This window comes from Zootoca vivipara, chromosome 12 (assembly GCF_963506605.1).
Source record: "Zootoca vivipara chromosome 12, rZooViv1.1, whole genome shotgun sequence".
Classification (NCBI taxonomy): domain Eukaryota; kingdom Metazoa; phylum Chordata; class Lepidosauria; order Squamata; family Lacertidae; genus Zootoca; species Zootoca vivipara.
In genome coordinates, this window is record NC_083287.1 from 40,759,717 (window position 1) to 40,831,805 (window position 72,089).

The following is a 72,089-nucleotide window of genomic DNA, read 5'->3' on the forward strand; positions in this document are numbered from 1 at the left end:
GTGAGAGGATGGGGGTAAATGCACAGGAACCAGAGCAGCAGACCCCATCAGCAGAGTCAGAGGGGCCCCTGTATCCATAAACACAGCAGGCTCTGAGGCATGGGGAGCAGCAGAAGTGATGCTCCAGGAGGCTGAGGAAGGCAATGGAGCTCGCTAGCTCTGGGAGGTGGTGTGTGATTCCTCAGCTGGAGGAGGCTTGGAACAGGTGAGGGTCACCTGCCTCGTCAAGCCCAAATGCTGCAATCAGCATGCAAAGTACAAAAGGAAGCACAGCTGGGGTGCTGTGATTGAATAGCCCTGGTGATATACCGGTAATTCCCTCCAATTAGAAGCTAGACTTGTCTGTTACAAAACAATTCTCCCTCTCCACAGCATTTTCTTCTTTTGGCAATCTTGGAGGGGAAAATACTTCAGCTTTTGTGGACCCATTATCTGCATTTTTTTTTTTAAAAAAAGTCCAAATTGCTACGGAAATCCAAACTGTTAGCAAAACTACACTTTTTAATCACAGTGAAACAAAATTTACCGTATTTTTCCATGTCTAAGATGCCCCCATGTATAAGACAACCCCCTTTTTAAAAAAAACCCCAAAATTAAGAAAATGAAACCCTAAAATAGTAGTGGATGATTGGTGGTGGCAAGTTGTTGATCAGGCAATGGCAAACTCGGCCCTCCAGATGTTTTGGGACTACAACTCCCATGATCCTAGCTAACGGGACCAGTGGTCAGGGATGATGGGAATTGTCATCCCAAAACATCTGGAGAGCCAAGTTTGCCTATGCCTGTTGTTGATCTTTTTGGGAGCGATTGCCCTCAAAGTTTCCAGCATGAGGGGGGGGTACCACACGCTCCCCCTCGGTGGCAGCTGCTGCTGCGGGGAAGCAGGCTCCCAAGCAGGATGCCAAGGAAAAGCCAGGGGAAGGCAGCAGCCACTCTGCGTCGGGCCATGCCATTGAGCAAACTGAGCTGAGGAAGGTGGTGAGTGCGCTGGGAGCAGGGTGGGAGTTTGAGAGGGGAAGAGGGGGAAAAGGAAAGGCCAAGGAGAGGTAAGCTGAGGCAGCTCTCAGCGGTGGCAGCTGCTCTCCATCCGGTGGTCGAGCCAGTGGGGGCTTCAGGAGGAGAGCCAGTTGCCACGATGGCAGCAGGAGGGATTGCCTCTGCCTGCCCAAGCCAAACTCCCGGACATATGCTTTAATATTTTAAAAATTCCCCCAGGTGCCCATGTTCCGTATACAAGATGACCCCCATTTTAAAACTAATTTTTAATGCAAAAAACCTCATCTTATACACGGAAAAATATGGTCCTTATTCCTACTTGGAAATGAAATCAGAGTCCAACGGCCACAGCAAAAATTATCACCTGGCTGCTCCAACTCCAAATCTGATAAACATCCCATTCCTTACTGCAAAAAAATCACCTCCCACCTTACTTTGCAGAGAGCAAAGAACAATTGCAGACATGTCCTTGTGATGCGCAAATGGCCAGCTCTGAGTGTAAGACACCAAAAGATTCCTGAAGCATCTAATCTCTGACCATTCGCACATTATAAAATGCATGTCTTCAGGCCGGTTTCTCTTCACACTGAAGTAGAAAGAGGAATGCTGCCATTCCTCGCCTTCCTGGCTTTTCAGTCAATAGCTCAAAGATTTCCAGATTGTTAATAGAAGTGATTGTTCCACCCCCTAGTGGTGAATATTTTTAGATGAATTCATTTCTGTTCACCAAGCCAGTTGGTAAGACGTAAGCCATCAGTTCCACCACACTATCTGGAAATGAGGTTTAAACACATTTGGATACAGTTGGAAGAAGGGTACACAAAGCGCATACTAAAATGTACAGGTTGACTAGCAAACAAAGCATGAGTCTTTTCTGGGTGTAGAAGAAACAAAATAAAAAAATTCCTTCCAGCAGCATCTTAGATACCAACTAAGTTTGTTGTCATTGGTATGAGCTAACCCTAACCCTAACCCACACGGCTACCTACCTGTAACTTGGTGTAGAAGTCAGCTTTCCAAAGTCAAAAAAGGACACCAGAGCCAGCCAAGAGCACGCTGCTTGTGCAGCAGTCTACATTACTCCCCTTCAAGCTATTCTGACAAAGCTATCTAGGCTGATTCATGTAAGGTCTTAATCAGGCCTGAGGCTGACTTTACAATTATAAAAATAAAGGATATTTAAATGCAATTATTACACTGGCAAGATGAGATTAAGAATGTAGGACTTCGCTTCCCCCAGCTGGTTCACGCATGATCTGGGCACGCACAGGGAAGAGCCAAGGACTGAGTTTCAGGTTGACATCCCTGCATACACAATAGAATACGTTTATCAATATGAAGTGCCCATGCAACACATCATCATCCAGGCAGCTTGCAAGGGTGGGTGTATCCATGTTGAAATGGTATACATAGACATCTAAGGTTGAGTCCTTCTTCCTATTGTGAAGAAAAATCCATAGTGTATAAACTGGCCTTTAACGGAAAAATTGTGAGCTGACCGATGAAGCCCCTTCCAAAATGCTCATGTTCACTATAGCACCTCAGTACAATATATGGAGATACACAGGTAGAAAAAACAATGTCATCTGATGGCTACAACCTTAAAAGGTTATATAGGTCTCAATGAAGTTCACTAAAATTCAAAGATTTTCTTTATTTAAACACAAAAACATTTACAGCATGCAGGTAGTTAAAACTATATGGCATCTTCTCCAAACCAGTTATTCTTAAATGCATTCTCATGCATTGAGAATACATAACTGGTTATTCAGTGGCAGATCCTTGCCACAGGCAGACTCTTGTCATTTCAGGTCTAATTTAAAGTAGTTCATCAGTAATGTTATGCAAATAATTTAGTTTATCTCCATGAATAAATAGTCTTCTTTCATGTCATTCAATTCCTATCCTAAGCCATTTTTTTAAAAAATAGCCTAGAGGAATAAAAATTCAAGAACTGTAAATTGGAACAGTAACGCATTTAAAATTCTATTGCAGATTGAAGATTCTAAATTTACAAAACCAAAAAATTGTCCTGTCCATGCAACCTACCATAGGAGAGCCGAAGAACATAGGAGTCCTTTTGAAAGTTTAAGTTGCAGTTCTTGGTAAACTTCATAAAAGGTTAAAATAAAAAAGCTTAGGTATAAAAAGGATGTACATGTTGAGCTACATGCTAGTTACAGTTTATTTAACTGTTTAATTACACAGCCATGTCAGCACCAAAACCCGTGATACATTACTTACAGGAATGAAACTAACGTAAACAGCCATGAGAAAATATCCTGCTTCATTTGAGTAACTGCCAGGAAACCAGATTGAACTGTGTAAACCGAATCAAGACTGAAATTGTATGGCTATAGTTGAGAAACTGACATAGCCATTGCAACTGAAAACACAACTTCAAGCACTTAACAGAGATTCCTTCTCCACCATTTTCCCTTTATACAAGTCCCCTCTTATTTCATCTTTTCAGTTTGGAGTGTTTAATTCAAGCACAAAAGAAATAGGTTTATCTTATGACAATTCCAAACTAGCAAGGGTCTGGCTGATTAAAAAAGAAAAGAAAACCCCAGTCTCTAAAATAAATGTATTAAAAAAAGACAATAATCAGAAGTTAAGGTATTGGGGGGGGGGGGTCAGTCAATTTTTCCTATTACTAGGCTCCGTCTTAATACAAATATTTCAATTTGTACAAAAGATAGTCATAAAGTTCTACAGAAAACCTACCCCGCCCCCCGGCAAGTGCCTGTGAATGTACTTCAATATAATATAAAACTGGCATCAACATACTCTGGAAAAGCAGTTATTCAAAATCGCTCAACTGTTGGAAAGCATTTTCTTTCACTTCCTACCAGTCAAGTGGCTGTAATGAGAAAACCTTTCAAAACCTTTGGAAAATATCGAACAGTAACTTCCCTGTCAAAGGTGAATTTTGTGGCATGTCGTTTCAAGTGCTTTTTGCAGGGCAAAACTTTTAACTTGGTCTCAAAACTTTGCAAAAATAATAATGATGATAACAATGATGTCCAACAGGATTGCTAGAGAAAAACACATTTACAGAACTCTAGATTTACAAATAAGTTACAGTACAGTTTCAGTATAACACAATTTCCATATCCATCCTACATTTCTGGCCATTTTATGCACTTTCTTTGCCCCCTTTATTCACTTGGTTCCACTTATTCAATCAATTCATTCTCTTAAAGTCAAATTTGTGGTTTGAATGAAATATGATGCACTGATAATACAAGGAGTTCTACAGTGCCCCGATTTCTCACTGTAAAAGTTAACCAAATTTATCCAATTCTGGTGACCAATTAACAGGCTTATCAAGATGAAGCAGAATGTTTTCACCTCATCACACTATTCTGGGTATAATCAGGAACAGGACAGATGAAAAGTCCTTGCCAAAGTCTTTCCATGTAAACTTACATTAACTACTTGTTATACAGTATTAACTCATTAACCTGATAACAGATTTAATCAAACAGTTAAGCAGCCTCGTCAAAAAAGGAAAAATTTCAATCCACGTTTTTTTGAGAGACTTCAGTGCCTAAAGGCAGTCGTCATAAGCACACCTCAGTAATTGCAAACTGTACACATAATTTTAGTCTTATGCTCTATACAGCCACCCAGGCAAACTTAATGTACAGTGCTGCTCTAATTCAAGAGTGGGTCAAGTAGTGTTATTAAAAGTGGTAAAATTAAAACTTTACTTCAACATTGTTCCACAATCCCTAAGACCATTAAATATACATAAATTAAGCTAGGAAATTTTAACTAAGATGTTGCTTAACATACATTCAACTTGGCACAGTGCAGACTAAATTTAAGACGTGAAAGACAGATCAGGTAATGAAAAGAGCTACGTTTTAAGTTACACGTCAATTTCCCAAGAAGAAAGTTTTTCCTAGTTTTGTTTGGAGTCAATTAGCCAAATTTGTAGAATGAGGAGAGCTGTACAGACCAGTATAAGTTTATACAATTTTCAAAAAAATAATCCTACAATCCCCAAGGAGAGACAGATAGACGTCACTGTCACGGAATGACTCTCATTGCGCGATATCCAATCCTCTTCATGCTGTGTAACTTTCAGCATCTAGAAAAAGCCAAATAAACTTATGCATACATAGAAAAAGGAACAAAATGTTCATAATTTTATTTTACTCTAAAAATTGTGAGATTTACACAATTATTTTCATCTACATTTACACACTGAAAACTATTCACCATTTAAGTTTGTGCCACAATTTCACAGTAGAAGATGCTGTACCAGATCTAATTCAGAATTAAGGTTATCAATGTTTTTCTAAACACTAACTTGTTTAGCAATCATTTTAAATTAACTCCTTACTCTATTAATCACTACCTTTATGTCTTACTCCCCTGGTTTCTTTGCAATTAATCTTCCAATCTCAACTCTGTCTTCCTTAAAACCCATGAATTCTGGTCTTTCTTTAGCTTGTTCCACAGTTTATGAACTTTAATTTGGAGGCAGCTGAACTGGATTTACCCCAGTAATACTGAATTAAAATATTCCTCTCTTATCCTCAACGTTCCTTATAACTTACTGAAAGCCATCCTGGTCAGACAGGCAACTGCAAACTCTGTTTAGTTATCGTACGGCAAACTCGGGGGGGGGGGGATCAACGTGTGGAACATGGTAAGCTATTCTGGAACATATTTGGTTCTGAACTAATTAGTTTCACACAGGTAGGTAGCCGTGTTGGTCTGAGTCGAAGCAAAATAAAAAAATTCCTTCAGTAGCACCTTAAAGACCAACTAAGTTTATATTTTGGTATGAGCTTTCGTGTGCATGCACACTTCTTCAGATACACTACACTCTGTTTCTAGTGTATCTGAAGAAGTGTGCATGCACACGAAAGCTCATACCAAAATATAAACTTAGTTGGTCTTTAAGGTGCTACTGAAGGAATTTTTTTATTTAGTTTCACACAGCGTACTTGTTCAACTGAAGTTGCCCCTAATCACAAATACTCATATGGAACTGGCCTCTTATCCAATACTGTATTTAAACAATCAATTCCCTATTTTCCTTGAAACTGCCAAACATTTTAAACTGAAGACAGGATATTAAACGGAATAGACAAATTATCTGCCAACCTTGATAATGTAAATTCAAGCCTTTTCCTGCCGTGCTCCGCCTCCACGTAGGGCCACTGGCTGGCTGTTTTGAGTAAAAGCACCTCCCCCACGAATTGCACTTGGATGAGTTGGAGAAGCTGCTGGATGCTGACCAGGGCGAATAGGTTTAGCTGCATGAAACAATTGCAATTGTTAAAGGTAAAGCAAAGTCAAGTTTTTAAACAATTTAGCTGTGCTGGTTTATTGATACTTCATTATTATTTTATTTCCAAAGGAATATGCATGTTTGTTGTTTTTGCTGCAAACTTAGTCTTGTAGTAACTTAATGACCAAAAAAAGTTATTATGGTACAAACTTTTGTGCATCATGGTTATTTCATACATCTGGCGAAGTAGGCTCAAATCAGTGTAAGTTTTTGCCAATGAATGTGTTAACAAACACTTTTAAGGAGCCAAAGATTTTGCAACTCTTATTGTTACTAATATTTACTATGCTGCCTTCTAAGCAAGTTTTCTTTAAAAAGTTCTCGGGGCAGGAATTAACTAATGTGCCCTTTCAGCATAAGCCCTGTGCAAGGATACCTCTTTGCTCAATGGGAGTTTCCCATCCCTCTCCTCCCACTGTGTGCTCCTGAAATTGGCTCTGAGGGGTCATTAGAACCTTCAAAACAGTGCACTGCGGGAGGAGAGGGGGAAATTAACCTGGCTCGCAAGCTGCATGTCTGCATGGATAGAATGCTCATAATAATGTTGAATTCCACCCTAGATCAATAAATATTTCTTGCTTCTATAACAAACACCCAACCATGATGAAATTCTGAAACCATCACACCCATTCCATAACTGTGCAAGAACGCAAGTTACAAATTTAATGTTCTGTAGTAAGCATCCCGATTTGTTATTTTTCTATACCGCTCCATAGTGATTCAAGTATTTTGATTTTACCTGTAGAAAGATTTGTATTCTGAAAGGTGGAATATGCACATACATAGCTGTAACAAAACTTATTATATGCAATACTAACAGGATCAACAACCCTCACATATTAAGCTTGTGAAAGTTTCATTATAACATGTGCTTGCACTCCAGAAGTATCTAAATCCCAAATTGTACTACTTCAAGCAACTGATGTCCTCATTTCCAGAATATCCAAGTAACAACTTCAGATAAGCTGGTCAATGGACAAATCAATAGAATTTATGGATATGCATGTGATCAACCACCATTCTAAGATCCAGGTGTAGCACTAAGTGACCCAAGAACAATGGATCAATAATTGAATTCATGCCATACTAGCACTGTTAATGCTCCCATTTTATCTACTAACCAATCTGCGCAGAATGTGCCTTTCTGATCATGTTCTTTGACCTCACAGCTTCCTTAATGCGATCTACTTCCTGTTGATAACGCTTGCGATCACGAGATGCATTCTCTTTGGCTTCCTTTAGTGCTGACTCCAAAGCTTTAACTCGCTCAGCTGTAGCTCTAAGTCGTTTCTCCAGTTTTGGAAGCTCACAGCGAAGATCTGCATTATCACGTACCAGCTGTGGGTAGAAATATATGTTTCATATATAGCTATGTTAAATCTGAACTATGGGAATTAAAGCATTTGCAAATCCTTTACCTCCATAGTTACTTTGAACAGCACTTTCTTAACTAACAAAGAATTCAAGGTAAAGTTAAAGCATCCAGAATAAAAATAAAATCTTCCCTCAGAGCTAACCCCTACCTAAATTTTCCATAGTAATAGCCTCATTGAGAGACATGGGTGCAACTAATTGCTGCAATGTTTCTTTGGGATTCTCTAGCCTTCTCTTCTCTTCTCTTCTTCTGCATGACTAGATGTAGTAGAATGTTGGCAAGTCATATGAAAGAAAACATGGTGTCACAGTGGCCGGAGTGGGCTACTTCAGAGTAACGACTCTACACAGCTCTGCATTTTATCTTTTTATTGGTGCTGCGTATTTACAGTGCTAAAGGCAGTGCTATTTACAGAGACACATCTTATCCGCTTGAATCAGAACCTCCGAATGGCGTTTGGCGCGTTTTTCTCCAACATAACAACTTGGGGAGACCCATCCTCTTCCCCCTACGTTTTCTGCGCAATTCCGGAGTTGGGGGGACAGGTCTGCCCCCCTTGCTTCCCCCTTCCTGTCCCACCTGGGATGCTGGCTCCGCTACCCTGTCTGAGCCTCGGACCCCACTTCCTGCTTCCCCACTTGAGACGGAACTCTCCCTGCTTTCCCCTGCGCTCGGGGATGGGCTGGAACTCAGGAGGGGAGGGACTTCGCGATATCCCCTGTCCCTCACACATGGCAATCAAGGTTGTTAAATATGGCCAAAGAGGTCTTGATTTTTACTCGGTAGCACCTTTACTTGAATAGGGCAGCTTGTGGCAACTTGAAGAGATAAAACGTGTGAGCCAAAGTACTCCAGTATGTACAGCATGGATAAGCTTTTATAAAGCCATGGAAATATATCAGATATAAGAATATATTTCAGTTTACCTGTTTGTGGACTTTTGTGAGCTGTTCAAGATTATTCTCAAGAAAAGAAATCTTCTGTTTCTGCGCAGCACTGCCCCCTGTGTCATCTGAGTCAATCTCTGCACTCTGTGGCAAGAAGATAGGCAATCTGAGTTTCGATCCCCAAGGAATTAGCACAAAAAAAGCAATAGTTTCTAAAATGAAGAACTGGGCATTACCTTCTTAACTCTGGTAGCCAAATCTTGAACAAAGAGTTTCCTAAGATTGTGCAGGGTCTGAAGTTCTTTTGCCTAGGAACATAAAGATGGCAAACTGTAGCATTTTTAGCTGATAAATTCAAGAATCTGAAAGCTATTTTCTGAATATTTAGCTTACCACAGTCTCTTCTAAACCTTTCAAGTCTTGTCTTGCTTGTTCTCGCCTATCTTGCATAACCCTAAAGTGAACAAAAATGTATTACCTACTATTCTTCCAGTATCTAGTTCTAGCCCAAAGTCGAATAACTCAAAGAATCTAAGAAGGATGAAGCATCACACAGACAGCTGTTTCCACTTTTAAAAACAGAACTATAAAATAAAACTTTCATTGGACAAACAATCTCTGCCCACATACTGAAGCCCAGAAGTGCTGGGTTGAAGTAAGTCTCAGTAATTTGGAGGTCATAACCAAAAGAGGAACATGCACACTATTTAGTGCATGCACACTATATGAATGACAATGCCCATCAACATGGGGGGGGGGGAACGACTTCCTCAAATATTTAATGGGGGGCGCGAAGGCACCTAGGCCTCTAGGAGTTGGCTGCTAGGACAATTCAAGAAAGCAAAATATTTTTTGCTTGTTTTCCTCCTCTAAAAACTAGGTGCGCCCTATGGTAAGGTGAGTCTTATGGAGCAAAAAATACGGTAAATTACATAGGGAAAAAATATGGGAGCTTCCTGATCAAAACAGTATGCCAGAATGAATACACTGTTTCCACACATCAAAGTTTGATTTGACCAACCAGATTGTCCACATTATTGTTCTTACTTACGTTAGTTCATGCAGTTTCCTGCTTTTATCTTGATCGGTAGCTTTCAGTTTATCATGTTCAATTCTGAGTCGTTCCTGCTCAAGCATCATCTTCTGATTTTGACTAACACAGAATAAAAAATATATATAATTATGATGTGAGAGATTTCCACAAGACCATCACTTCTATCTTGTGACATATTGTTAGTTGCCAAAACATGCACATTAGACTGGGATGTGATCAGATTAAAAATTCTGTTGGAACCCACAGTGTACCATTAAAATTGACAAACAATTCTAGAGCTGATAGCCAAATTTAGAAACCCTCAAAATAAAGCCTTTCTAAAAACACTATGTCAATACTGGAATGAATTTTACATTTTTGGCACTAACATTAAGTTCCCATCTCATTAGGAAAGAAAGGTGCAAAATGAGCCATGAACCAAGGCTTACAGATACATAAAATAAGGATGTTTCTATTCTTGCTGAGGTACACTACATGCCTGAACACAGGCTGGATTTTAATGCCTCCTACAAATAGATGGCTGAAGAGTTTATGTAAAAAAATGAAAGTGAGTAACACATTTAAAAGACTTAGGCTGCAATCCTAACCCCATTTATCTGAGAGAAAGTCCCATCAAATTCAATTTACTTCTGAATAGACATAGTTAGGACTGCACCGTTAGAAGTTTTTTGAAAAAGCTGTTCTCTGCCCTCCCACAAAGACACATGCAGTTGTTGCAACTTACTCTTGCAGTTCAGTAATTAGTTTCTCCTTCGCCTCAACCTCATCTCTGAGACTGCTAATCTGCTTCTGATGAGTCTCACGGTGACTTTGAATCTGCTGCTCAACAGCTTGCTGAAGAACCAAATAACATCATCATAAGTGATTGCATTTTTGAAGAAACAAATTTTGAATTATTGATTAAAACATATCCGAAGTTTACTTACCTTGACTTCATTTGCCGTTTGAACCTTGTTTAGATGCTCCTTCTCCATTTCATGAACTTTTTCTTGTGAGGGAAAAAAAGAGCTTTTAGTTAGAGGACACAGACAAATTTACTAGATTCACAACCTCAGACTGTTGCAAGATCATAGCCTGCCACACCTAAAATATTATGCACCTTACAGAAGTAAGAACATAACAACTGTACAGGATCGGATCAGTGACCTATCTTGTCAGGTATCCCAATTCCCATTATGGCAAAGTTGATACCACTAGGAAGCTCTCAAGCATAACTTAGCAACATAACATTTTTACAGAACCCTTTTCATAAGTGATCAAAACACTTCACAGGTACATTTAATCCTTATATACACAGCATATTTCTTAGTATCTTCCAGCTTGCTGAAGACCAGGTCACAGTTCATGCTCCTTAAACATTAAGTATATAGTAAAGCAATTAATACCTTGTGCTCGAAGTTCGACTAGCTCATCATTAAGCGAATCCACAGACTCTTCAAGCTGTCTTTTTTTCTGTTCCACATTCTGAAGGTACTCTGTAAGTGACTTGATCTTGGCTTCATGCTTTCAAGGTGAAAACAAGAATTGAAATTATAGAAGTTATATGTGAAAATAAACTTAAACAGCTTGTGAACTTCACAGTTACACTGCAATACTAGGAGATTATATATATATATATATATATATATATATATATATATATATATATATATAATCTGTAGAAGCATATACTGAAGTACTATATATGGCACTGCATATCACAAGCTACAGTCATTTAATTCTCCAAAATATTTAAGTTTGATCAATTTCTCTATCTCCACTAACATTTATGGTACAACTACCTTGCTCCAATATTAAAAGCTTCAAGAGTCAATGTTCTTTACATGATGTGGGCTGAGATGGTAGCAAAATCCTATACATTGCCCAAAATATGAAAGCCAGTTACTGACATATTTGACTTCTAACTGCCTTTTGAAGTTGACCAGTGGTTTTGAAGTTGACTGCATGTGTTGGAAGTAGTTTGCATCCAAGATGGAAAACTAGTACCTATAAGCATCCAGTCACTAGATGCACATTTCAAAACTTATCCTGAAAAGCTGCTGAAATGTTGTAGCTCAAATTAGTCATGCATAATGTGGGAAATATACGGAAGCAAAGTGAACTGCTTATATTAAAGAGTTCACTCTAATGCTTATTGGTCAAGCAAAAACAATTCCTATTATTTCCAGTGTTCAGGCTGTAACAGCCATTGTTTTGGCAACTAAAATGGGATAACTCACACACAAGAGGAGATTTGGGGGCTTGCAGAAGTACAAGAAAATGTTTAGGAAAACCTCAATAATAGCTGAATGAGGAGTGACTGCTGGAGGGGAACAGGGAAAGGGGAATGGAACGGAGCAGCTGGACTTCTGAACAGCAGCACTTCACAACAGTACATTTTGTTGTTATGTTCCACTTGTGATGGTTATAATTTAAGAAGTGCATTTTTACTTACTTATAAAACACATAGCTAAGACTGGAATCAAGAAGCAAAAATTACATTAACTGGCAGAGCCAAACCATTTCATTTACCTGTGAGATACGAAGCTGACAGGCCGCTAGCTCTTTTTCATTTTCTTCCATTTTCTTATTGCTCTCTGTCTGTGTACTTTCTAACTGCTTACACCGTTTTACCATAGTTTTCACTTCAGATTTCATTTTACTGATGTAGAGCCTTGCAACTGTGAATTCCTCATCTATCATGCCAGTTCCTTCTGGCTGCTGCGAAGGAACAAGTTTTTAGTTCAAAACATTTTTAGTATTAGAAAATCATGTGACACATTCACAGTTCAATCAGCAAATATATCTATGTGCATGCCAGATTACTTACCTGTATAAAGATCTGCTTTAAACTAGGATTGTGACAAAATGACACCCCCCGTCACAACAATTGTGCACTATTTTTTGCATATCGTGAAGGTCTGTATAAATAGAAAAGGCAGGAGCAGTTCTTGCCAAATTTCTATAGGCAGTGTGCTCCACAGGGCAGGGCCTGTCACACATTAAATGCTTAGTTTCTATGGGGTGTGGAGAACCACCAGAAGTGCCCAATAAGGTTTTTAATGATCAGCAATGTACTTTGGGCCAAGTTATTTAAGGGTTCATGAACCCTGAACCAGACAAAGTAGCAAGTCAGCAACCAGTGCAGCTCCCTCAGCAGTCGAGTTATATGCTTCCAGGAATCTGTTCCTGTGAGGAATCTGGTTCAAAGAAACTGCTTCTGCCACAACTAAGCAAGCAACCCACCCACCCAATTCTTTCCCAAATACCTCGCTTCAAATATTTGCTTGCAAATTAATCAAGGTTAATACAATTTTAGGGAAGAAGAACCCATGACAGCTATTCTTTATACTGTAATTGTAAGCACCAGATACCGCAACAAACACTTAGGGGCACTGTCATGGTTGTTTTAAATGCTTGAATGGTACAGAAGAGACAAGGACAAGGAAGCACATTCTTAATTTACCTATATTACATTTTTTAATAAAAAAAATACCAGGAGAATATAATATAGTTCAACTTACCTTCACATCATTATTTCCCACAGCAATTCCTATTTCTGCAAGATCTTTTAGAAGAGATGCCATCATTTCTGTTGCTCGTTTTTTCTGGTGATTTGTCATTTCTTTAAGTTTCTGAAGTTCTGTATCTATACTAGCTAAAGTTACCTGGAATGAGAGAAGTGTGGATCAAATAAAGAACATACGCCAGTAATAATGCTTACCCAGAAAACAATTTAAATAACCAGAGACAAGCAAGGTATCTGTCAATCTCAAGAACATCAGTAGAAGTTGAAGTTGGGGAATGCACATCCTTAACCAAAAGGAGTGACCTTTTCTACAAATACATGCTTTCCAAAGTGTAGCGTTAAAAGTAGTAGTAGTGTCAATAACCTTCTAGGACAGAAATGGGAATCTGTGGTCATCTAAATGTTGCTGGACTACAATTTCCAACATCCCTGACCACTGGCCATGCTGGCTGGGGCTGATAGAAGCTGGAGTCCAACTTGCTCCCTGATGCTGCCCTAGGTAGATGCAGATACTCTAAATTCTTAGCTCTTCTTCCCAAGCAGATACTATGGTGTGTTGCATAGCTAGGGAACGGAAATCAGACAAGACAGAGCAAGTCCACTGCATTACACACAATTACATTGAGCCTCCCACATGTGGATCTCAAGATAGGATGACAAACCTTGAAATGTACATGTTTGTTTACAGTTGCTGACCTTCAATTTTTAAATCAAATTGTGTTAAAATCATGTCAGAAAGTAATGGTGTATGAATATAGAATCATAGAATTGTGCAGTTGGAAGGGACCCAAAGGGTCATATAGTCCAACCCCCTGTAATGCAGGAACCTCAACCTCATCCATGGCAGATGGGCATCCAAACCTCTGCTTAAAAAGGAAGGAGAGTCCACTACCTGTCATGGGAGCCACTGTGTAGCAGCTTTTACTGTCAGAAAGTTCTTCCTGATGTTTAGTCAGAATAACCTTTATTGTAATTTGAACATTGAGAATATGGCATGTAATTAACTTTTTTAAAGCCCAATGAGAAAAGAGTTTCAGTTCATTAATAGTTGTAAAACCATTTGGACTGGCAACAAAAAAAAGGTGGTTTATTACCGATTTCTGATTCAGCTCCTCACTAAGCATCTCGTATTCTTTTGCCTTGTCTTCCACTTCCTGAGACTTTTGATCATAGTTGACAGCAAGCTCCTCAAGGGCTTGGAGAACTTCTTTTACCTCCTCCTTAGAGGCATCGTTTTCAGCTTGAAGCCGATTTAGTTCAGCTTGCATATTGTCTTGGTCCCGCCTGGTAGATGCTAGAAGCTACACACAAAAGGTTATGTTAGTTGTGTGTTTTTTTAAGCAGTTGTTTCCTAGACTGTAAAAACCATCACAATTTGCTCATTTAGAAATCTTTATGTAATTAGCTGCTTCTGATATTTATAATTATTGTTGTTGAGCCCCACCTATGCCTACCTCTAACTTTTGAGGGTCTTCTAAAGTAAGGTTACCATATTTTTTTCAAAGAATCAGGGACACTTTTTTCTTTTTTAAGAGGAAGAAGTAGTATCTTCCCTTCTGTAGTCCCCTCTGTCATGTGGCCTTCCTCTGGGCTCCAGCCTGCTCTCTTGGAGCACTAGCCGCCGTGGAGTAGGCTCGGATCGGGCCTGGGCTCAGCTACGTGTCCTTGCCCTCCTGGTGCTCTCCTATATCTCCTCCTCAATGGAGGCGGCAGTGGTGGCGCAGCAAGGTCGGGGCTCCCCTCTTTTTTCTCCTTTCTCTTTTTCTCTCTTCCTTCTCCTTCTCCTCTCCTCCTCCCTGCATCGGCTCCAGAGGTTTTACTGGCCGCATAGCTCGGCTCGATTTGGGTCATTGGGGGGGGGGCAGTGGTTCCTCCAGTTGAAACACCGGGTGTCCCTGGTTCACCCTTGGCAGTGGCAGCAGCAGCAGTCTCAGCAGCCCGGAGACAGCCTGGTAGTGCAGTTGGCTCTGGCTGGCTTCAGGAGCTGCTCACTGGTGTGGCGCCCACCATTTTGCCTCACCGGAAGTCCCCATATGATGTGTCTTGTGCCATTGAACCAATCACACAACATTCATTCTCTACTAATAAATCAGGGGCAGATTTGTAAATCCGGGGACTGTCCCCAGGAAATGGGAACGTCTGGTAACCATATTCTAAAGTTACCTTGCACCAAAAGAGGTGCAGCAGGTGGCTGAGAATGGCATTTTCACCATTAGACCTCCCGGCCATCTTTCCTGTGTGGTCTTTCCAACATCAGGTGATGATCTTTAGATTTTCCCAGACTTCTCAATCTCTTAATGATTTATAGACCCCTTGGATATTTCTGGAGTTTTAACAGCTGTGAATATTTAGTGCTTTTTATTTTTGCATAAGTGTTCTTGACTGTTATTGCAGGCCACGTGGAAAGCTTTGGTGATCAGGCAGCACATAAATATGGTAAGCAAATACCATACTTCCTGTAGGCTGTAACTAAGCAGTGTACACCAACATTCCAATTGGATACTGACTACTACTTTAAATCCTGGAAGGCTCTGATATTTTGTGATTGACAGTGGTGTCCCTGAAGACACTATACAGAATAACAGAAGCCCTTTTGAAATCAGTAACCTGATCTCAGGATGGCACACCTTTCTGAAGTGTATCAGTTACTTTTTTTGTAGTTCAGTAACAGTACTATTCCTAAGAGCAATGCTAACGTATACACTATTAATTTAGTTTCACTTATATACATTGCACTTTTTTTGTTCCATATTCTTGCAATATGCAGAATTAACTAAAATACCAAAACTCACCTCTTCCTGATCCAACATCTGTGTTTTTAACTTTTCTACCAATTGGCTCTGCTGATTAATTTCTTCATCCTTAATTTTTAAAGAAAGAAAAATGTGCTCACTCTAGTATTCATTAGAAGTGTCACAGATTATTATGGGTTGATCCCGCCACAAAATTCGATAGAACAGTCAAGATCCAAAACACTTTGTGAATAATTCTGCACAAGAGGTATTTGGGCATCTCCTCATGCCAAATGGCAATCCCCTTTTCAAGCTGAACTGATTGATATGGCATGGAGGTTTGGTTTTGTAACAAACAAACAGAAAACCACAGGAGTCAAGAATGCCACTGTATGTGCCCAAGATTGGGTATGGCCAAAATAACCTGGGAGGGTAAAAACTTCCATAAGGAGGACAAATTTATTTTCAATTCATTAACTTTCAGCCACTGTATTTTTTATGCCAACTTATTATACCCTTAGCATACAATTTTCATGATCTCTCTAAACCAGGCTTCCTCAACTTCGGCCCTCCAGATGTTTTGAGACCACAATTCCCAGCATCCCTGACCACTGGTCCTGCTAGCTAGGGATCATGGGAGCTGTAGGCCAAAAACATCTGGAGGGCCGAGGTTGAGGAAGCCTGCTCTACATGATCATGCTTAGCAACCAAGTGCTAAAATACAGTTAGGTTACAATCCTAAATTTGCCTGGGAGCAAATCCCTCTGAACTCAATAGGGCTTATTGCCAAGTGGACATGTACAGGATTGCACTATCAATTTCAGATCTTAGGCTGGCAATTTACTCTGGACAAAGAGAAATGCCTATCTACTCAATTACATTAATGAAACAATTTGATTTCTGATAAAGTATGGCAGTTCTTAGTTTAAAGTACATTAACATTTAAAGACGTACCTTGTCATCTAGCTGTTTGTATAATTTAGCTACTTCTTCCTCGCACTTTCTCCTTTCAGCATCAGTAAAGTTGCCAATCACTCCAATAGTAGCAGTTGGAGTTTCATTAGTAACAGTAATATCCTTATCCACTGCAAATGCTTCCAAATTAGCCTTTTCTTTGTCAAACTGCTCATCAACAGGCACAGTCTCTCCTTTAAAAAAAATTACCAAATGCATCATCACTCTTGTTTGAAATATATTTGCAAACTAAGTCAACATTAGGTCACCTTAGATAGCATGAGAATTTCACTGAAAATTGTGTACATTTGGACACAAAATAGAGTCCACTGGGTTGAATACTGCAGCTCTGATATTATCAATTGTATCTACCTAATTGTATCAAAGTAGTATATAACAAAAACAGCAAAAAGTAGCAGATACTTTCAAAACAAAGCTAATATGATACAAAATAGATACGCATGGCAACAGCCTATTAAGCCTGTTGTAACAAAAATGCCTTTGGCTGTTTCAGGAAAGTATAGACAGTGGGCACCTGTTGTACCTTGACAGAATTGCTATTCTATGGAACAGGAGCAGCCATAGAATAGCTCCACACTGTGGAGTGGGCTTGTGGGGAGTTTGGAATGTGCAGTGTTAGTACCAGAACCTTAAACCTGTCCTGGTGCTATATGCTGGCAGTATTTTGTCTCCACAAGCAACCAAGTCGCCACATTCTGCCCCAGCTGCAGCTTCTGTTCCAATCTCAAGAGTAGCCCCACAAATAATGCAGTTTTTGAAATATGAAGTTATTAGAGCTTAAAGGTCCTTAATGTAAAGGATCTTTAAACTGATCAATTGTCACAAGAACATTTAGCCTCAACACTAAGCTGGGGGAAAATCTTGCAGTATTCCAGTTCCCACAGGTCTGGGATGATTTTTCCAGCTTCGCGATCAAGACTTTAGATTAATTTGCTGTATGGTGACCAAAAGTGGAATTTACTGCCACACATTATAATAATGTATAGCTAACACGGCTGTGAAGACCTTGACATAACTCACCATTACGCCACCTATTCAGCTCATTCTCAAGCCACTGTATTGTGTTGCGAAGTGTCTTGTTTCTCTCCTTTTCCCTTTCATATTTTTTCTTCCATTGTTCTGCAGTTAGTTCTACATTGACACATACTGTGTTCTTGATAGTTTTGGCTCTATAAAGGTAAAGTAGATGTTAGCCATGCTAACTGAATACAGGGTTACTAGTCAGCTCATGAGATAATTTTTTTCTGTATAGAATATTTAAACTTTGATCTACAGCCTAAAGACCTTTTCTAAGTAATTAAACTATCCTCCATATTCCACCCACCCACAATTTCAGATACAGCTGCTATACTTTCTTTCCTTAGAACATCACATTTAGACTCCGAGTTCATTTTGCATGTGATTCAGGCAGAGACAGAAGCACAAGGCAGTCATACAGCAGGAAACATTAACCTTAAATACTATCTGCAACTACAACTTATCTGCAGATAAGAGTAAGATTGTAGCAGCTACTAAGCTTAAGGTTAGGTTTGAGGTTATGTATTGTTTCCCACTGTAAAAACATTCTGAAGCAATTTACAATCAAGCAAAAATTAAATAATAATACTATCATTGGTGCTGCCCAAATTCCAGGGGAAGCAAAAACATCTTTGCCTGGTACTATAATGATGACAGGTTTGACACCAAGCAGGCCCCCTGGAATTCCTGCCCCATAAACAGAGAATGCCCATTCCTTCCCCATACTAGAGAAGACTCACTCTTTCATAGTCACCCTCCGGACTTGCTTTAGAGGTAGCACACAGAGAAAGCATCAAATGGTATCTTAGGGCCCAGGCAGATTCATATGCAGAGAGGTGGCCGTATAGACATAGTGGCCTTTAACTATATAAGGCAGGCATCCCCAAACTGCGGCCCTCCAGATGTTTTGGCCTACAACTCCCATGATCCCTAGCTAACAGGAGCAGTGGTCGGGGAAGATGGGAATTGTAGTCCAAAACATCTGGAGAGCCGAAGTTTGGGGGTGCCTGATATAAGGCTTAAGTTAAAGGTCAAAGCCAGCATTTTGATCTGTGCCTGGAAACAAATTGGCAGCCAATGCAGTCAGGCCAGAACTAGTGTTATATGTTCCCATCTTCTTGTTCCAGTTAAAAAAATGCCTTTTTGCATTGGCAGTAGTTTCTAAGCCATCTTTAAGGACAGTTCCACAAACAATGCACTACAGAAGTCTAACCTGGAGGTTACCAAAGCATAGACAACTAAAGTCATACTATCACTGTTGAGATAAGAGTAAAAGACAATCAGAATTAGAAGGCACTCCATGCCACTGAAGCCACTTGTGCCTGCAAAGACAATGTTGTATCCAAGAGTACCCCAAACTGCACACTTGCTCCTTCTAGAAGATTGTAACCCCATCTTGAACATGATACATTTCAACCATCTGAACAGAGGAACTGTCCACTAATAGTGTCCCAATCTGGACTGAACATCAGTTTGTTGACTCATCCAGACCATTAATGAGTCCAGACACCAATTTAGCAAATCGAACAATGTCAACAATGACTCTGCAGGGCAATAATGCATCAATCTCCAATAGCATATTCCAGAAAGCACATCATCAATCCATTTGTAGAGCTCTATAGTGACTTATATTAAGCAAAGCATTGCTTGCTTTCAATAGCATATTGGCTGTGGAAGACCTGCGGGCTTTTTACACTTGGATTGGGAGGGCCCCTGACTTCAGCTACAAAAGCTGAGGCTGCTGAACAGATTCTTGGGCTGGGGTGTTGTCTTGGGGGGGTTGTGTGGGGGTTTCTGTTTGTTTTTTGTATCTTTATTTTAGATATTTTTATTTATGTGGAAATTGTTCAGTTTAGTTGTGCACTATTTGATGTTTTATTTATTACTTATGGCGACCTTTGTTATGTTTGTAGTTATGTAATTTTTCCACACTGTAAGCCACCTTGAGCATACAGAAAGGCAGCATACAAATAAACTGATGTGTGCATGTATATAGCATGCACATGGACAATCATTATGAACAACAGCTTACTAGAACTTTGTGGAAAGTCTACAGTTTTGTTTCTGTGGGTGCACACTTTGGACTGTGCTCTAGAAGTTAGTTTTAACCTCATTACTCACCTTTGACCAAACAACAGTGTAGATTTTGTTTCAGATTCATTATAAGATGATGGAGAGCAGCAAATAACAATTGTGGTTCTACAGTTGCCACCTAGTGAATCTTGAAGGATTCTGGTCATTTTACTATCACGATATGGAACATAATTCTGCAAATAACAAAAAAAAGATGGCCTTAACTTCATTTATAGAACTATTTTATGAACTAAGCTTCTACATATGCATTTTGCTTTGTAAAGCTAAAGCAGTACATAATATTTTTATGTTCATTAACCAAGAAAGACTGAACTTCTATATAGCATATCTTTGGACAATATACATATGGTTGATTTGCCCATAATACTAAACCATGGTTTGGCACTATGTGGACGAGCCTACTTGAGTGAAACATTGAGCTTACACACTTTTCTTCAAATCCCTGTGAAAGTGGAACATCAGAGTTTAGCTTCACTTTTAAAGGGTCCTAGTTTAGTTTTAAATTCAAACCAGAGGTCCTGGTTTAAAACAAACCCTGGTTTCATTTCAAGCCAACTTCAAACCATAGGTTCTAAGGCTGGCTTGTTAAACTAACCATAACTTTAGAAACTAGGATCTATGGTTCAAATGCCGTAAAAGTGAAACTTAACTTTGCTAAGTCTTCCTTATGCCCTTCTTCAAGGAGCAAAGGGGAGGAGGAAGTGTCCAAGTCTGACATACTGCTCAGACTCATTCAGGTACTTCTGCTTAGTGCTAAACCATGGCCTAGCATTACATGCAAATGTGGCCCATATCACATAAATGCTGCTGTGTATTTGACAACTACAAAATCACTGAAAACTTAATCTGCTAAATTTCTTCAGATATGTATTATCCTTATCCCCCGATGAGTGATTTCATCAAATGTTTTCAGAATAGAAATACACTTACACTGTTTTCAGCTAAAGCAGAAATGACATTTCCAAGAGCCGATAAAGACTTGTTGATGTTCTTAGCTTCATCTAGCACAGCACCTTCCGCTCCAGTTTTACTAACCTGCAATAATGTAGGCAGTTGTAAGAAAGTTTAAACAAATAAATTTTACAACCCCCTACCTTGGTTCAAAGAAGCCTCCACACTTATAGAAAGTCCATGTAATGGGTATAAAGAAAGTCCATGTAATGGGCTTTCTTTATACCCCTTCCCACTGAAACCCCTCAACCTCCTCCCCCTGCCAAGCTATGTCATGCATTCCAAATAATAGAAAAATTATACTCAGTTAGTAGATTGAATTAAATAAGGTTTCAAACCTTGTGCAATTTGTTCAAGACAATAAATGGATTTTCATGAAATTGTAAATATATAGATATATATAAATCCCTGAGTGCCAGCATTTTTGTATGTGAAAGCAATTGTCAGACTCTTGCAGACATTTTAATTTATACAATTGAACCCATGTAAGAATATAATATGTAGTCTCCCCATGAAATAGCTGCAGCTGCTAAGGTCTCTGTTCAAATTATTATGATTATAGGACTCAACTACAAAACAATCTGCAGAAGGAAATAGGAACTGCAAGATGACAATCAATTACACTCACTCTCTTGTTCAATATAAATGTGAATAGATCACCAATACTGCTTCTTCTGCATTTTCACTGGTATAGATTCTCCGGATTTATCACTGTATTCCTCAACTTCCATGGTTGGTAATGGAAGTTCATTTATTATAGCTACCAAGCCATTACACAATTCTAAATAATTTGTTGTAAAAGGAATAGATGGAAACCACAATACTTCCCAGATGTCAAGCAAAAATGCCTTGCCTTCACAAACTGGTAAAGGGATGTAAATATATTAAGCTGGCAGAATATTAAGTTAGCTGAACGAGTATCACTAATTTCAAAAGGAACTAACTTAGCCTGAATCCAATTCAATATGACCACCTTACTCCAGAAGCAGTAGCAGACTAGGGCGTGTGGTAAGATCAAATATTGAAACTGGGAACACAATTTATTTCAATTACATACTTAGTTCAATCAGCTTCAAAATATAAATGTATTATTACCTTTTCACTACCTGCCAAGTCTACAAGGTAAAGCTTTCCACTCAATTTCTGTTCTGTTTGAGTATTTTCTTGCTTTACATTAATGAGAAAGATGCTATGGCTTCGAGAGCTATGCTCATTCATGTCTGTAACGAAATTTGAGTTGTGTAAGTATGCATTCTGGCAACAAACCTCAGCTGTTTGTGCATCACAAGTGATTAACAATCAAAGGGGAAGAAGTCAATTGTTAAACCTATAGCAACAAACTACATGTCCACATGGAATTAGTCAGCAGTGATCTGCCTAGTACATGAAATTATGCAGTTGCTTTTATACAGCCACACTGATTAATCCTTATGACAGTAGAAAAAGGAACTGGGCTAAGCTTATTTCATTTCAGAAGGAGTGTGAAAGGTAGCTGCTATCTCCAAGCTGGTATCCAAAGGTGCTCCAGGCTCTTTCCTGTCTTGGACCATGAATTTTCAAGAATTGTTGGCAGAATAGTTGCTCTAGACAGAAAATTTAACCAGTGATAATTTACTATAGAACATGTCCACATCCAGCACACACCAGTATTTTCTCCATCCAGGTGCCACATTTGACTTGCAAGATCTTCTCATTTTTTAGTCACAGGGCTTGCCACCTGAGATGCTGGCCACAGTTCAAAAGGAGTACAATAGTCAAAGTCCCCTTCTTTTCCTGCTAAGAGGCACCCCTCCCCTCAAAAGCTCCTTTCCAAGTTCTCTTAATTTATTGATAGAACGGCATTCAACAGCCAGAAAAGAAAAGGCCTATAAGCAAGCTGCGGAGACTAGATTTTGAGAGTATCATTGCCAGTATACTTCCATCCCCAAGCATCTTGATGAAAACATAACGCCCTCTCATCAGCTGGGGAATTTTGTCACAGTCCATGGTCACAACTATCACTTGAGGGCTCTGAGTATTCCATGGAGGCTGGTAGTGCTACCACAGGTGGAGGCAGGGCCAATGCTGAAGCAATCGCTGAGTGCTGCTTTACATTACAGACAGCCTGCACAGGTTTTGTCCATTCGCTGTTGGCCCATTTAGTTGTTCCCTTCTGTTGGCCATAGCAACTGGGGTTGGGGGGGGGAGTAGGAGAGAGGTCTAGAGGAGAACAGTGAATAAGCACTAAAAGGAGGAGGAAAACTCAAAGTTTGGATTAAAGTTTTTTTTTTTTAAAAAAAGTACCGTATCTGAAGAAAGGCACTGAAGAAAATGAAGAGAAAATCATGGACGAATGAGAACTGGCTCATGCCAAAGATATGTGAAAAAGATTCTGAAGACAGGGGTTCAAGTAGGCATTCTGAGCAAAGGCAGGAAGTGAACAGAAGCTCCAACAGGAAGAGAAGAGTTACAGCTTCCCCTGAAGTCAAAAGATTTCCTGCCTTGCCAAACAATTGGAAGAACTGAACACACTTTGAAGATCTCCAATACCCAAGGGAGAACACCAAGGGGAAACGGAACCATTTTGGAGCAAACTGAATACTGTACCCAGTTCACTTATATTGTATGTACTTACAATTTTATAGAGTTATATGCCCAGAACAAGAACTGGCAATTTGTTAATAGGATAACATGAGATGCTCTTTTTTTTAAAAAAAAATAATTCTTACAAAGTAAACAACTTACTTGTAACTGCTACATGTCTATTAGATTTTCCTTCATCTATAGTATCCATAACTTCATCTGGACTACATACAAAACGTTCAGTGCAGCCCTGTGAAAATATGAACATAAGGTAAATAACATATACAAGATTTGTAAAGGAGGCTAACATACTTGTGTAATCTTTATACTCACCTTCACATAAGGTACTCTGTTTTTGTCCTCATGTACAGAAAGATTGGTCTTAGAGACTGAAAGAAAAAAGAGCATTGAGAGTTACCCTCATCAGAAGCTACAGAATGAACAAATAAATAAAACTTGCTATTCCGGTGTTCTTTTAACCACAAAAAGCTCATAAATACAGCATGATCACAACAGCCATCTCCCATTATTCCTCAGCAATGATACTCAGCAAGCACTTCCTTGCAACCTGGAGGTCTCAATTAGCAATCCTCATTAACAGCTGTTGATTGACCTATGAATTTGCATAGGCCTGTTTTAAACCAAGCTAAGTGGTCATCACTATATATTGTGGAAATAATGTCATAGGGCAATTGAGTGACATGAAGTAATAATTCCTTTTATCTGTAACAAACCTACTGCCAACCAGCTCCATTTGGCAATTCTTAACTTCTACTGTTGTGCAACAACATTTATCCATTTACATTCTCCTTGGATTTTATCACTGTCCAGACTTTGTTGTTCCTTAACTCCCCCCCCCTCCCCCAAGCCAGGAAGTTTTTAGTCTTTCCTTTCAAGACAGACATTCCAACCCATGAGGTATAGATTCCACACATTGAGCCTTTTTGCAGACGCAGATTTAGGGGAGTGTGATCCATCTGTCCGCACTGGGGGCGCTGCAACAATGACACAAGACAGAAGGTGAGGGGTGGTGTCAAATTTCGGTATTGCACAGGGCACCACTGAAATTTGAAAGCCCAAAGTTCACGACTGCTTTTTGACATGAGGTGACCAGAACTGTCCTATTGAAAATATAATTGCATCATGGATTTTTATGATAGCATTGTATCTGTCATTTATACATAGTCTGCTTTCTAATATTTCTCCATTCTGAATTTGCCTTTTGCACTATTGCAATCTTTTAAGCTGTTATTGAGCTTTCTATGACAACACCAATTTCTATTTTCTGGTTAATCATCAAAAATAAAGATATATATGTATATATGGTAAAATTTTATTTATATCCCCCAAATTAGTCCCTTCATTATTCTGGTTCTTCTCCTCCATTGCACACTTAAATCTGTTCTCGTGTACATAAAGCTAAAACAGAAATCCAACTGATTATGCTTCCCATTCTACCTTTTGGTTCAGAAGACAGGTGCAAGATCCAAATTTCATTACATCTTGCTTGCAACTCTAACTGCTCCTATTCTCCCTCAAGGGGAAAAAAATGTACTCACCATCCAAAAGGTCCCTTATTTTATCCAGATAAATTTCAAAATATGACACCTAAAAAAAATATAAGGGTGGGGGGAGGATAGTAACCACTGCCCAATCAAAGTCAACAGCAACTGATTCTTAATGATCTGATGTTATTCTTGTGAACCACTTTGAGAATTGTTATAACTCAAAACCAGTACACCAATACCATAGAAAGGGTCTGAAAACTTAAACAAATATATCTCTATAGTAAACTAAAGGTAAAGGTAAAGGGACCCCTGACTATTAGGTCCAATCGTGACAGACTCTGGGGTTGTGGCGCTCATCTTGCTCTATAGGCCAAAGGAGCCAGTATACAGCTTCCAGGTCATGTGGCCAGCATGACAAAGCCGCTTCTGGCGAACCAGAGCAGCACATGGAAACACCATTTACCTTCCTGCCGGAGCAGTACCTATTTATCTACTTGCACTTTGACGTGCTTTCGAACTGCTTGGTTGGCAGGAGCTGGGACCGAGCAATGGTAAATTAGTAAACTATCAGGCATTAAATCTTTGAATACCATTTGCACACATCATACAGTTAACACACGTCTAGTGATGTATCTAAAGATATCACTAACGGCCCCAAATATAACTAAGATACAAAGCTTCATACTTGCAGCTGAAGAAATACCATTCAACACAATGGCACTTCAGCTAAAAGAATGCTATGAAAATCTATAATGTTGATGATCAACCATGCCCAAACACCTGTGAAAATTATCTGTTTTAATCCCACAAGTAATGACTATTTGTACCCCACCTATCATACCAAAACAATATGTCTTAACCACAGATCCCCAACTATAATCTATTTCATTTTTCACAACCTTTGAAAGAGCTTTTCTAGCAAACCACAATGTTCTATTCCCATACTAGATTTTTAGATTTTGAAAGAAAATAAATTTACAAAGTGCTGACACATAATGCTACATAATATAGAAATTATTCTACCATTCAGTCTTATTAAACCAATTCTTTTAAACAGAGAACAAGCGATGGTTCATGACATTTTAGGAAGATATTTTTAGTGGTTTATTATACTTTGGTTAATTATAGTTTAAATCATTTGAGAGTCATACTTTCAACCTAAACTGTCATGGGATCTCTAAACCAGATGGAAATTGTGCATCTCTTAGAATACTTAGAATTCTGTTGTCTTGAATTTGATTTTTGTATAATTTTGTATAAACAAACAAACTTACCTTAATATGAAACTCCAAATTCTCATCCATGGAATAAATATAATTAAAAATATCTTGCACAATCCTTGGAATAATCCCCATTCCATCTACATCATGTAGCTTCCCCTGGATTAGAAAGAAAGAAAGAAAGAAAGAAAGAAAGAAAGAAAGAAAGAAAGAACAGACCACATACGTTATAGATTTTTAGAACCCTAACCAGAAAGTATTTAGGAAATGCCTTTATAATCAATTAATTGTCTAAACATTATTAGCATGAAACCACTTTGAGGTTCTTTACCATAGATATTCTTATGAAATAAATAAATCAGTGTTTCCCAACCTTGTGCCTCCAGATGTTTTGAGACTACAATTCCCATCATCCCTAGCTAGCAAGACCAGTGGTCAGGAATGATGGGAATTGTAGTCCGAAAATAGCTGGAGGCACAAGGTTGGAAAACACTGCAATAAATAAACCAGCCAAATTTAATTAAGTATGTTCCAAAGATTTCAATTGTGGGGAGAGAACAGCTGTTAATTCACACACTGCAATAGGACTTACAGCCCAATCCCAAGTATGTTTACTCAGGAGTAAGTTCTATTGAGTTAAGTTATACTTAAATTCAAAAAAGGTAATATGCTAAACCTTGGGTGAGATACACCATATATTGGAATAATCTGATTTGCAGTTATCGTTCTTTTTGTAAGTTCCTAAAATGAGCAGTTAACTATCCTAAGGTGTTGACTCAGGCCACATTTAACCATAGCTGTACTTAACTTTAAAGTACTCAACCTGAAGTGTACTTAACCCAAGGTATGACTGTATAGCAGAACTTGTCAGCTAACTTTGATTTTTTTTCCCACACCTGGAGGCTTTACTCCCTGAATATGGAAATAGGGTTTAGGTATGTTTAGAGAAGTGTGTCCCAAGTATGCATGACCACAATATCTTACCTCCATAGTGTGAGTTTTCCCAGATGATGTTTGCCCATAAGCAAATATTGTACCATTGTATCCCTCAAGTACATCTAGGGTGAAAGAAAATGCATACTAATGATATATCCACAACTCAAGTGAACCACCCTGCCCTGAAACAGATACTATCTTCCAAAAGTATTTGAACAAATTTTGCTAACAAGTACGTACTTAGTATGCAGCATGCCATAAAGTAACCTTGCATCTGGTGAAGCCTTGTAAGCAAGTCCCATAACATACTAACCTGAGGCTGAAAGAGGGACAGAATTCCATCCCTCCTTCGGCAGCCCACTGTATTTTGCAGTTGGGCAAGGGGGTGCTCTCCTGAGGCAGCCGCTTGGTTTCCATGCTGGACAGATTTGGACAACTCCACTACATCTCCACTAGTCCAGAGATTCATCTGCATGCAATTCCCTGTCAACTACAGCTAATAGGCTTGCAGCTATACTCATTCCTGAGAAAGGCTTCAGGAGTACCAGCTTCCTTGTGGGACATCTTTAGGAGAAGAAAAGGCTAAGGAGTAAACCCTACACAACTCCAGAGTGGAGTCCCTAAGACAGTTGGATGGTGTATTGCACACGTCCTTTCGACCACTCCTGCAGCCAAGCTGGTGCCAAATGTATTGTTCTGCTTTCCTCTGGACCACATCAGCAAAGCCAAAAAGGGGGTGGGTCTTGCTGTTTATGCAGCCCTGGACCGCCATAAAGACTGCCCAGGCTTGTGCCCAGACAGGTCACTTCAGTGCTTCTAATACAGCAAAAACAATGCAGGAGGCAGCAGTTACGAGTTACTGGTCTCTGCAGCCACAGCAGGTGCTGCGATTTTCCAATGGTTTGACTTCATCCCTGGAAATGCACTCCACTGTCTCTTGAGACAGATACAATGTCAACAGCTAATAGGCAGTTGTATAAATTCAGGGTATCAAATATACAGGTAGCAGGAAGGAGAAGATCTAAATATCTAAAACTCCAGAAGAAGGTAACCAGTAAAAAGCCTGAATTTATACTTGCTCCTCACAATACAATGTTCACATCTGGGAAGACTAAAGACATCTTACAATTATATGTGTTGCCAATATCAAAGTTCTATAAGCAGATATATCCAGATGTAGCAAGGTAGCCCTAGATTGTGCATACCTATACTTTCAGCCAATATAGGGACAGAAGGCCAATCTGTCTTACTACATAAATATCTCCTTGCCTGCATCGAGATGAATTACATTATGCCCCACAACCCCATTTGCAATTCATTTATTAAGAAGTCTCCTCTTACCTTTGACGATCTTTTTTGCACAGTCATTATATACTTGCTCCTGTGATGTGTGTGACTGGAACACGCGGTCAAATGCATAAGGCTTGGACTGAAAAATATACAAAAATAGAACTATAAAAATCAAAGTTAGAAATTAAAGAGACCAGATCTTTACATCTCCTCTTTTAGCTTTGCACCCTTTCATATCCCTATAAGAGCCACAGCAAAAATGAAGTTATATTCTTGAAATATCATCCTGTTCGAATATTGAATGGTGTTTTTTGTTACCAAACAGATATTAATGTACCCTTTGCTAAAAGTCTGTGAAGTGTGAAAACAGATTCCCTTACTGATGAGGCAGGAATCCCTTTTAAGAATAAAAATAGAAGTATTGCCAAGGGGGAGTGGCGTTAAGAACAATCCAGCCATGTCAGGACCCACTGATTTCATTTTTTTTAAAAAAAGCAATGGTTAACACTCCTCATTCATAACTGTAAGATTATAAAGTACTGAAATTTGGCTGGATCATGCTCAATACATTTAGAGGCTGAATTTCAAGCAAATAAATGGCCTGAAAATAAGCCTCAAAGGTATATCACACGTTACCTGCTAAAACAATGACTACACTGAGATTGGGGAGCAAAATTCCTGCTAAATCTACTCCAAAGTAAATCTCATTTAATTCAATGGGGCTTTAATAACATAAGGGAGAAAGCCGATGAAGTAGAATTTCACAACTTAGTCTGAAAAAAAGTTTTAACCATGACAGGTTAAAAAGAGGGATCATATATTGCATTTGTATATTGTTACAGAAGATACAGAATACTTTGACCAATTGAACCACGTCAAGGGAAACAGCTATAAACAGCAACGTTGATTCAAAATCCTTTCCATTAATATATGTTTTACTATGCATTACTATCAAATCCAGTCTACTGTTAAGTCAGTTAAAACCCTGTCAACACAAAGTTATGCTATTTACATGTCTGGACACCTGCCACTCTACAATTGCTGGAGAAAGCCAACATCTGTGAATATGGAACATAGTAAGTGTCTTATACCAAATTAGAGCACTGGTCATCCAGCTCAGTAATTGTCTACAAAGACTAGCAGCAGCTCTACCACCGAGTTATGGTCCTTATAGATTTATAATCAAAATAGTACATAGAGGGTTTCGGCAGGTGGGGGGGGGGGGTTGGAAGATGCCTGTGCGTGAATTTGTTTTATGTGTGTAGATAAGTACACACTGATCAATGCAGAGTCTTCGCAGTAGGGCTCTGTTTTGATGGCATGAGTAGTCACGACGAACCGGTAGATCCTATCTGCTGCAGCCTTCATCCGCCATCACAGCCATTACACTACTATCCCTCACTGAACTACACATACAAAACAAGATCTGGTTTGCTTCTTTATCTGCAGTCATTCCCAGATTGTTGATTGCAATTGGTGCCATCAAGACCCCACAAATACAGTCACCATTATTGCAATAGTTGAGAATGGCAACCAAAACAATGTTGTGATACCAAGGGCAGCCAAATGTGGCTCCTGCCAGGTAAGTAAACAAGTGGTACTCAACTTTATCCAAATCGAAGGAAGGGACAAGCTCACACAAAGAGCCATGTGAGTGTAGGTAAACTACAGCCCACTTGGGCCTTTATTTTTTTATTGAATTCCATGTAACCAAAAATAACTAAAATCCTTATGTCAGCAAATATCTGATCACATGCTAATAAGTTCTGACTTTGTGGCTCCTTGTTTGTGTAAAAGTGCTATTTGGATCCATAGAAGTGTTAATCCTGACTAATTCGAAATAACAGCTGAAGCAGATGCTTTATGCCATTTTGTTTTCTTAGTATGTTTGTTCTTTGCTCTAAAGTAGATGCTGATATAAGAAGCAATGTATTCTCCATGTATAGTTCGACATACAGCATTACAGCTGCATATAAATACTGAACCAACACCTATGTTTTCCCATCCCAACACAAGCATGCTTAAAAATAGAAGCCTGCCCTAGACCTGTTTCAGGCTCCTCCCTTCCCAAACCAATTAATTGTTTTTTTGTTGTTGATGATAGCTTTTGATCTGATGTAAATTCTGACCCATCACTCCATATTTATTTCTTAAAACTGAAGAGGAAGAAGATAACAGCAACATTTATGGCTTTTGGTTTTCCTTTCATTTGAGCATCATGTTGAGTTTTTGCAGCTATATCATCTTTGTGTGTGTATCACCACAAATCTTTTTCATAATCATGCAAAGCTGTAACACACTAAGTTTTAGAATATAGAGGAATTTCCCAACACCAAGTATACAAATTTACAATCTTTTCTTCTTGTGCTGTCCAGGAAAGGGACCATTTAAGTCACCTTCTTTTAATATGTCAATAAGTTCATCTGAATGCAAAACATGGCTAAATGTTTGTAAACAAAGTGCCAGAGAAAGCAGTAAGAATCTGTCCAAGAGTTTCAACCATTTTTTTGGAATATGCTACAGTATTCTGCCTTCCTAAACCTACTTAAAATGTACTTTTAATTCATGTTTTCCAGTAAGGTTTACAAATTATGTAAATTTCAAAGTCCATCAAATAATACCCTGAATTATTATTTAGGACCACTAAGGCATTAAATGATCCCTCATTGCTAAGATAAGTACTATAAACATATGGTAGCTTTTGTTAAAGCCAGTGTGAAAACTATTAGCCAAGTATGTAAGTGCACCATATTTTGATATGCAAAACCCAAGGCAAAATACATTTGGAAGACTAAGACATGCCTCAAGTTTTGTATTAGACAGTGAAATATATGAGAGAAACGTATGTGCAATTAGAAGATAGACTGCTCACCCATGGCGGGTTGTATATATTTCACGCTAGCCCTGGTTCACTTGCTCATTGAATACTTTGAAGCTCAACAGCAAGTATATCGTTTCTCCCATCTGACTCTGCTCCCATTAGAGCTGAGCTTACTACTTCCATTCTATCTCCCTCCTCTAGTAGCCAGTCACTCCAGCCTACTCATCAGTTGGAGAACAAATGCTGTGGAAGCAAGACAGACAATAGGATTAAGCCACTAAGAAAAAGGACAGGTGACAATATGGGGGAAGCAAAAGACCGTCAGCTACAGCTAACCCAAATGTCAAAGATGGGGCAGAAACTCTGCTGGAAGAGATAGTAAAGAAGCGCAGACAGTGAGTCAGAAGGAGAGAGAAGGCATTAGCTTGTAGCATAAGCACATCCTGTGATGTCTTTCTCCATGCATTTCTGTTGATGGGAGACAATAAGAACCCATCTTGCACATACAAACCTGATCTCATTGTGCCTACTAAGGTCTACCATGTACTTGGGCTTCCCTATTTCTAACTATGAATAGGAATCATTTCAAACTACTCTGTTGCTGCGTATGGATGTCAAACTAAAACAAAGTTTCGTGCAACATAAATAAGCCTATCTTACCTTGTCAGATGAACCAAGGTTCAAGGTTTAATTCTCCTGGTCAAACTATAAGTTTTAAGCCACAGGACAAACCTTGGTTCAGCTCATGGTTAGTTTGGGAAGAACTAGACCCCATGCCCGGGTTCAGACAATATGCGAAACCAAGTTGTGACTAAGCTCAGCACAACAGGATAGCAACTAGGGAAGAGCAAAGTGATTGTGATCTCCTATTTGGAAGCCCACACATACCCAAAGTCATAGTCTGGTTTAGTGTGACATGCAAACCAGGTCTGTGTCATAACCCCCAGGCCTTGAAGTTGGGTTGTTGAAAATCACCCATGGTTGTTAACCACTGTTTGAAACACTGGACATGACAATCTGCAGTTAAGTGGAGGCAAAAGCTTCAACACACCTTCTCCCAGCTGCAGGGTGGTGGGGAGAAGATTGCACAAGTCCAGGAGGGGACTAGGTGCTATCCTGATAAACTATGCTTTAATATTTACAGGTAGATAGCTGTATTGGTCTGACGTAGTCGAAACAAAATAATAATAATAATAATAATAATAATAATAATAATAATAATAATAAATTCCTTCCGGTAGCACCTTAGAGACCAACTAAGTTTGTCATAGGTATGAGCTTTCGTGTGCATGCACACTTCTTTTCTTCAGATATGGTTTAATATGAAAGTCAAATATATTCTTTCCTTGAGAAAAACTGTGGCCTAAACTGTACATATAGGGTTTACCTGTGAGGAGCCTGTAATGTCTCAATGATGGAATGAACAATAAAACCATCTAAGTTGCTTAAAAATAGTAATAAATGTGCATTGTGGCTATAAAACACTACCAGAAATAATGGTGCAGACTGTTTTCATACTCAGCCATTTTGATAAAATGTTCCCAAATCAGTCTACAGCAGGCATAGGCAACCTCTGCTCTCCAGATGTTTTGGAACTACAACTCCTACCATCCCTAGCTAACAGGACCAGTGGTCAGGGATGATGAGAGTTGTAGTCCCAAAACATCTGGAGAACCGAGGTTGCCTATGCCCGGTCTACAGGATGGGAGGCTAAACTGGTTGCAATTAATTCAGTTTTTCAGTGCATCAACTGGATTCCCTCCTGGACAGACTGGCTTACCACAGTTATGAAACTGTGCCAAGAAACATAGTCAAGTAACTTTCAGATTAGACTTCTGTAATGTATTATACATGGGGCTGCCTTTGAAGACTATCCATAAACTGTAGTTTGCTCAGATTACATTTTCTTGAGCTAACTAGGCTCTGGCATTGGCAGCCTAATTTACCAATCCTAGTACTTTTCCAAAACCAGGCCTCTACACAAGCAAGTTGAAATGTTTAGCAGCAGAATGCTGAATACATTTTAGACAAGGAAAAATAGGAGAGCAGACTAATAAGAATGAATCTGCACTATAGCAGTATCTTACTAGCTCACATCTCAGAGGCTCTGCACTCCTACTACAATTCCTAGTTGCAGGACCTCAAACACTAATTGTTCACTAATATCAATGAAATTTTAGCTGCCGCTCATCGTATCACTCATCATCTTAAGGCTATATCATGAATCCCATCTGAGTAAGTATGCCCCAGATGAAATTACTCTTCCATGCCCAAGGCTTGGGGAGGACACAATATATTGTGTAATCTCTTGGAAGCTTGCCATATGCTTTATAGACTATATTGTTTATCTTCACAGCAGGCAAATTGACGATTACCAGAATTCTTGTTTTAGAGATGGGCAACAGAGAGTGAGATACTGAGTGCCTAAAGACAATCAATGAGCTGGGATTTGACCAGATATTTTGGTGCAGCTGGCAACACTGTTACAATGTTAGAATCATAGAATTGGAAGGGACCCAGAGGGTCATCTAGTCCAAACCCCTGCAATGCAGGAATCGCAAATAAAGTATCCATGACAGATGACCATCCAATCTCTGCTTTAAAATCTTTTATTTAACAAGATTTTTCATTTTACAAGAAAAATCTGTTAGATATTATTAAACATATCCAAGACGCTCTAAATAGGAATGCTAGATTGTAAAAGGAGACACATGATTGGCCAATAATGGCGCTCTCTCTGTATATATGTATGTGTCTCCACACAGTTTGTTGACCATTTAGTGACCCAAACAACATACACACACACAACCCAATTACTAACACATTAGTCTGTTCTAATGTCAACAGCATGCTGAGCATTTTCTAAGTCCAAGCTTAATTTATCCAGATAAACAAACATTAACGGCCGGCATCTTTTAAAGTTTTGAAAAGTAAATTTAATATTGCAGTTCAATAACTTGTTTTACCAAGTTAGTTGCTTGAGCTGCATGCTAGTTTTTCAGATGTTTGATGGGTGGGGCTTTGAAACAAAAACAAACTACAGCACCACAAAAAAGCTTTTATCAAGTCAGTTTTAAAATGGGACTCTAGACCAGGAGTCCCCAAACTATGGCCCGGGGGCCGGATGTGGCCCAATCACCATCTAAATCCGGCCCGCGGATGATCCAGGAATCAGCATGTTTTTACATGAGTAGAATGTGTCCTTTTATTTAAAATGCACCACTGGGTTATTTGTGGGGCATAGGAATCTGTTCAATATTTTTTTCAAAATATAGTCCGGCCCCCCACAAGGTCTGAGGGACAGTGGACCGGCCCCCTGCTGAAAAAGTTTTCTGACCCCTGCTCTAGACTTAGTGTGAAATCATGCTGAAGATCAGAGAGGATTTTAAAACAGGGCACCTGTCTGAGGAAAAAAGGAAGTGCAGTCTTGTAGAAGAAATGTTTAACAAAAAAAAGCTATGCACATTGTTAAGCGTGCTGTCAAACGGATACCATGAGTTTCACCTATGGAACTCATTTTCATCAAGTCATTGTTCTCTATGATGAAAATACTTTTTGAAAGTGCTGACTTCTATCCAAAGTATTTAAACATCAACAACTATTTCAGTTATGTTAAAAAGCTTGTCTTCCCAATATAAACAAGCAATTTTCTTCCTTCAGTAAAACACCCATTCATGAGATTTTTGAAGTACAGTACTGTATTCCGATCTGTGAATTCCATTCAGACGCCAAACATACAAACTTACCTTAGAGAGTTCTAGCTATTAACTATTAGCTGTCCACCTACACCTATTTTCATAGTGGCACTGAAGTTTTACTATAGATGACATTGCTACAATATCATAGCCACCATTAGTACAGTTCCAGCATCATATCTGTAACGTGTTTGAACTCTACTTGCTTAATACTGCTTTATAGTCTGGCAACTATCCCAGTGTATGCAAGGTTCATTATTCAATATTTTACAGCCAGTTAACTGCAAAGGTGGAAAAAAAGAACCTTGGTACAAATAACTGTCAGCTGATTTCTTTGGAAAAGGCTCAGTGGCAGAGCACATGCTTTGCATGCAAACCGACTCAAGTTCAACTCTCAGCATCTCCAGGTAGGGCTGGGAGAAACTCCTGCCTGAAGCCCCAGAGGGCCGTTGCCAGTCAGCTGAGGCAGTACTAAGCTAAATGGACCAATGGCCTGACTTGGTATAAAACCACCTTCCTATGCGGCTGGTGTCAAAACCCCTGGGATGGAGGCGGGGGCTGAGAAACCGCTACACCACTGCTCTCTATTGCAACGTGCATTTTACAGCATCTGTTTTTCTATGCATGCAATAGAGCCTGCACCCCTGGTAAACACGAAACAAAACAACATCACCACTGGAGCGGCTTTTGTGTGGAGCGCTAGGAGCGCCTCAACTCCCTTACTCAGCAGCTGGAATTATGACATTAGGAAGGTTACCTCTCCCCCCCCCCATTTCAAAAAACCCCACGGCCAACAGATTTCACAGGCGCGGCGCAGGGAGGGAGGCAGAAGAGGAGCGGGCACTCCTGCAGCCAACGCCCGACCCCTCAAAACGCCCGAGCCCCCACTTCGACGCCCTTCCCTTCCTCTTCTGCTCCCTCAGCCCCTGTTCCACCACCGACTCACACGCCCCCTCACTCACCCCGGGGTGAGCCCACCCTGTTTCTCCCCTCCAAGCGCCCCGGCAACAGCTTTCCTTCCGCCCTCCCCCCACCCGAGGTGCTTCACACCGCCGCCGCGGTCCTCAGAGTTTGCTGGGTCATGGAGCCCCCACTTTTGGTTCCGACCACCCGGCAGGGGGGCTCCGGCCCCTCTTCGCCGGCGGGGCGACCCCCTCGCCTCCCCCTCGCACTCACCGCGATGACGACGGTGTCTTCGCCCTGGAACTTGGCGATGTACTTGTCGCCGCGAGTCACCTCAGAGTCGTTGAGAGGCCTGAAGCGGCACATCACTTTGATGTTACACTCCGCCGGGTCCGCCATCTTAGGCCAAAGCCGTCTCCTCCTCCTCCTCCTCTCGGGCGTTCAACGCCTTATCAAGCGGCCGCGTCTCCAGCCGCCCGCCGCCGCCTCCGGCCTACCCTTCCCCTGCCTCTGGCAGTGGTGCGGGGAGACTCTCGGGTCGCAGCCGTGAGGAGACCCGCCGCGGCCGAGAAGAATGGGGAAGGGCTGCTCCGCCCAGGGCCGCCGCCGCTGCCGCCGCCTCCTGCACTCACTTCCTTTCCAATATGGCAGCCATGGCGGCGCCTGCAGCCGGCGAATCCGGGCCCTCCCCTTCTCCGGGCAGAGGCAGGGCAAGGGAGAGGGGGTGACGTCACCCACTGCAGAGAACGCCGCCGGCTCACTCTGCCGCGCGACGCCCCGCCTCGGACTTGCTGCGCACGCGCGGAAACGACCCTTTCCCACCCAGCCCCGCCCTTTCGATAAAAGAAGCCGCTGTGCTGTATATATAGAACAGACTTTCGAGGCGAAGCGAGCTTCCGTCTCTTTTCGACGAAGAGTCCGAGCGCGCAGGCGCACGTGGTGGAGGCCGGTGGGCGGCAGCGGGATTGCGTCTGCGCGTGAGCCTCGACGAGGGAAAGGTAGAACGAGGCGCTGAGCAGCGGATAAAAAAAATTAGTTTGCAGGAGGTGCAAAGCAAATAGACAAAATTGAATCCTGTGCTGGCCGTGCACCTGCTTGCTTTTCAGTCTCGGATTTCTCCCTGCCTGACCGCTTTTGCATTGTGTGTTACTGGATTATAAAACTGGATTGTTTTTGTTTTTATCATGTTTTGTTTTTTTGCATTTTTATGCTGAGATCTAGCCATGAGATGAAGGATGGTATACAAATTTAATAAGCAAATAAATAAAAATGGTATTCTGGATGGGCGGGGTATAAATAATAAATTATTATTATTATTATAGGAAGTTGATACATTTATACAGCAAATAGAAACTTGCCAGCTATAACAAGATACATTATTAGTGTACTGGATATGTCAGAATAGTCTACATTACGTATAATGATTTATTTTTTAGGATGCTTAGCTTGTTTTAGGAAGTGAATCATAAATGTAATTAATACTGTACTCAGTGAGGCTGTTCAATCATTCTGTGTCTCACAGGGGTGGCCCAATACATTTTTGTGCCTGAGGCAAAACATCATGCTGCTGCCATTGTATTGGCATCAACTTTCTTCCGGAGAGTTTGTGGTGGTCTCCCACCACCATTTATTTTGTTATTATAAAATGGATAGGCTATATTAAATTGTTTTATATTGTATTGTGCTTGGATTTGGAGATTGTATTTCATGTATATTGTGAGTTGTGTTCTTGAGCATGTTTCTCAGAATGTGAACTTTAAATCGTGTAAAAAATTACGCTTGCTTCAACTTTCCATTTGACCACTATCCCCATAGTCATGTAAGATATAATTGTGGTGAGATAATTGTTTCTGTTGCATCAAAATTAACTCTGCCCCACTGCTGAAATGAATCCCCTTCCTACCTTCAAGAAGAAATAAATTTTACTTGAAATGAGTCCTGTTTAACAGAGCTGTGAAGCACACCAGCTTCGTTTCATTCCACTCCCCTTGTATTGTGCTTGAAATAACTGTTTCTCCCCTCCCAATATGCGTTCAAGCATCGATAATCACCTGATCTGTGTATGACCAACATTTGAATTATTTGGCCTGTTTTCATTGTATAATTTTAGCTTGAGGGGGTGTCCGAAAGACAGCTAAAAGCTTTGGGGGGGGGGAGATGGAAACAACTAGCGAAGGTCCCTGAATGTCTACCCCACCTATCACTGAAATGATTTCCAATGTGGTTTACCAACAGAGTTGGACATTTTAAAAAAAAACTATTAAGTTATTTTTGTTCCTCTGGCCCTTCCTGCAGTTCTGGAGTGTGAGGGAAACTGGTTGGTTGGAGAGCCAAGTGTTGTTTCCAGCAGAGTGGGGAAGCAAACTTCTCAGCAGCTATTCCTTCTCTGGCCAAGCTGTTCTTCCATTTATCATTATGCCCTTTCTTGAAAGGGCTGTAGCTCAGTTCCATATCACATGCTTTGCATGCAAATGGTCCCATGTCCAATGTCCATCATCTCCAAGTAAGGCTGTCTGAAACTGTGGAGAGCTGCTGCCAGTCAGTGTAGACCATATTGAGCTAATGAGCCAATGATCTGACAGTACAAAGTAGCTTTGTATGTTCCTATGAAAGGCAAAAGGTGTGTCTTCCCAGTGGACCTTGGATGGAGAGCTTGCTTCTCTTCTGGTCCTCCAACCAAGGGCAACTGGCAGTTCTTTCTGACATGGAAGGAGCAAGCAAGCTCCTCCTTGCAGCTGCTTCTCTGATGGCTCGAACCCGGTTGATATTCCTCTTGCTGGTGCCATGGAGTTTTTCCTGGGATGCAATTCGACCTCCCAGTTGAAAACCAGCTTCATCAACAGCTTTATCCTAAATAAAGCCCCAGATACACAAACCAAGATACAGTATGGGCATTTACCTCTTAGTTCATTTAAGGCCACTCCAAGCTGGCACTCTCTTTTAAATGGACTTGAAATCAATTAGGTACTATATAAAAGAGGCTTTGCCTTAGCAAAACAGAGCTGCTCTGAATGATGCAAGAAAAAAAAAAGCAGAGACATTTTTACAAAGCAGTTGCATTATTTATTAATGTGATATGGAAAGAAGGCACTGTGATTGTAGGTAGAGTTGAATTGTGTGAATTAATGAAATTTTGCTCTACTATACACTACATTCCTCAAATGTCCCCAGCAGCTCATCTGAAATATTTATAATAAGGGTACTGCTCTTACTATTTTAAAATCCATATGATTTATTACAATAACAAGAATAATAAAATTATTGGAACTGAGATTAATAGTTCATGCTTATAAATTTTATGGTTTAGAAACTTGACAAATATGCTAAACACATTCATTGTAACTGTATAGTGAAATCAATTAGGAGTTAGGGTTTATTTAAGATCACGGCTATATATATTATAAAAACGTTTGGCTTTACTAACCAACATGCTTCTGAAGTCAGTCAGATTTTTATTGTTTGTATAGTAGCCAATAGCCATTATGGTATGAATCACTGGGGGAGGGAGACAGACAAAGAGTAAGTTAAACTCTTTTAACTTACATATCACACAGAAGTGCAAATTATCAACGCTTGAGAATGTAACGTTCCCCAAACCATTTAGGCTTTGCAAAATCCCCATGGCAGTCAACATTGTCTTGGGTTAAAAAGTAGCCCATAAACTTCCTCACTGCTTGCGCGTATAAAGGTATTGTACTGTATAGGTAACAATCTTTTCTGTATTTGCTAGCAACCATCTTAAGTGTGAAATCATCTGACTGACCTTTGAGAAAATACTAAATTAAGAAAGGAATCTTCATAGCTGAATTGTATGAACAAGATTACAGGATACAGCACCCATGTATTCTGTTTGATCTGATATTATTACATTTATTACCTGCCCTTTAAAGTATATTAACATACTGTACATTTTGAAAATCATGAGTAAATAGGAATGCACTTTTATAGTGACTAGCAGTACAGTCCTATGCATGTAACTTAAAAGTAAGTTCCATGCAACTCAACATTCAGATTATTCCCTGGTAAATGTCTTTAGCATTAAACCTTTAATTATAGGATTTGGTACTTTTAAAAGAAAGCATCTGTCAAAAGACATGAAAGAAATAATCATAGTATTTATCACTTTATGTTTGTTAGTGCTTTAGGCATTGCTTGTTAAACAAAGGACCTTTTACATAAAATCTCTAAAACCTCAATAGGTTTATGGTTGTTAGTTAAGAAATACTGTATATCCCTTCAAGAATACGATTGGTCTTCAATGCAGACCTGAGGACTGGAGAACCAAGGTGACATTCTTAGAATGTTGAGAATAGTAAGAATTCTCAGATAGGTGAAATATGTTGTTTAAGTGCAAGAGAGGCTTTAAAAGAAATTAAAAGCATAGGCAAATTTATACCGTAGCTGTGGAATGTTCAGGGTGTTCATTTTGTTTATCCAGAGGTTCTTTTGAGTATGTTTTTGCAGTGATAGTCAATTACCTTGTCAGGTATGTAGCCTGTTCTACTCTGCACCCTGCTGCTCTGGGACTATATCCTGTATACCTTGGATGGTGGCTGCTGGCTCCTCAGTTTCTGATCTCTTAAGGTCTGCCAAGAGGGATGAAGAGGGTGGAGCAAATACAGGCACTGTGATGAAGTCTCAGATTGCTTGGGAAGAACCTGGAGCAGGTGGAGGAGGAAACAGGGAACTGTGGGAAGGCAGGGACCTTCAATCCCCACAACTGCCTCAAAGGGGCAAAATCTACCAGGACAAGTTGCTGTGGTTACTAGGGCTGACCTCCAGAGTCAACCATGTTTCCTTGACTAAGTGTTAACTTCATTCATTGAAGAGTTAACTTCATTGATGCCATGTGATTTTTTTGCCTGCCTGCTTCTGACTCCTGCTCCACAATGCAGAAGTTAATCTGAGCGCTATGTCAAATTGGCTAGAATGATCTGGAACTTAAATACAACAGGGGCTCAGGACCATGCCTTCCTGTTATGTCTTCTAGCAAGACAGAACCCACCCTGTGGCCTGTGTCCACCTGACATCATTATATTACATGCCAGATTCAGATAAGAATGTGTGTGAGTTGAGTTCAAGACACACAGGCCTGTTTCTTGTTATGACCTAAATTTGATGGCTAGCAATTGTGCCGACTGGTGATCAAGACATTCGTGGATAGTCTCTAAACAGAACTTGAAGTTTTTATTTCTTTTTCTTAACATGTGAAATAATTTATTTTAAAGTAGTTCAGTGTTGCAAGACAAGTTTTCAGTCTTCCCAATGAAAATCATGTTGTAACAAGTCCCTGTGTCTTAGACAAGCGTTTCATCTTAATCAGGACAAAAGCAGCTCTGCTTCTCCGCCACAGACATGCTGTAGGCAACAATTATTCACTAGGCTAAGGATGTCAACACAGCTTTTAAAAGACCACTGTTCTTTGATGGAGTCTGACATCAGACTCTCAGGAAGAACATAGTGGTACTGTCAGGGCAGACGTCCAGGGCCCCACTCTGCAGAATCAGAGGAAAGGGCCCCAAATGCAGCATGACTGGCTTGCCATATATTGATGTAAGTGAAAAGCAATACACATTACCTTCTAAAGAGTCCACCCACCCAAAACTATTTAAACTCCAGAGTGCATCACTATCACTGGAGCACATCTTTCTAAAGATGTGCCCATGCCGTTATGTTTAAATGCCAAAAAAATAATCACCAAAAGCTGCACCATGGCTGCACATGCACAGAGGAGGGTTTCATTGAATAGGGGGAGTTCTGGGGAGTTGCATTAATATCTATATGAAGCCGCTGGGAGAGATCATCAGGGGGTTTGGGCTGGGTGTTCATCAGTATGCAGATGACACCCAGCTCTACCTCTCTTTTAAATCAGAACCAGTGAAGGCGGTGAATGTGCTGTGTGAGTGCCTGGAGGCAGTTGGAGGATGGATGGCGGCTAACAGATTGAGGTTGAATCCTGACAAGACAGAAGTACAGTTTTTGGGAGACTGGGTGGGCAGGTGTGGGGGACTCCCTGGTCCTGAATGGGGTAACTGTGCCCCTGATGGACCAGGTGCACAGTCTGGGAGTCATTTTGGACTCACAGCTGTCCATGGGGTGCAGGTTAATTCTGTGTCCAGGGCAGCTGTCTACCAGCTCCATCTGGTACGCAGACTGAGACCCTACCTGCCCGCGGACTGTCTCGCCAGAGTGGTGCATCCTCTGGTTATCTCCCACTTGGACTACTGCAATGTGCTCTACATGGGGCTACCTTTGAAGGTGACCCGGAAACTACAATTAATCCAGAATGCGGCAGCTAGACTGGTGACTGGGAGTGGCCGCCAGGACCACATAACACCGCTCCTGAGAGATCTGCATTGGCTCCCAGTACATTTCCGAGCACAATTCAAAGTGTTGGTGCTGACCTTTAAAGCCCTAAACAGCCTCGGTCCTGTATACCTGAAGGAGTGTCTCCACCCCCATCATTCAGCCCGGACACCGAGATTCAGCACCAAGGGCCTTCTGGCAGTTCCCTCATGAGAAATGAGGTTACAGGGAACCATACAAAGGGGCCTTCTCGGTAGTGGCGCCCACCCTGTGGAATGCCCTCCCATCCGATGTCAAGGAAATAAGCAGCTATCCTATTTTTAAAAGACATCTGAAGGCAGCCCTGTTTAGGGAAGTTTTTAATATTTAATGCTGTATTGTTTTTAACACTTGCTTGGGAGCCGCCCAGATCAGTGTTTCCCAACCAGTGTGCCTCCAGATGTTTTGGGACTACAACTCCCATAATCCCTAGCTAGCAAGACCAGTGGTCAGGAATGATGGGAGTTGTAGTCCCAAAACATCTGGAGGCACACTGGTTGGGAAACACTGCATTAGATCAGGGGTCAGCAAGGTTTATCTTGTCTGGGATGGATCAGTCACGCGCCCCCGTGATTTTCGGCATCTGCATGTGCGCAGATGCGATTTTCGGCGCCGCAGAAGCGAGTCCCCGCACCACGCTGTGCTGGTTTAGCACAGCGCATGGGCAGGCAGCTCAGTTCGGGAGCAGCTCATGGTCCAGTCAAACGACCTCCGTGGACCGCTTCCGGCCCATAGGCTTTAGGTAGCTGACCCCTGCATTAGATGAAGACATTTCCGCCTCCTCTCTGGTGTGTACATAAAAATGACCTCTGCATTTTAAGCCACAAATATATACATAGCCTAAGTCCCATGTTCAACAGAGCTTGATTCAAGTAAGATGTCCATGAGACTGCGGCCTCAGACTCTTACAGTTTCTTTCCAATTAATGCAATAATTTTTTGGGGGGGAAATCTGTAATTTCTGCTGCTATTGTGTACATTATAGAAACAGTCACTTTAGCACAGGGGTTATGCCAACTCCAAAGCTTACTACATCTACATAATGATGTAATTAGCCTGTCAAAATTGGTTTGGCATCAGCTAGCTTGATTTTATCTTTTAAAAAAATACCCCAATTTGACTAAATTGTCAGTGCAGGTGCACACACAGAGTCAAACAGAATTTGTTTCCCTCAAATTTAAAAACCAAGATGCTAGTTTAATCACTTGGCAGTGGATGTGGAAATTCAGCAACCGTAAAGCAACCGGTTCTCTTCTCATTAAAGGCAACTGAAAATATGCAGCAAGGGTATTAACAGCATTTCAGGCATATTTAATTTACTTATAATCTATGAAGCATAATGCAAAGATACATAAGTGAAACGTAGCTGTACTCATGTATTTGGTTAGCCACCATACATTTTGCATGTATTCCACTATTTCTATGCAACATCAAAGGTGAAATTGGACTGTTGGTTGTGCCTTTTTATAGAATGTGCAGTGCACTTCGGGGGAGGGGGGAGTCCACAAATCAAAGTTTAATTTGGGGATTTTATAGCCTAAAAGCAACAAGATGTCATAAGGGGAGGTTATTATTCTCAATAACATTGTTATAATTTTTGGGTCTCCTTGAAAAGAAGTCCCAGAGGAGAACACAGACCAGTAAAATGCCAAAAATGAAATCAATATTGTCTAATTAAGGTTACTAGACTTCAATAAATAAATTCCAGAAGTAAGGGTCATTAAATAAGAAACACCCACCTCTGAAAGTCTAAACTTTCATTAGGTCCAGATTGAAATCATCTGGAAATTAAATTAATTAGCACATAATCCTCTGCACATTTCAAGTGATTCAGTAGGCTGCTCTTAGGCTTCCTGTCCACTTGAGTGGAGATCTGGAGGCATCCTCAGACTTCGGCCCTCCAGATGTTTTGGACTACAATTCCCATCTTCCCTGACTACTGGTCCTGTTAACTAGGGATCATGGGAGTTGTAGGCCAAAACATCTGGAGGGCTGCAGTTTGGGGATGCCTGATCTAGAGTGTTTGTGCCTTGCATTGGGCATTCAGGGTAGATTAGGAATTCTGCTTGTTTAACCCCCCCTGCTCCAAACTCACAGTCCAGCAGTCTCCCTACTTGAGCTGACAGACGTGATTTGAACGTGGTGTTGAGGACCCCCAAGTTGTTGGTCCTGGGATTCTTCAACATTCATGCCAAGTCTGGGTTGGCTCAGGACTTAATGGCCACCACAACAATGGGACTGTTCCAACATGTGGACAACCCAACAGATGTGGCAGGACACCCTGAGGGTGTGGGATTTTAACATCAAACGCTTCTCACCTCCTACTGAGATTTTGACCTTCAGGAGCATCTCCCCTCCACAGAGGCAGGGAACCTCCCCCTTGGAGGTTGATAGGTCCAATTGGTTTACAGATGGCTGAGGGAACAATTTTCTGGCTGATATGACTGGCGCTTTTGATGCAGCCCTGGTTGAATGATCTGTGGAATACATAGTAAAGGAGAAGCACTTCACCGTTTTCATCGCATCCTCACTATGCCATCCAAATGGAGCTTCTCCAGATAGTGTGGAGCCATTTATCATCTGGTGTAAAGGAAATTAAAGTTGGTGCATAATTTAGCAGCCAAATTGGGATTGAAAGGTCTCTCTCTCACACCCATTTTAAACTACACAAGACGAACACTGTGCCCTGCTTTCCTTTCTCAGCATAGTTTTCTGCAGCAGTGTGTACATAACCCAGCAAAAAGAGAGAGAGAGAGAGAGAGAGAGCACAATATGAATTTGTTTGCTTTCTGGGCCAGCTTGTTTGTTTCCTTCTTGGATTACATTTGTGAGAAACAGGTTTTATTAAATAGATTAAGAAAAGGGACACTCTTCTCATATCTGCCTCTCTAAAGATGACCTTTCTTCAATCTCCATGGATTCATCAGTTGTTAATTGGTGGAGCAGGGAGTATGGGAAGAGAGAGTGAGCAGGGCAGAGACACAAGGCAAATCTATGGCCAGAGTTATGAGTTGGGGCAAGCTGTATGGCTTCTAATTCCTGGATTCGATTCCTGGAATAGCCAGGCTAGCTTCCTGTTGAGGTAATGGTCCTCTAAGTATGGGTCATTAAGGTAACAAAAGAAGTGGCTCTGAGCCAGATTTTTTTTAAAGGGTGGGGGCCTTCCCTCAACTGGCTGGTAGTTAGAAAGCCAAAGGCCAGAGCTGAGAGTTGATTTATGTGAGCTAGAAGCTAGAAGCACACTGAAGACTGGTCAACTGGAAGAAAAAGCCATGCCTGATTTCTGTTGGAATCCAAGGCCATGGCTACAGGAGAAGCAAAACCCTTGGCGTTTTAATGCTGTGAACCCTTCCATCATAGGCTCAGGTTGTATATATGTGTAAATAAACCATATATTGTAAATACATCATTGTCTCTGCTGTCCCTGGGTATGTGCCTGGAATCCCTGGAATCTCACACTGCTTGGAGATTAGGGTGGTGTGAACCAGATTATTCAAGACAAGACTGTAGCCAGACTGTAACCAATGGACTAGAAGCAACCTGCATGCTATGAGGGGTTTACAATGCTGCTCTCTGGGAATCTGATCCAGGATCAGCGGTTTTGCATCCTGTTGCAGGAATCTATTTGCTTCCTCTCTGCTCCGTTTGTATGTTTGTAATTACATCAAGTATCTTTTCATACAAAGGAAATTAATCTTCATTGTTCTGCTCTTGGATTTCTCCCCACTGGTAAAGTGGAGAGTGCTGTATAACAGTTTGGAATTGTAGCCCCCACACCCAACTTGAATAAAATATTGAGGGGGGTCCAGGTAAGCCCCGCCCCACATAATCAAACACAAGAAGCGGCACACACATACACAACATTTGAATGGCAATGCCCATCAACTCGGGGGAGGGGCTCAGCCTCCTCAAATATTTTTTTTTGTGTGGGGGTGTGTGTCAAAGGGACCTCAACCCCTAGGAGTTGGCTCCTATGCCCACACATAAAATGCTTCAACTATTTGTACAAAGGAGGAATAATACTTAATCAGAAGATCTGTGTCTCACTGGTCCCTTTCTGAAGTAAAGACAAGCAGGCTTCTTCAACAAGGAGTAAGCATGTTTTGCTATTGCTCTTACCTTAATTATGCAAAAGCTTGAGCTGAATAATAAAGCAGGAACAAAACCTTAGGGTACGGATTACATCATTATGACTCCCATGAGATATACGGTAAGCCTTTATAAGGTGTATGAAGAATCTCTTGAAAACTGGAACTCTCCAAAGTGCCATCAGTGCTGTTGCCATGTTTTTACGCCGCAGATAATGCAAGCGTTAAAAAATGAATTGTGTGACCTTCCCTTCTTATATTAATAAAGACAAACTTGCATGAAAAAATGAGGGATATTTTAATTGGAAAGAAAAGCAATGAGCAATAACTTTAAAGAATATTTAGCTGTGGAGTAAGTCTGCCAATAAGGCACTATTCATTTGTTCCAGAAACATCATTGCTGATTGCAGTCCATTATGAAAAGATGCCAGGGTAAAAATAAAAAGAAACAAATATAAAAAATAACCTAAAAGTGCATGCTAGTGCATTAAAGCAGTCATCCTGCATGGAAATAGTATTACACAATTTAAGTGATGTGCTATATACCTAGCAATTTGGCACTTAACAGTATTCTAATTCAGGTGTTCATCTGGAAAATAACAACAAAAGCAATGGCCATGAAGCAATTCTGCTTTGTCTATGTACTGGCTTGTTTGAGACATATTTTGATCTATACAGATGGTGGTAATTACATTGTTAACAGTGACCATTTGCACACACAAAATTGTATCTGATAACACAGACATCCGGATTACATAGACCTCAGTTGCTAGGGAACAACAGTAGGAGAGGGCTAACGGCTGGCGAATCTTTGGTACTCCAGATGTTGCTGAACTGCATCAGCCCCAGCAAGAATGGTGAGTATCCACAGAAGATTGCAGATGTAGTTCAGCAACTTCAGGTGGTTCAAAGGTTCCCCACAGCTGCTGTGGATGGACATCGGGTTGGCTGCTGTAGGAAACAGGATGCTGGGCTATGTAGATAGGCTTGGCTCCTACATTACATGTAGAAATCAGTTGGCAGGGTTTTGTTTTTGTCTTTTCAACCCATTCCTCCAGAGAGCCCTCTTCTGAAGCCTTCTGGGAAGCAACCAGCTGTGTTACCTAAGTGAGACCTGTGGGTCCTATCGTAGGATACGTTTCTAATGAAGCACTTGGAGATCTACCACTCCGATTACACAGGCACCGGCTGCAACGATGACTTGGCTTTAATTTATTAAAGCCCTGTTTTAAGCGGACTCTTAAGTACCTCTCATACAAATTATTTACATATACATGTGTTCAAAATGGGAGGTAGGACTGCTGAGATATATTGTTTGCATATATTTTTAAAAAAATGATATTTTTTTTTATTTTAGACTAGCTGGCCCTGCCACGCGTTGCTGTAGCTGAGTCAGTGGAACTGAGAAGAAGGGAAAGTGAAACTTTAAGTTCCCCTGACCAGCGCCATGTTTCCCTGCCCTTCCCCCTTCTCCTCCTACTGTGGCGTTTTCCCTGAATCTCCCAAGAACATGCCGGCTGTTCCTTTGATGTCCACTGGAGGGCGCTAGTTTTTCCACCTAAAATGACGTTTTTAGGTGTGATAGGTATCATATTTGTGCAATGTAAGTTTATACAAACCACAGCACAGTGGCATGGAACGTTGTGTCCAAATTTGAACACAATCGGTCAAGCGGTTTCTGAGAACCGTTCAGTGTCACACACATGCACCCTTTACATTTATATATATATAGATGTGCAACCCCCTCTCTCAAGATAACATCCATTAACAATTAAACTCAGGTTTCCAATGTTTACATTTGGCGAGAGCATAAATTACCTTTTGCATAACCTACCTACTAGTAGCACTACTGTTGCCACCATGTACTTATTTTATCTGAATGCATGGAAATATAAACTTAGGGTATCTTAAAGGGAAGAAGAGGCAGTCCGGAGTCCATTCTTATTCTAACCATTAAGGAGCATTAGGACAGACATGGATTGGATCCTCATTACTTAATTTTTCTTTTCCAGTTTTCTAATGTAAGATCTTTATTAGATTATTCAAGTTACTAGTATAGGTGCAGTCTTAGCACAAATATTTCCATTGTTTATTAGAAGGCAGGTTTACAGACAAGGCAAGCTGAATATGGTTATTCTGAAGTAAGTCTTATTGGTTAGTGTGTTCAGGTGTTAAATTTTATTGGAGATAGAATCAGGGCTTTTTTCAGCAGGAACTCACTGGAACTCAGTGTTGGCATGTCTCAGGTAGGCGCAATTGCCATTATAAGAGAACAAGAGAGGCGTTCATGGTGAGTTCTGCCACCTCTTTTTCTATAAAAATAGCACTAGACAGGGTAGTACCCTGCATCACCCCCAACACAAACGCCAGGGGGCAAAAATTAATTATCCAGTGCTATTTTTCAAAACCAACCCCAGAGAGAGGATCCGAACCAATTTAATTGAGTCAGTTCAGGAGGACAGCATGGTCAGTGGTATCACAAAACACATATAGTTATTATAACTGGTACAGTAGATCATAGCTGTTTTACAGTCAAATTGCCAGGTGGGCAACATGAGCTGAGTGAATCTGCTAATAATTTGGAATACAGTGAATCGGTTGCCTGACTGTACCCAGTTTCCGGTGCAGAGGCAGAGACGTGAGCTGTTCATCACATGTGCTTGTCATGTGCCAAACTCTGCACTGATCCACCCAATCCACAGCTTAAGGCAGTAGACTTCAAACAGTGTGCCATGGAACCCTAGATTTCTCTTGCTGAAAACAACACAGTGAAAACCAATAGGTAGGGAGTTTCAAAGTGTAGGCACTGCCATGCCAAAATATTGATTTCTTACAAAATTTAAAGGTATTTTAAAGGTCTTGATGCCTCCATATTTTTAACCAATACTGAACCCCTTCTTTCTCTCATCCTTGACAAATTGCACATTTTGTGGGTGGCCCCTAAGGCATTCCTTTCATCTGATTTCTGCCAGGGTTAACAGATGTCATTGGCGATTTGCATTACTTGGAGGAATGTTATTAAATGTCTCCAAGACCACATCTCATCATTTTAGATGGGATTTGGAAGCGTGTGCTAAGCTAAAACTGATTTTGAATAGCTTACACACTTGCCTCAGACTGTTCTCCCCTTGGATCCATTACTGCCATTCTTTCCATGCTAGCATTCCAGAGCTGCTGATTCAGATTGTGTCTCATTCCAAATTCTGTCTTTCCCACACATAAAACGAAACCTAGTATACTGTTCAGCTCTGGTGGACATCCAGCCATTGCCTGCTTTTAAAGAGCTATTCCGTTTGCGGTATTTGTCTTGTCTTTTCTTGCTGCTTTGTCATTTTGCAACTATTCTTTCACCCAAATGTCCACAAGACCCTTTTGCCGCTGTGTTTCTTCTGCTGTTTCCTGCTGCGTTGAATCTTCAGTGCATTCACTCCTTGGTTTACAACATAGACATTTAGATGTTTAGAAGAGAAACATGGCAATTGGCCGATATGGTCAGTTGTTGTCCTAGGAAAATCCCTGCGGTTGCCGAAATGTCAGTCTCTTCGGCTAGTGACAGCTGGCAGAATATAGCAGGGCTCCACTCCACTGACTGTTTGCCAGGTCTATCCATGTTTATTGGGACCATAATGGAAATAGTGTGAATACGCAGGATATTGGAAGACTTCATTATCCACCCTTTCAGAATTCTGTTGGCTACTGAAAGCACAGAAGGCTTTTGTCTTATTAGTCATGGTTAGAAACAGAATGAGGTCAGGAAATTGGCAAACACTATATATACATATATATATATATATATATATATATATATATATTCTGCAAGAAGACACAAAACTTTTGATCCCCTCTGTTTATTCTAGCTGGATTTGATAGTCAGTGATGGAGTTGACTCCCTCCTGTTGCATCTCTGCTCAACTGTAAAACAGGTTTTGTGATGTAGGGATTAATCATTTGTCTTGGAAAGGTTCTCATAGGAATTTGTTCTAAGAGCAACTGTCGCAGAACGTTCCCTGTGATCATTAATAATTTGCAACATGTGATATTATCACCTTCTATAATTATGATACATTTTGCCGCTTTCTGGAAACTGAGATGTCTTGAAGTATAGAAGTCTCTGTAGGCTCTGGGTGGAAGAATGCCCAGCCTGAACCTTGGAGCCTTGATCATAGCTGCCAAGTTTTCCCTTTTCTCGCGAGGAAGCCTATTCAGCATAAGGGAAAATCCCAACTTGGCAGCTATGGCCTTGATATTTTAGGATCATGGATAGTACAATAATAATGATTGGTCACTTTCATATTATTATTTTTATTAGCTGTTGGATCCCAGGGAAAGTTTTTTAAAATTAAAAATGTATCAAAATTGCACCATAAGTAGTTTCAATACAACAGCAACAAATTGACAACATATTGCTAGAGGCAACTCATCAGTTGGTAGGAGAAAGCTACCAATGAGCCACATTTTTACAGGGATTCCATATCCCAGGTGCCACAACAGAGAAGGCCCTGTCCTATGTCACTGCAGGACATGCCACATTGTCACTTTAGTTTTACAATAGCCCTGTAACCTAGATCAATATGATGATGTTCATGATGATGATTCTTTCATTGTATTTATATATCATCCCTTCTACTATAAATACACCAATCAGGACAATTTATAAAACCAATTACAAAAATGAGTCAAGGTCAGCAGTTCAACTAAAATCCTAACAAAAGCCTCTGCCTCATAAAATAAAAGCCTGCTGGAATAAAATAAAAAGGGCCTTCCATAACTGGTGAAAAACAGAAGGGGGAGTATTATCAACCCCAAATTGCAAACAGGGGCCTGGGGCTTGGAGGAATAGTGGTTTGTCACATAGCGGGTTTGGGGCTGAAGTGAGATTTGAAGCTGGGGCTGACCAGATCATTTTGAACACAGGCATTACTTGATAAAGTTCATTGTCATCTCAAATATTTTTTGTATGTGGATTATTTAGGGTCAGAATGACACATAAGCTAAAAATAATCCCTCTCCCAGCAGCTGGAGTTGAAGTTGTCAGACACCACATCAAGTGACCATGCCCAGAATAAAAAGTCATCTGCTTCCACACCATGACATTAGTGTGCTGTTTGCACGGTTGGCTGTCACCACAGTGACATCTGTGCAAATAGCTATGCAAGTAGCTGCACCACAGGGGACAGTCACCAGCGGTACTCATTTCACATAGCTATTTCCCACAAACTAAGCTAAGCAATCCCTTGCATCTTCTCTCATGAGCACATTAGACAAAATTTAAATAAAAAAATAGTAAATAAGGATGACTTGAGAATTGTTTGTGCCATAGCATTAAAAACGTATTTTAAAATTATTGTAAAAATGAATGTGATTTTCCCAAAACAAAATATGTTCTTTTTAAAGCAAAGGTGATGTTTCCATCACGTAACAAAATGATCCATGAAAGAACAGTGTGCAGAAGGCAGAAAAACTATGATGTACATCAGTGCTCTGTGTTCTAAATCATAAACTATATTTGTTGTCTGGTTCTTCCCTGGGTTTAGTTCTTACCGTACACGATTAATGGTTACCAAATAATTACTGAAAAACTGCTAAAACATCTCACAAGTTCCTTTTATATATATATTAAAGATTTTCTCAAACAACAAAGCATACAAAACACAAAAAGAAAATACAAGACATAGAAAAAAAATACAAAATACAAAAAATACAAAACAAAACAAAACAAATAAACAGAAAAAGAAAAAGAAAACTAATATCCTAGCAATCAAATCTTATCATAACTTCCTTTTAGGACTTCCCCGACTCTCTCCATATTGGGTCCATTATCACAGCTAAATTAACAGTATTCAATATATTCCATTAAATCTATTTATGATATTTTCTAAATATCTCATATTTCGGTTCTACTTTTATCTCCTTTTATCCAATAATTCCAATCTATCATTTCTATTTTCTTTTAAATCTATAATCTATAACTTTCCCTCACCTTTCTTTTTTGCTAACAATGAATCATCCTTCAATTATTAACTCTTATATCTTAATACATTTATAACAATATTAAAATTTCGTCCCTCCTTCCACCAATTCGAGATTCTCTGGAAATTTCAGCGAATTCCTTAATTCAAACCAGTATCGGGTCTTCCATATCATCCGTCCATTAATTCATCATATGATTCCTTTAACCCATTCCCACCCTTTCCCATATCCTCATACCAGCTTTTTTACACCACTCCTTCTGTTTCTCCCTCCCTCTGTCTACCTCCCAACACCCTCTAACTTCTTTAAGGTTTCCCCCAAATATGCCCTGTCCTCCCCCTCTCACTGGGAGGGCAAAAGCCCATCCTGATTTCCCCTTGAGTGGTTCTTGTAACAAGTCCTTCCTCTGTTCCACATCTCTCACTTGTGGAACATTTTCCTCATTTTCCTCCTCTTCTTCAGTGTACAAATCAGTCTGCTGCTCTGTTTCAATATCCATTGTTAATAAATCCTCTTGATCCTCTAACGCCTCTCCAGGTCTATTGTCCAGATAATTTCTTATTTGTTGGTTTTGCTTGCGGAGCTGGTTTGCATTCAGATTCAGTTCCTTTTTAATGTCCAAAAGTATTATAGAGATCCTTTGTCAGAGTCCCTCTTTGTCGGATGTTGAGACTGCAGCCATCTTATCACTTTCCATCCCGTGGGAAAACAGCAGAGTGCAGGGCAGGAAATGACAGGGATGTTGTTTGGATGGTTAATACTCCATTTTAAACCCAATCTGGAAATCTTTTCTCTTTTTAATTCTCTTCCATGATTGAAATTCTTTGCTTTTTAACCAAGTCAAAGCAAATAAAATTTGTAATCCTTTCTATGGTCCATTCGCTAGTCCCTCCAGGAACCCAGAACAGGCTTCTTCAGGGACTTCCTTTAAAAACACTTCTTTAACTTGCAGGGAATTTAAATATTACTTCACTCTTCACTCTTCCCCCCCCCCCCCGCTTCAGGGAGAGAGCTTTTAAGTCTAATTGGTAAGAAATTAAGTGTTTCCTTTCACCTTCCACACAAGTTCCCATAGTAAGCATTTTTATTCAAGTGGTTTTTATTCAATTCACTTCCAAGTCCAGTCCAAGGTGTTTATGGTGATGTAGGTTGGGAGGGGGTATGCAGGAAGATGGGCCTTCTCTGTGGTGGCTCCCAACCTTTGGAATGACCTTTCTGAGCCACATCAAACACTTTCCCTCAGCTGCTGAGAAGGCACCTTTTTTACTTGGGTCTTTGGGAAGGGCAGAGGTTTTGAGCTACTCGGGTACTTTTTTTAAAAAAAAATTGCCTGCTTAATATGTCACTGAAGCTCTGTTTTTTGTTACTATGATATTTTATAGAATAGAGTTTATATTTTCTGAGGGTTTTTTTGTGACGAACCTCCATCTAAGGATCAAATGATGGGTGGCTAATGAATCAGATAAAATATAATAGGAAAATGATGGCTGTGGAATTGCACCTTACCAAGGCAAATGTATCTTTCTATGCTTGCTGAGGTCATGCAGATTTGGGGGGAGAGAAGAAATTTGCAGAGAATGATTGACCAGAAGGAGGATGGATGGTTAAATCCTTGCCGTTGGACCCCTACCAGTTGTCCCTTGCAAATGCTTACTTATGAATCCAGCTGCTGGTGGGAGAGATTTAAAACAGCTTGGGGACATTTGTGGAAAATAATCGGCTGGTGGGGAAGGGTTAGGCTCCCTCCCCCTTCAATTATTCCTTTCAAACCATTCCCCATTTCCACATTTGCCTCACATCAAAAATATGAGATTGGGAATCCTGCATGGTACCAGCCATTGCGAATTAAAGTGCTGAAAATCATGCATTTGTAGCATAACAATGGGACTTCTCTTCCCAAGTGCCATGGCAACCAAAAGGTAGGATCCCCCATAAGCAGGCGAAAACAAACCTACTTGTCAAGGACGCCAATTGTTTCTGACAAGAAAGGCAATTTCAGAAAGTGTTTTCTGCTCTGATTTTCCTATGTGACAAGAAAATAAATTGCCTGTGTAAATAAAGGGGTTTTTTTGGGGGGGGGAGGCACAGAGTTGGCCCAAGGCATTCTTGCCACCTGAGGCAACGGGAAAAATTCCATATACAGAAAGCAGCAGAAATGGCCACTTTTGTGACTTGAGATTTCAGGACGGCTCAACTCCACATCAACAGCTCCCTGGTAAGCCATAGCCTTTCCAACATTTGCAGGTACTGTACAGTGCTAGTTTCATAGTGTTAGTGGAGTCAAATGTTAGCATAGAAATAACGGAGAGTCAAACTACATGTTCCATTAATCACTGTTGGTTTGTTGGTTTGTTTTAAATCAACTTTTACTCTTTAGGAAAAGCAGTTGTAGAGCCCCACAATTTAGCATGACATGCCCAATCTAAATCGGGTCTCCACATCAGTTACCCTTGAAAATTGACCTCTCCCTGCACTTGCTACTATTTACCCCTCAAAGTGCTGTTTATGGAAAATAGCGGTGTCAATAAATTGGGCAAGCTGCCTCAGCAGGTGATTCACTCCTGGAACTGGGAATTGGCCTCAAAGCAAAAGTGAGTGGGCAGTGGCTGTGAGGATGAATAACGTGTACAGAGATTCTCTTCCAAAACCTGGAGCTGGTGATACATGATACATTCCTCAGTTCTTCCTGTAAACTGATTTGAGGTTTTTGCCGTCAAGTGGTATATAAGTGCTGTGAAAAAAACAAGACCAAACAATTTGAGCAAATAAAGCTGATCAAAAGCTTCAGTAGGCCGACTTTGTTGTTCTTCTAGATCAGGCATCCCCAAACTTTGGCCCTCCAGATGTTTTGGACTACAATTCCCATCTTCCCTGACCACTGGTCCTGTTAGCTAGGGATCATGGGAGTTGTAGGCCAAAACATCTGGAGGGCCGCAGTTTGGGGATGCCTGTTCTAGATTCTACTTTGACAAAGCTTCTCCCAACAGAAGTTATTTTCCACTTGGCATGTGCTGCCAAAGAATCCAGAGTTTGCATTAGGCATATAGTATGATTGCCAATTTTAATACTTTAATGCACATTTCCTTGATGGTCTATTTTTTAATGCAGTGAACAAAAAGCAGTTGTGTAGACGTAGGCTTTGGCAGCGGACTAGGAATGCTACCCAGAAACTGAGGCTATGCCAATAGGTGGCTTTTGCCCAAATAATTGAGGGGCCAAAGAAAGGGGAATGAGAGACATTGCAAGAACCAGGACTGGCTCTAGGTAGAGTCCCGGTGGTGCGGGGTGTTAGGGCGCCGGGCTGGTAGGCGGGGCACTGTGCAGCAAAGCCGCGCGGAAGCCATGCTGCACCCTGCAAGGGCAGGGGCGCCGGAGCGATCTCTGCCCCTCAGTGCCAGGGCGCCCGACCTGCTCGAGACTGCCCTGGCAGGAACCAGCCGTCCTCGTGAGCTGGTGAAGAGGTAGAACTGTTCCAGTGCCATACCTAACAGTGCTGTTTCACCTCCCAGCCAAGCAGGAAACACCATCAAAGCATTATTGACATATGCCTGTCTAGCCTCTGCTTAAATACCTCCAAAGAAGGAGACTCCACCACACTCATTGGCAGCAAATTCCACTGCTGAACAGCTTTTTCTATCAGGAAGTTCTTCCTAATGTTTAGGTGGAACCTTCTTTCTTGTAGCTTGACTCCATTGCTCCATGTCTGCTTCTCTGGAGCAGCAGAAAACAATCTTTCTCCCTCTTCTATATGACATCCTTTTATATATTTGAACATGGCTATCATATCACCCCTTAACCTTCTCTTCTCCAGGCTAAACATATCCAGCTCCCTAAGCCGTTCCTCATAAGGCATCGTTTCCAAGCCTTTGACCATTTTGGTTGCCCTCTTCTGGACACATTCCAGCTTGTCAGTATCCTTCTTGAACTGTGGTGCCCAGAACTGGACACAGTACTCCAGGTGAGGTCTGACCAGAGCAGAATACAGTACAAGCTGTTACTTCTCCACAAGTTATCTGCTGGAGAACTGTTTGAGAGGTTGTACATGGAGGTGGGGGAGCTGCTGATGAAGTGGAAGATCTGGCTTCCAAGAAATGCTTACTGTGGCAGCAGGTGAGGCATTCCTTGGTGGCTGGATCTGCAGCCCCTGTGGATCTTGCCACCCGAGGCAGGTGCCTCACCTTGTCTCATGGGTGGGTGGGTCAGCCCTGCTCACTGCTTTTCGCCCCACAACCCCCAACACCAGGCACATCTGTCCTACTGGACCTCTGTCTTTCCTTCGCCTGTGTCCAAAATACCGGTAGATTGCCAAGGGCACCATGTACACTTTCAGCCTCCAGATGGCGCCGTTCCTTCATTTCTCAGCCACTAGGCAAGGATTCTCTAGTGGACAACACTGTTATGAGTTAGCAAATGGGAAAAACCTCCCTTTCATTCTTGGAATTGTGCGGTTTCCCTTTCCCTAATGGTTTTTGATCCACTCAGTCTCCAATGAGCCCAAGAAGGCAGAGAGCAAACAAAGCATTGGAGAATAACTTGTATGACCATATAGGCACTTTTTATGGGCCTTTAGTAGTCAACTTAAGCAGCCAGCAGATAATGGGATAAAATGCACTTCAAGGTGACAGGAATAATTGCTTCTGTTCCAGAAAGTCCCTAAACATTATGCAGAGAACATAAATTATTATGGGCGCAATAAAGCCCTGACATATGATTATCCTATTGACTAAATGGGGTGCTGTGAAAATGGAAGAGGTGCAACAATACAGTTCCTCCCTTTACCCCCCCTAAAAATGGGCAGAGATCCATGTTCCTGTTCCTGATAACCAAAAAGTTTTAAACAAATTCTTAATCAAAGAATACAAATTTATTTTTCAAACCTTTCACAAACCAAGGCAATTATTTCCTATAAGTAAAAACGAAATACTGCACACTCCCCATATTATTTAAAATTAAAGGGGTCTCAGCCAAGAAACATCACTGTTGTGTTGAAAAATTGTTCTGTAATTGTTCTGCAGTCACTGGCAAAGTTCCAAAGAACCACCCAACTAATTATCACCCATCCATATTCTGTCCCCAGGTCAATATGAGAACATTGTCTTCAGAGGAAACTCCTCAGAGCCCTCCAAAGAGAGGGTGCTACTGATATAGAAGTACTGTGCAGTGAGAAAATGTAAGAGAATGAGACTCACTCATCTTTAAAGTTGCAGCAATCCTCTATCAGAGCAGGTAACCCAAATCAGTGCCTCCTAAACGTCTCATAGCTGAGGCCTGAGGCACACACCTTTCCTTTGGTCTAAACTAAAACTGGAGACAAAACTTTATACCTGGGAAAGTTTATTTCTAGAGCAGAGATGGGAAACTGTGGCCCTCCAGATGTTGCTGGACTCCAACTCCCATCAGCCTCCACCCAGCATAGCCAGAAATGATGGGAGCTGCAGTACTGCAATGTCTGGAGGGTCACAGGTTAGCCTACCTCCTTACAGAGCAGGCTTCCTCAAACTCGGCCCTCCCATGATCCCTAGCTAGCAGGACCAGTGATCAGGGATGATGGGGATTGTAGTCTTAAAACATATAGAGGGCTGAGTTTGAGGAAGCCTGTTCTAGAGTGTGAAATAGCAAGTGCTACTTATCCCTCCCTTCCAGCTTTCTGTGCTGTATGCATTTTTTCATGCTGCAATTCCATCAGAATCTATGAGACAAATTAGTCATGATCTGAGTTGAGTTCAATGGGACCAAAGCATGACTAACTTAATCTGCAGGATCCAGCACAATGCATCTTGCTTGGAAGTGGGCCAACCCAGATCTGTGACTCATTCAGGCCCCTTTGGCAGTGGGAACATCTGATGTATTGCTGAATCAGGAATGACTAAAATGTTCCCACTACACCTGATGTAGAGATGTGGCAGAATCAGGCCCTACAGTGTAGGCTGATTAGGAGCAGGTAAGGATAAACTGATGAATTAAATCAGAGATGCATCAGGCATCCTCCCCCATGGGTGGGGGACTAAAGCACAATTGTTTCTTTCTTTTTCGTAGCACGCGTCACAGTTCTCTTACAGCCTAGCTCAGCCCACAGTATGGAAATTATTGCCCTAAGCACAAGTCTTGGAAGTTGTGGGAATCCTAGCTGCACAAAGAGTCATGCAAGAAAATATACTGAGCGAAAGCTACTGGCAATTAACACATGCATTGGCCACAAGCCATTGTAAACTCTTAATTAGTGGTTGTGCCCAGAGGTCTGATGCGAAGAACAAACTTAAAAGATTATGCAATCTGATAAATGTCTGTAAAGTACACTGATTTATAGCAAATGTAAATACATACTAAAGTAGCTATTTTGATTGTACTGTTTCCCTAGAGCGTAACAGTTTATGGAAACAAGGAAAACTTGTATTATTGCTAAGATAATGCTAGGCATGGCTGTAATTTCCACCTGCCTGTCTATTGTGACTTCTGCTACAATGAAATAATTTCATGCTACATTAGCAGGGTAAGAAAGTGTTTATGGCAAACAAAATCAAATTGTTGTGATTAACGTGGCGGAATGCCCAGCACTTGAGTGATAATTGTAATTAGGGAATGCTGACCTTGTTCAAAGAATCTTTCAGCGCCACAAAAAAACCAGTTTAAACAACTGTTGAAGCTTAATTCATTGACAACACTTACCGTATTTGAACAGAACATTTGATTGCACTAAAGGCAAACAAACTTTTGAGTTGAGAGCAGGAAACTAAATGATTCAGATGTTATTCAATGCATGGGAATATAGCCTGCTAGATAATGAAGTAAAATCCTCAGAATGATACTGAACTTCAGATTTTGGTACTGTAGTGGCATGACAAATGAAAGATATTCCAGAACACATAAAATTAAGAAAACTCGCACCATTTCTTATCTTTATAGACTCCCCAGGCATCTTCTTCCCATTAATATCAGCTCACTAGTTTCTGAATGAGGCATCAGAAAGAAAACCTCATGTCTCTGTGTAGCTTGCTGTGCATGAAAGCTGTTACAGCAGAGTGGTCCTCAGATTTGTTGAATTGCACTTCCCACCATCCTTTACCATTAACCATGCTGGTGGGAACTGGGAGTCCAACATCTATGAGGCCACTTTTCCCCTCCCTGCATCAAATACATCTAGAATGACTCCTTCCAGATTGTAAAGTCATTTCAGAATTATGGCTCTGCCTTGGGTTCTTGGGTGCGAATTGTGTGCAGTGGGAAGGGGAAGATCATGAAGGCTGCGCAGACCAAATTTGCTAACTGGCCCGTTAGCAGCTCCAGGACAGAATGAGTTGCAGTCAACATTGTCCACTTCTAGTCGAAGAGACTACTATGCTGGAGATACCAGATGCTGAAACCTCTAAATCCCTTGGTTCCCATTTGAGTGAAGTGGTTGGCACATACACTATGAAATAAATGAGTAAATAACAAGCCTACCCAAATGTTTAGAAAGTTGATGTGAGTTTTAATCTGTTTTTAGTATATTGCTATTTTAATTTTTCAAAAGTTCTAATTTTTTAAGTGATGATTTTATTATCTTTTTTTGTAAACCACTTTGAGATTTTTTTTTTTACAATCAAGTGATATACTAAATTTTATGAAATAAAATTAAAATAAAAACACACTACAAAGTAGTTTTAGGATTTTTCCAGACGAGCACCCATAACCACCTATTCAATTAAGTGAAAGTCTGTTTTATTGCCCATCCAATAAAACTAGGTCCATATTATGAATCATGGGACATCAGGCCAGTTATCTTTTCCAAAACAAATGGAAAAAGGGTGTCTTCTGCTTGAATGGTTGCAATTTCATATATTCTCAGGGTCCCCCATCATTTTGTGTCAGCCCCACTACATGCATGCATGGCCATGCTTCTCCAGAAGAGAGTCACCATGCTTCTGAACCACAGCAGGCAAGTCCATCTTTTCTCACCTGCTCAGGATTTACAGCTTTGCTTTTGATCACTTATCTAGTTATTGCTTTTACAAATATCCTGGGCAGTTTGTATGCACTTTGACAGAGACTTGTATGCACTTTGACTAGAAATACGGTAAGTCTTATGGCAGAACTGGTCCAAACTCTTGAGGCTGCTAGAATCCAACTCCTATCAGCCACAGTAAGCCTGGCCAATGGCTGAGAGACGACAGTGGTGCAACAAGAGCCAATAGTAGTTAGATAGAGTACTCCAACAACATCTGAAGAGCCACATTCTCAGGACCTGTTCTCATGTTCTCTTCAGTTTTGCAGATGCCCTTGCTCTTTTTGTGACTGGAGTTGCTTCAGTGGACACGATTCTCAACCCACCATAGAGGTGACAAGGCAATGTCTTAGTATGTTTAAAACACTCCAACTCAAACCCCTGTTATTCCCCAGTAACAAATCTATTTTCCTTCAGCATAGGTTTTTTTGTTTTTTGAGATTATAAGATTCCCACTTTTATGTTGTTTGATTTTATATTTACAGTGTTTTCAATTTTGAATTGAGTTGTGCTGTACTGTAGTATGTGGAACTGCACTGGGGGCCTTTAGGTCAAAAGGCAAGATATAATAAACTGAATTACATATAGTATAAAACACACCACACATTTGTCTGTCAACATGTAATGCCCTGGGTTTATTTTGTGAGAGTTCTGTCACAATTTTCCAGGTGGGATTAAAAACCTTAAGGATAATGTACGCCATTGGAGTGGGCATTCAGGCTTCGGTACTGACAAAGCACTAGTAGTAGAGTCTTAAGTACCATTCTCTTCACAGAAGAGAGGGCAAATATTTCCAAAGGAAGGCACCCGACAGTTGTGGTTCTGGCCTTGCAGCCTTCTGGAGAATCTTAAAAGGAAAAAAAGCTGGCTGTTTTCAGAAACTGGAATGATGATACACGTACAGCAATTACTGCATTCTTCTCCCTTATAGCCTTTTTCTTAACAAGTAAAGAATGAAGTCTTTAACAATTATACAATAAAAAAATATAATTTGTGATCAAAAAAAGGGCAAGACAACATAAAAACTCCAGTTGTAAGGACTCCATTTGCATACTTGATTTGACACCTTTTTTTTTTTTGGTGTGCAAGGAAATGGGACAACAGAGGGGGCTGTATGAAGAGCAGCAACATAACTTTAGTGCTTTAAGTACCAGAAACTGCACACGTGTTTGTGAGCTAGTCTGTTGGTAGAATCCATGAGACTTCATTTTTAGCTTGTTACTTGCCTTATGATATTAAAACAGGAAGATCCCATTGAATAGTACATTCCCCATTTTAAACTGATGCCTTAAAAAAATTCTGTATGTATGTCACCATTTTTCACATGATACACAGAAAACTCAAGGACCCAGAGGGGGAACCAAGTTATGTTAATACCATTTACAAAATACCAAGGAGTCCACAGCTACCTAACACATTTACTACAGCACAGGAACCAATGAAGGTACAGTGTACAAAAAACTGTAAACACGGCACAATAAATAGATAAAACAGCAGGTTCCGCACCATGCACATGATGTGATGACACTTCATCTCTATACAATCTCACTTCTCACACTCTTACTTTGTTGCAATTCTCCCTCCCTCCCCTCCCTCCCCCATCCCCAAGTGCAAAGCATCACAAATGAACAGTTCTGTATTCAAGTAACATATATACAAGGGTATTACAAATATGCAGTACTGTACAGATAATTGCTGTAGTCTTAATTTACAGTTGCTGATTCTTTCCTATTAACAGTAAGAAAAGAAAAACCAAAGCATGAGAGATGTGCATTGCTGTCAAGTCCCCACAGCTGCCATGGAAATGCAATAGGCTGCATTCCATCATCCCTTGCATTCAAATTGCTACTGATGCATAGCACCTAAACAAGTTCCCAAAGGCTGAAGTTCCACTACTATGGAAACTACGTCACCTCCATTGCTACTGTATTGTCTGCTATAGTGTTCAGTGCTGGCTTTTCTGTTTCATGGTTTTCCCTGTGAAATAAAAAGGGGAGAGGGGGGCAAAACACCCATAAATATCCAGGAAGGACAGCAGAACGAAAGCAATCTGTCAATTCTCCCCTTAACAACATTGTAAAAGTGACCCCACAACACCCACTGCATCTTCAATATGGCATTTGTGTGTTAACACGTATTGTTTAAGTTTCCTTTGGTTATTGTACATTTTTATCTTAAGGATTCCATTTTCAAAGGAAGTATACTATCCCAGAATACTTTATCATAAAGGAATGAGGGGGGGGAGGGGGGGTAATACTTCAGGAATGAGGGGGGGAGTTTATATAAAAATGGATTCTTGCATTGTGAATCTCACACAAAAAGACATACATGTAGGATTGGAGAAGCACTGAACCAACTGGGCTTTGGGCCTGTATTTCTCTGAATTGCAGCACTAGCAAGCCCACTTTCCCCTTCCAAACTGCTTTGAAAACAGAGAATTTCAAAACACACTTTCAGATATGGAAAGAACCCCCAAGCTCTTGAGATAATCAAGCAAAGCCCTTGGATACCAATAATTTAAGAGAGAAATCCCATCCAGATCAATGAGGCTTACTTTCACACATTTAGAATTTGGGAGGGGCAGGAGGACGGGGAATAGATTTATTAATGACAATATGAAACAAAGCTTTACTGTTCAAGACGTTTTCTTCTCTCTGTAATCAGACTCTAAACACAGTAAAATCCAAAGCATGCAAGTTTTCATATTACAGAGTCTGGTCATTTTTAGGTACAAAAAAATGATCAGCCTCCACTTGCAACTTCAAATGCATTTCAAGAGCCTCTACAAGATTTTACTATTTAGACTAGAGATGCATAAAGAGGAAGTTAGGGACAGGTTTCAAATGTATGCCAGAGATAATCTTGTGAGACAGACTCACAAATGCCACAGTGACAGAATACCAGATGTGAATTATCTCCCCGCCAACCTGAATTCTAACACAAAGGCTTACCTTGGTACTGTGTCCACGGAGGATGAAGCTGGCACCTTGGGCACCTGACAGTTTGCTGCAGCCAGCTTTAAGGCAGATGATGGAACAGCACTTAGAGTCCTAGGTATGTGTCGTGCATTGAGCGTAGTAATAGAGTTTGCAGTGGCAACTGATGAGGGTACAGTTAATCTAATATTGTTCCCAAACAGAACCTGAGTTGTTGCAGAATTGGCAGCAGTTACTTGGTGACTCAGTGCACTGTGGGAACTTGAAGTCTGTGTTATATTTGAAGGCTGTAACAAGGTGGAACCTGCTGTTGATGACGAGCTTGTATGTACAAGTGCTGTAGGCGTAGTACTACTGAGGTGTAAGCCCTTATATACTCCTGTGGAATAAGAGAAACACAAGAGGTATAATTCCAAAATGCCAGTGTCACATCCATTATGCACATCCAAAGCAAAATCTGGTCACAACAATCTTTGCTGCTTCTTACCTGAGGCTTGAATGATGCCATTCACCCCAATTCCAAGCACCACTTCATCCTTCATTTTGAATCCCATGAGCTGTTCTGATGTAACCAACGCTGAAGCAGCAAATTGAGCACTAACAGAATCCAATTTCTTGGAAATGAAACCCTTTGAAAAACAAACAGAAAACAGACTGGATTTAGAGAAGGAAGGGGACAAAAGGAAATCAAGAAGCCACACAGCAAGTTTTAAAGCATATACTACTACAGGAATCTACTAAACCTCCGGATCACCTTTCCTTTAACAGCTCCCTGGTTAGTTTATATCATATCACATACTTAAAAACAGCCATGTTAAAAGTCACAGGAGGACACATGTCTCCTAAAGGCAGAGAGGAATAAACAAAACAAATAACAACAAAACCACTACACTACCAAAACCAGGGGTCCCCAGACTTACCGGGCTTTGGGCCGGTGCCCGCCACGCCGACCGCGCGGCGGGCCGGAGGGCGGGGGAGTGCGCGCCCGTGCGCATGCGCACACGCACACGGTCGGAAGAAAATCGCCGAAAATCGCTTGTGCGCATGCGTATGGGCCTCCCCCGACCCGGAAGTGCACTGGAAATGACCTCTTCTGGGTCGGGAGAGGCCCATACGCATGTGCACAAAGGATTTCCGGCGATTTTTTTCCGATTTTGAAGATCACCGCCGCGCCGTAAGAGTGGGCGGCGGCAGCGGGCGGCGGGGGTCATCACGGGCCGGATTGGGAGGCCAATTGGGCCGCATCCGGCCCGCGGGCCGTAGTCTGGGGACCCCTGACCAAAACGATCAGACTCTCATTTGTTCTCTAAAAGTGTACATAAACAGATGCATCTTCACTTCCTTAATTTTTATTGTTTAAATAGACCTTGCCTTTCAAAGCTCGAGGGAATTAACTCCATGGTGTTGGAGCCACACTAAAGGCCCTGACATATTACTTGGAAGTTGCTAGAACTGAGCAAGCATTACAAATACATTTTAAAGTCAAGTACTGGTAATTTTATAATCAATAAAGGAAGACCTTTTTACAATTAGTCGTGCCCACAGTTTATCTGGAAATACAGAACAGCCTGCTGTTTAGACTTCTATAAGCCAAGTGCAACATATCTCACCAAAATCTCTTTGCCAGGGATAAAGAACTTGTAGTCCCGACAGATGTTGTTTGATTACAAACCCTCCATCCCCGTCCCACCAGACCCAGTCAACATGGCCAGATGATGGAGTGCCAGAGATTCCCCATCACTGATCTATTCCTTATATTTACGGTATTAGTAGTCTTAATACATTAAGTTTCTAGAGACAACGAAGTGTCTGCACTTGCATTAAGCAAGGTTTAAGTTTGAAATTCAACTTGCTGGATAGGAATGCGCACACACGCACGCGCACACAACTTCATGCAGTCTAAATTAATGATGTTATCTGCATTTTTTAGTTCATGTATACCACGTCATTACTGACAGAATCACCTCTTTTCTGTTAGGAGGGAGCAGAGGCAGTGCCTACTATACTCACCTGTAGTGTCCCTTCTAAACACTCTAGAGTATGGCTAAGATGTAGATTCGAGCGAAAGCCACTTTCCTGCTGGTTAGTTGCAAGGTGCTATGGCAACAGTTGGCAATTAGAGATGAACCCTGGTGGGAAAAATGAGGGATAAATCATAATACAGACAATTCCCTCACCTGTGAAGCGTTCGGAGAAGAATTACTATTTGCTTGCTGTTGATGAATTTGTGCAAGCTGCTGTTTCTGCATTAGTGCCAGTTGCTGTTGATGATGCTGGTATTGTTCGGCTGTAAATGCTGAACAAAATATAAAATGAGAGAATACCATATCAAAATACATAAACCTCGTGTGTACAGCCCTTATACTAAAATGGAAATGCAACATGTGCAGCCCTGAAGTTCAGTACATATCTTCAGTGTTCCTACTTCAGCAGAAGCTGCAATTAGCAGCTCTTACAAAAGGAAGTGTGCTTGTAACACTATGCAGGAATAAAAATGTGGCTTCCCATTTAATACCAGCTGATATTACAACCATCATACTAAGCAAAAGTTGTCAACTATCCATTTGAAACTCCCCCCCCCCGTTCCTATTTTAGATAATGCCTGCATTCCCTCCCATCAAATGAACATTTAATTTTAAAACGAACAAATTATTCTTTTTTTTTTAAAAAAAAAGCTTTATGGGGTTTTTATTCTGTTTCCCTCAATTAACCCACCTGAGGTAGATAGAATGTGGGTCAAGATCTGGTCTATAAGAACAGCTGGTTATGTTGATTTACAAAGAAAACTATGTTATGTCACTTATTCATCTATGAAAAGTTCTAAAAGCAGAAACTGAATAGCATTTTGCTGCAGTTTTCATTTCATTTCATTAATGAAAAACTCCCCACAGCCAGCTTTTAAAGTGGTTTAGGATAGAGAATAAGGCAATAAATCTAATCTAGACAGCACATTGGCAGGATTTCTTGATTCCATTTTTTGGTAGAAAACTCAAATCTGACTATTTTGGATGCTTTAGATTTTTGTTTTGAACATCTTACAAAATCAAAATAAACATTCTGCAACAGGAACTGGTTATACAGAACATGGTCTAGTTCAGGCATCCCCAAACTTCGGCCCTCCAGATGTTTTGGACTACAGTTCCCATCATCCCTGACCACTGGTCCTGTTAGCTAGGGATCATGGGAGTTGTAGGCCAAAACATCTGGAGGGCCGCACTTTGGGGATGCCTGGTCTAGTTTATCAACCCAGACTCCAAACTACAAAGAAATGCTCTGCCACTGTCAAGTTTCCAGAAACAAATTAGCTGTGCACAACTTTGCTCAATGCTAGTTAATACACATATTAAATTAAGAGTATTAATCTGTAAAACTCTTAAAGAGTATTACTACATTCACACTCTTTTTGACCAGCAAATATAATTCACAGCTATAAACACTGCAAGTCTAAACCATTTTACAAATCTGTTGCCAATAGGCAACAATCACAAAGTTCAAGTGTGTTGCTCTTACTACAAACCTGAGGATTTCCTAGGCTTTTGAGTTTTCCCCCTCCTATCCAAATAGTGACATTTAACAACGACAACGACAACAACAATTTATTATTATTATTATTTATACCCCACCCATCTGGCTGGGTTTCCCCAGGTTTTTATTTTATTTTTTTATTATTAATTAAATCTGCATACCATCCTGCATCTGAAGATCACAATATAAAGGTTGAAGCACAAGGACAGACATTTAAAACATGAAAGACTGCAAAGACAAGATTTGCCTGCAAAGACACTGATCTGTTGGGTTCAACTTCCACCAATTTTGAATCTCACTTGCAACTACACTTTTAAACAAAGGACATTCCTTGCTATAAAGTTAAGGGGTTTTTAGGTATTGTATCAACATATTGCTATGCATATATATAGCCTGCATATTTGTATGGGAAGAAGGATATACACAAGCTCCACAAATAACCTTAAAGGGTACACCAGCAAGCTGGTCAACCCCATCAGTCAACAGATTTAGTTTGATGTTCAGCTTGCATTCCTGCATTCTTAAATTCTACCCAATGCCGAGATTAAAGAGGAAACCATAAATATTTGGTGGCAATTGCAACAGTTTTTTTAATGAATTTCTCCAGTAATATATAGGTACACAATGAGTCAGCAAGCAGTGGTGGTGGTGATGGCATACAGCCTGGTTCACAATCATATCTCTTCTTCTCTACCTAGTTGTGTAGCTTGAGCTTCACATGACACACTGAAGGAATACAATAGCACGAACTGGCATTTATATGGGTTAGGTTCAAATTAGCTTGTTTAGAGTAGCCCAATCAATTCCTCCCCCATGTGGCATGTGAAGCTGCTGGTTGAGAAACACAAGCCTAAAACCATCTGCAGCATTAATAACTTTGGTACAATTCTTTGGATCCCTGTTCACTAGATATAAATGTGGTTAGAACTTTGACCGCAATTGTGCATCCTTTTAACACTTCAAACAAGAACTCTTAAACTGCCTGAGCCTATGGAAATAGGTGCATTTAAGCTTGTTAAAATTATACTGAACTCTACAGGAGGCAGATATTCTTGGCACTCCCTAGAAACTCTCATCTATTTGCTCTGTTTTAATTAGACTACAAGTTGCCTCAAGAACCTTTGTTAGTAAATGGTTAGCATGGTTAATAAATGCATTCAGCTTGTTACAGCAAACACATGAAAAAGTTATGTGGCATCTTAAAAACAAAGGGCTATAACCAATGCAGTTGTCCTGTTAGCGCAAGAACTTCTGCTCCTTAAGATACCCTGTATTCCAATTTTGTTCCGGAGTAGACCGGGGGGGGGGGAGTAGGTGTGGGGAGAGGAAGTCCAATTGCACAGCCAGACATCCTTGCACTAATTGTTGAATTCAGTGGATACAGTCCCGAAACATTAAATTATTTTCCATAAGGGTAGCCAAGGGCGACGCCACACATGCTGAAAAATTCTACTTAAAAGTCTCATCTATGCAGAAACACTAAACAACTCCCCTAGAGTGTTAGCCACATGTGACACACATTCAACACATTTAAGAATCATAAAATTTTCAAAGGTAAAAGTGAATTCTGTACAGAAAACGAAGTCTTAACTGAAAAATAATTATTGGCAGCTAAAACCCAGATACAGTATATTTAAATTTGCTGGTGAGGATGAATTTTCATTCACCCTTGCAAGCACAATACCAAGTCAAATAGGGCAACTGAATCACCCTCCATGTTTGTATTTGTAACCTTTCAACTCATTGAGATTTAAGTGAAATTTCCTCCCATGAATGAGTAATCTTTTCACTTCTTCTTTTTTTGCCAAGGGGTTAAGATTTATGACATAATGGACACCTACCAGTCTACAGCTTCAAAAATTTCAGAATGTATTCAGGGACTTCAGGGATTTCAAGAGTTATAGAAGGCCAAGCAAGCCTTTCAGAAGTCTCTGGGCTATGTCCTACATATGGATTATATGGAAGCCTCGTAGAGGAACCTACACTTTTGAAGAACTCAAGTGTTGGTTTCTGAGATCTGCACATACACAAATTAGTGAGGAAAGATTAACACCCAATTTCTTCTAAGTAAATTCTTAATGACAATAACTTACTCTTGTAAAGAGTTGAAAGCTCAGCAAGGCTTTCTTTATTTAAGTTGCTGGGAAAATTTCAAGTACAGGACAACATTCTGTTTTAACATCAGGGGTTGGACTATGAAACTCCTAATAAATGACCATTGACTCCGACCCATTGAGCTGTGTGGCAAAAGTATGAGACTGCTTTTTAAAGCAGCTACCCACATAGCTCAAGAGCAAACCCAAGGGGGTATCTGATAGCATTTCATTTTTCAGATGGTTGAATAGCAACAAAGTTAGAAGTCCATGACACCAAAAATTGTATAATTTCTACATGCTTAATTCCCACACCTGCATAACTGGATGTGATGCTTTCTCAAGGCAGGAAATGGGAAGATTTCAACTCTTCCCCATGCCTGTATCACCATCAGCTCTACCTCTTATAATGCTCCACAGTTCATTAGTGAGTGGGTAAAATAAAGCAAAAGCATGAATAGTGTAAACTGCATAAAGCAGAGGATGCATTATTTCATTAAACTGCAAAACTTAGGTTTTGATATCCAGGTTTTATGCTTTGATACAGAAAAGAACTATAATGCAGATTTTATAATCCTTTTGCTGCAGTTCATTTTTAAGAGCCACATCAAAAGTTAAAATATGTTGCAAGATTACATAGTGCTGTAGTTCTATATGAATGCCTATCTCCTTAGCTCATTTGATCCAGAAATTGTGGAGCAGGTAACTATTTATTTGCAGTGAGCTACATTCAAAACTAATTGCACAAGATTGTTTGCCTCAGTTCCAGCAACAGCAAAATGAGTTAGGAAAAAGTTTTAGCTTTTGCAGCATGCAATATAGAAATTTTGTTATGTTTTAAAACTCGATGCACAGTGCACTCATTTCCATATTTAATATAGCCAGCCTTTTAGGTTTCTATTAGTCAGACTCCTGTTAGGCTGTTGTCACTCTGCATACTTTTGCTGCAACAGATTGCTGTTTAAACTGCAATTTCTTTAAGTGGCAATTACTTATTTTATATATGTTTGAGAACTTTTTTATTTTGTTACTTTATTAAAAGACATTTATGAGTACACAGACCTAATTACCCATATAGTTAAAGTCATTAAATGCAGTTAAACACCATGTTAAATCTATATTGTTTATTCTACTGATTATTTATTGCATATTTTATACAGTAGTTATATTGTGATTTTGGTGTTACATCTCTTTGTAGGAAATGCATATGTCAAATTGTTGTTTTTTAATTGTATTTATTATATTTTGTCTCTGTCATTTTATAAGTCACATTACTGGGCAGCTAATATATAATTCCATAAATAATAGAATTAATTTCTTGCAAGAAACCTTCAATAAATCATTAGCAGCAAGCCACAAAATCTACCTTTAACTGTGGAAGATTGTAATGCTGCAAGAATGTATGAGAAGCTTACAGAATCAGCTGAAAAACACTGCTAGAGATGCAATACACCTCAACCGTATGCTTCATGTGTCAATGTGAATCACTATTCCATGCAATATCCACAGTTCATGCCTTAACAACTTTTGAAATGCTACAAGCAAGAAAAACTCTAAACAGGTTGGTCAGTTTAGGTGGCACATGATGTTTAATGAGCAATATTACTAGCAGTACGCCAACTGATACTATCAGTACACAGAGGCCCTTTCATATCAAGCAATCACACTCGTTGACAATGGTTGTTGGAATTGAATCCTGAGAAACAGATCACTTATCTATCATTTTTCCTACTATACTTTAGGTCACAGTTATCTTTTGTATAGTAAAAGGAGCATTTATAATTGGTTCTCCATGGCGATCATGTTTAAGAACCTCCCCATGCGTGCACTTACACTGTATAGTACAATCTGACTGAAATGTGTGAAATGCTCTTGTATGAAATTCACCTTCAACAGCAAAGATTCAGTAAAACAAACAAAAGGTTACAAAACCAGGCAAGTCACTAAACTATACAAAATATAATGCTTCTCAAAGCTCTACACAAGTTTTTACTTTCCTAACATTCCTCTGAAAGGCCACGTACTGGCAAAAAACCCCATGTATTAGGCTACCAGACAAATGGGATGGGGGGAAAGTCATTTAACCTATACAAAATGTGTTATGAGTGCCTGCACAACCACCCCAAATTCAGAGATTTTCACTTCTATTCTATCAACCCAATGGAATGATAAACTTGTTGATGTGTTTGATTTAAAAGGCATGCCAGCCTTATGATATTGTCATGCAAATGCTATGGAACAGTTCTCAACAGACACAAGTGCTCGCCAAATCAGTGAGCCTTTTTCTATGCAAAACTAGCTCTCAGGTATCCAAACTAATGTAATATATTTCTAATTTTTCATCATTCATTGCTTACAATGTAAGAAAAATAGTTAATTAAATAGTTAGTTGTTCTTTATTTTATGGTCACAAATCAAATACAGTCAAACCTCATTTATTGAATGTATTCCATTCTGGAAGCCCCTTCCGAAATGTTTGACAACCAAGTTGTGGCTTCTGATTGGTTGCAAGAGCTTCTTGCACTCAAGCAGAAGCTGCGTCGGATGTTCGGAAACCAGAGCATTTACTTCCGGGTTTTCGGCGTTCAGGAGCTGAAACGTTCAAAAACGGGGCCGTCCGACAACCAAGGTTTGACTGTAATCATACCACATACTCAAATATGGCTTGGGACTTGTGTTTCTGGGACACTTAACCCAACACCCCAACTTTCTAGCTTCTCAAAGCAAGCCACTGTTATAACAGTGGATTCTCAGAAGTCTGAAATACACCATGCTGGTAGAAGACCAAAAAAAGGGGGGAAATGATAGTAGTTGACATCCAATGGATGCACCTGATATCACTTCCAAATTTAAGGCCCCCACATGCAGAGCAAATATTGTCAGCATATTACTTTGCACTAATGTGCATGAGGTCAGGGCAATATGACAGTCAATCTACATCTGAGAGAGGTGGGGTGTGTGTATAAAATATGTATGAAAAAGAAACACACTTAATGAAGTTGTCACCTCTCAGTTGTAAAATCCTATATAATAAAGTTCCTGTGTCTCTGCGTCCAGTCCCTGTGTCCACACTACTGCGCATGTGCCCCACGGACACAGGGATTGGACGCAGAGACTTGGAGCGCAGAGACCGGTCCCTCCTCCGCCTCCTCCCGCTGTCCCGAGTGGCAACGGCCTCCTCCACCTCCCTTCTCCTGAGGAGAAGGAAGAGGCCTCTGCCACCACCTCCCACAGCACGCCTCAGGTAAGCGTGCTGCCCCTCGCTCTCCCGCCTCGCGTCACTCCACCGCAGCCACTCGGGACAGTGGGAGGAGGCG

At 40.5% G+C, this 72,089-nt stretch overlaps 2 protein-coding genes across 4 annotated transcripts in view; both read right to left on the reverse strand.

Moving 5' to 3' along the window:
- Positions 1-3,163: 3,163 nt before the first annotated feature.
- On the reverse strand, positions 3,164-36,488 carry KIF5B (kinesin family member 5B). The gene is made up of 26 exons (XM_035129176.2): positions 36,109-36,488; positions 28,468-28,555; positions 27,175-27,248; positions 26,245-26,349; positions 25,022-25,070; positions 23,796-23,851; positions 23,625-23,712; positions 21,996-22,120; positions 20,880-20,984; positions 19,977-20,122; positions 17,859-18,007; positions 16,818-17,011; positions 15,924-15,992; positions 14,226-14,432; positions 13,127-13,270; positions 12,135-12,323; positions 11,009-11,126; positions 10,550-10,611; positions 10,348-10,457; positions 9,621-9,722; positions 8,963-9,023; positions 8,806-8,877; positions 8,609-8,713; positions 7,429-7,645; positions 6,121-6,272; positions 3,164-5,095 (listed from the first exon to the last, which is right to left on the reverse strand). Exons 1-25 carry the CDS (start codon positions 36,232-36,234, stop codon positions 6,136-6,138), a joined length of 2,898 nt encoding a protein of 965 aa, XP_034985067.1. The 5' UTR covers positions 36,235-36,488; the 3' UTR covers positions 3,164-5,095; positions 6,121-6,135.
- Positions 36,489-61,246: 24,758 nt separating this feature from the next.
- Positions 61,247-72,089, reverse strand: part of EPC1 (enhancer of polycomb homolog 1) — a 54,886-nt gene continuing 44,043 nt past the window's right edge. For 2 of the 3 annotated variants that reach the window (XM_035128875.2, XM_035128873.2), the window contains 4 exons: positions 65,332-65,450; positions 63,642-63,783; positions 63,170-63,533; positions 61,247-62,195 (listed from right to left, as the gene is read on the reverse strand). In XM_035128875.2, coding sequence (XP_034984766.2) covers positions 62,123-62,195; positions 63,170-63,533; positions 63,642-63,783; positions 65,332-65,450 — 698 coding nt within the window. In that variant the 3' untranslated portion in view covers positions 61,247-62,122. Of the gene's footprint in view, positions 62,196-63,169; positions 63,534-63,641; positions 63,784-65,164; positions 65,252-65,331; positions 65,451-72,089 lie in introns of all 3 variants that reach the window. The other variant, XM_035128876.2, reaches the window with a different exon arrangement.

Bases quoted from the DNA above. Each gene is read 5' to 3' on its own strand.
- KIF5B (XM_035129176.2), bottom strand. From the start codon at position 36,234: ATGGCGGACCCGGCGGAGTGTAACATCAAAGTGATGTGCCGCTTCAGG. The intron at 23,713-23,795 runs GTGAGTATAAAG...ATATTTTCACAG, and splicing joins ACAGAGTACCTTATGTGAAG to GGCTGCACTGAACGTTTTGT. The intron at 18,008-19,976 runs GTGAGTAATGAG...TTACCTTTATAG, and splicing joins ACACTGTTGTTTGGTCAAAG to AGCCAAAACTATCAAGAACA.